The sequence below is a fragment of the Pseudophryne corroboree genome, chromosome 7 (assembly GCF_028390025.1).
Source record: "Pseudophryne corroboree isolate aPseCor3 chromosome 7, aPseCor3.hap2, whole genome shotgun sequence".
Lineage (NCBI taxonomy): Eukaryota > Metazoa > Chordata > Amphibia > Anura > Myobatrachidae > Pseudophryne > Pseudophryne corroboree.
This window is the reverse complement of record NC_086450.1, coordinates 230,122,916-230,195,004: the sequence shown is the minus strand read 5'-3', so window position 1 is coordinate 230,195,004 and position 72,089 is coordinate 230,122,916. Positions and strand designations below refer to the sequence as shown.

Below are 72,089 nucleotides of genomic sequence, written 5' to 3'. Positions count from 1 at the left end.
TACAATTCAATGGACACTGGAATCCACAGGTGTACATTTAGATCAGAATCAAGAAATGCAATATATTACTTTGGTAATTGCCCAGTTATACTGCAGGCCAGAGACAATGACAACACAAGATCTATTGAACTTCTACTGTAGCAACAAGTTCCAATAGTGGATGCGAATACCCGAAACAAACAAATATAGATACAGTTCAAATAACCACAGGAAGATCTTTGATGATTAAGGAAGTAACACATTTTTTGACCCCAGACTACATGTCCTGTTTGATACTTTGGGGCAGAATAATTGGACATGTTTTATGACACTTTGGAATCTGGCAGTTATCAGTTACAGGGGAACCAATAGGAATATGACAATTTGAAATGGTTAAATTATAGGTATATATACATAAGTTCAGTCACAGAGAGAAAAGTCAGGAGGAGAAGGATTTGGAGGTTAGAAGGAGAGAAGATGCGGAGTTAAGAAGAAGCTAAGTGCAGGAAGAGGGATGTTCACACATAAGAAATAACTAGGTGCTTCATCGCGCCCTACGGGCGCTCTTCACACAGTCGCAAGGGGCTACGCCCCCTTAACCCTTGCATGCCTTTCTGGGGTTCAATATTTGTATTATATGGAGTATTACCTGCATTCCTTTGTTAGTGGTTAAATATTGCACAATGCAAGGGCGTGCGATGGTGAAGGAGGCGCAGCCCCTTGCGACGGCGTGAACAGCACCTGCAGGGCACGATGTACAGAATGTAGCGGGTGCGGGGGGGACTGCAGATGGGGGAGGGTGTCTGTAGATGCTGCGGGTGGAGGGGGGGCGGAAGCGGGGGAGCCCAGATGGGGAATGGTCGGTAGGTGCTGCAGGTGGGGGAAGGGCAGAGGAGTGGGGGCTGCAGATGGGGGAGGGGTCCGGAGGCACTGCAGGTGGGGGAGGGGCAGGGGTGCCACGGGTGGGAGAGGGGCAGGTGTGGGGATGTTGCGGATGGGTGAAGGGTTCCGGAGGTGCTGTGGGATGGGAAGGGGTGGGGGTGCCGGGGGTGGGGTAGGGGTCCGCAGGCGCCGTGGGTAGGGGAGGGGCAGGTACGGGTGGTGCGGTGGATGGGGAAGGAGGTCCGGAGGTGCTGCAGGTGGTGGAGGGGCAGGTGCGGGGGTGCCATGGGTGGGGGAGGGGTCGGTGATGGGGGGACCGTGGATGGAGGAGGGTAGGTGTGGGGGGAGACATATATGGGGGGTGGATTGTGGAGGGGGTTTGGAGGTGCTGTGGGTGGTGAAGGGGCAGAGGAGTGTGAGCCGTGGGTGGTGTAGGGGGTCTGGAGGCACAGCGTGTGGGGGAGGGGTGGAGTGCCGCATGTGGTGGAGGGGAAGGTGCGGAGGTGTGGTGCATTGGGGAGGGGTCTGGAGGCGCTGCGGGTACTGTACCTGCCAAAAAGGTAGTTGGAGGGTATGCAGTAACAGGGCCAGGACAGGAGTGACAGTGTCAGAACAGGGGTGACGGGGCCAGGACAGGGGTGACAGGGTCAGAACAGGGGTGACGGGGCCAGGACAGGTGTGACAGGGCCAGGACAGGGGCGACGGGGCCAGGACAGAAATGACAGGGTCAGGATAGGGGTGACAGGGCCAGGGTAGGGGCGGCAGGACCAGGACAGGGGTGACAGGGCCAGTATAGGGTTGACAGGGCAAGCACAGGGGTGACAGGGCCAGGATAGGGGTGACAGGGCCAGGATAGTGGTAACAGGGCCAGCATAAGGGTGACAGGGCCAGGATAAGGGTGAAAGGGCCAGGATAAGGGTGAAAGGGCCAGGATAAGGGTGATAGGGCAAGGCCAGGGGTGACAGGGACATGACAGAACACAGGGCACGGGAGAGATTGGTATTAGGGACAAAACAGTGGTGACAGACAGATGTGTCTTACCGGAGTCACTGCTGCTGGCTGCTGCTGTTCCACTCCAAACTGTTGGGATCTGCTGCTGGTGGAGACTTGGCATGGCTGACTCTCTTAGGCTGGAGTTCTGCTTCCTCTGCCCGTCCGCATCCCTCCCCCCCTCCTCAGTCACAAACCGCAGACCTCGTGCAGCTGCCGGGCACTGTGGTAAGGGGAGACTGGGAGTGACTGGTTAGCCCCCAGGAGACGCTGCGGCTGGAGGGAGGAGGGGGTCATAGCATGCACACGGCGCGGACCTCGCGGCTGCTGGGCACTGTGGTAAGGGGAGACTGGGAGTGACTGGTTAGCTCCCAGGAGACGCTGCGGCTGGAGGAAGGAGGGGGTCGGAGCCTGCAAGCAGCTCGGACTTCTACAACGCTACCCGCCGGCTAATGTGTGTAAAGGAGCTGGGCGCACCTCACTGCGGGTGGCAGCGCTGCAGCTAGCGGTGGGGTTGCCGGGGCTGGAGATAACAGAGGCAGTATGGAACCTGCACAGCGGCAGGTGCCCCACAAAACTGCAGCTAAGAAGCGTGGAGTGTGCCAGAAAGTGACGCTCCTCCACGCCAGAGAGCCCCTGCTGAGTATGCTGATTTGGTGGGTCAAGCACACAGTGAGCTGGTGCCTGTCTGTCTGTACGGCATACCCCCTCACACACCCCGATACCTCCCAACTGTCCCGATTTTCGCGGAACAGTCCCATTTTTTGGGATCTATCCCGCTGTCCCACCCGTGGGTCGCAGTATCCCACGGTGGTGGGGGGGGTGGGGGTTAGTTGGAAAGCTCCTGTACTCGCTGTTCTGCTAAGCAGAGCAGCGGTGAATAGTGGAGACAGAGGGAGAGGGGGCATCAGGGGGTACGGATTAAGGGGGGGTTCCAGCAGCAGAGCCGGATTAAGGGGGGGGCAGGGGGTACGTACCGTTGGCCCCACAGTTTTAGGGGGCCCCTGGCTGGAGTAGCTCTGTCCCATCTCAGAAGCTCCCCCGTCCTGCCAGCAACAGCGGCAGCATTGTACTACAGTCAGCACACGCTGCTGCGTATTGGCAGGTCTGTGGTGTTGCAGGGAGGCAGCAGTCTCCCTGCTTTCTTCTGCCTGTGCGGGTGTGTAGGGGGGAGCGACCACCTCCTCTGGATTTAGCCCTAGCTGAGGGGCCAATATTCCATTAAAAAAATAATAATCCTGGAATTTGCATAAGGGGCGTGGCCTCGCAGCCCACGATTAGGCCCAACCCCACAGCAGGCACAGCAATGAGATAGGGCTCCCTTGTCTCAAGTGCCCTGGGCCCCCCGGACTCATAATCAGCCCCTGGGGGCATGCCAGCAGCTCACAGAGCGCTGGGCATGCCCCCTCACTGACAAAAACGGGGGCCCTCCCATGAAGCCACACACCCTTTTTGTTGACCACGCCCCCTTTTCACCACGTGTGTGTCCCTCCTTCTTCCTGAAGAAAGCTGGGACGTATGCACCCCTGCCTGTGCCATGCCCATACTATCTGCTTCTGCTCCTAGTCTCCTATAGATTTGGCCAGATCTGTGACTCATTTGACTAACTCCGCCCAGTGTTGTGACTCCGCCCAGCGTTAGCAAATGAGTCACAAAGTCACAGATCTGGGCTATTATATAGGAGATAGGATGGTAACTGTACTCACAAGTATAAACTTTATGTTAATAATTGTCTAAGTTTGTGAAACTGTGTTTTGTTATGTTTGTTTTATAATTAAGGAAGCATAAATAATATAAATATATATATATATATATATATCTACTGTGTAAATCATATTCAGTATGATTTGATTTTGCATGTAAATAAACAAACAATCAGATGATAGGAGCTGTGAATTCCATGTTTGAACTCACTTTTGAATCATAATTTAAAAATGTATATGTATATGTATAAGAACTACATATATGTAACAGCTACCTAGTTTGTAACACTGACATATTTGCAGAGATATATGATAAACGTATATTATAAAATGATTATATTATTGAAGAGTCCACTTTTCAATAATTGGCACCCCAGACATTAATAATATATTATAATATATTATAATATAATATAATATAATATTCCTCAACAGGGCACCAGTCCTTTTGGACGCTACAGTTTCTAGTATATGAAGTGGCAAGTTATAAAGTGGCAGCTTAAAATCAGTATCAGCGTTATACCTGAATGTCATTAGTAACATCTTCAACTGATAATTGATTCCTTCTCATCAACAGGTAAACCTATTCAGATCTCTATTGCAGCCAATTTCGAATGATGTTAATGAAATGCGGACCAGGCTCAGCGGGGACATTTCCATCAGACTTGAGTGTGCTCTCCACATTCTCACATCCACCCGTCCTGCTCCCATGAGACCAGGACATTCATAGTTTAATTTAAAAAATAGGATTTTAATACCTACCGGTAAATCCTTTTCTCTTAGTCCGTAGAGGATGCTTCAAGAACCATGGGGTATAGACGGGATACGCAGGAGACATGGGCACACTATAAGACTTTGAATGGGTGTAAACTGGCTCCTCCCTCTATGCCCCTCCTCCAGACTCCAGTTATAGGAACTGTGCCCAGGGAGATGGACATTTCGAGGAAAAGGATTTATTTAATTATTTTAACGAAGGTGAGATACATACCAGCTCACACCTCAACACGCCGTACAACATGGCATTCAACAACAACGCATGCAACGGCATGACCAACAACAGTCACAGATTTGACAGAACTCAACGTAACATGAGCGTAACTATAACCAAACTGCAGATACAGCCCGCACTGGGACGGGCGCCCAGCATCCTCTACGGACTAAGAGAAAAGGATTTACCGGTAGGTATTAAAATCCTATTTTCTCATACGTCCTAGAGGATGCTGGGGATGCTTCAAGAACCATGGGGTTTATACCAAAGCTCTAGAACGGGCGGGAGAGTGCGGATGACTCTGCAGCACCGATTGACCAAACAAGAGGTCCTCCTCAGCCAGGGTAGTTGTAACGCCGAGACTCCGCGGGCAGCCGCCCAGGATGAGCCCACCTTTCTGGTAGAATGGGCTTTCACCGACTTCGGTAACAGCAATCCTGCCGTAGAATGAGCCTGCTGAATCGTATTACAATTCCAGCGTGCAATAGTCTGTTTAGAAGCAGGAGCCCCAATCTTGTTGGGAGCCCACAGGACAAACAGAGCCTCTGATTTCCTAATCTACGCCATTCTGGCGACATAGATCTTCAAAGCTCTGACCACATAGAGAGACTTTGACTCCGCCAAGCGCTCAGAAGCCACTGGCACCACAATAGGCTGGTTTACGTGAAAAGATGAAACCACTTTTAGCAGAAATTGTTGACGAGTTCTCAACTCTGCTCTATCCGCTTGGAAAATCAAATAGGGGCTTTTGTGAGACAAAGCCGCCATTTCAGACACTCGCCTTGCTGACGCCAAGGCCAACAACATGACCACTTTCCAAGTAAGGAATTTTAACTCAACCTTTCGTAAAGATTCAAACCAATGTGATTGCAAAAATTGCAACACCACATTAAGATCCCACGGTGCCACTGGAGGCACAAATGGAGGTTGGATGTGCAGCACGCCTTTTACAAAGGTCTGAACTTCTGGAAGAGAAGCCAATTCTTTCTGAAAAAAGATCGACAAGGCCGAAATCTGTACTTTTTTAGAGCCTAACTTTAGCCCCGCATCCACACCTGCTTGTAGGAAATGGAGCAAACGCCCCAGGTGAAAGTCTTCCGTAGGCACCTTCTTTGATTCACACCAAGACACATATTTTCTCCAAATACGGTGGTAATGCTTTGCCGTTACTTCTTTTCTAGCCTGAAGAAGTGCGGGAATGACTTCACTGGGAATACCCTTTCAGGCTAGGATTTGGCGCTCAACCACCACGCCGTCAAACGCAGCCGCGGTAAGTCCTGATACACGCACGGCCCCTGTTGTAACAGGTCCTCCCGAAGAGGAAGAGGCCAGGGATCTTCTATGAGCAACTCCTGAAGATCTGGATACCAGGCCCTTTTTGGCCAATCCGGAAATATGAGGATCGCCTGAATCCTTGTTCTTCTTATAATCTTTATCACCTTTGGAATGAGTGGAAGTGGAGGGAACACAGACCGACTGAAAAACCCACAGTGTCACTAGGGCGTCCACCGCTATCGCTTGAGGGTCCCTTGACCTGGAACAATATCTCTGTAGTTTCTTGTTGAGGCGGGACGCCATCATGTCTACTTGAGGAACTCCCCAACGACTTGTCACTTCTGCAAAGAACTCCTGATGAAGACCCCACTCTCCTGGATGGAGGTTGTCCATTCCTGGAATGAAGACTGCTGACAGAGCGCTGGCATGTCTTTCCGCCCAGCGAAGAATCTTCGTGGCCTCGGCCATCGCCGCTCTGCTCTTTGTTCCACCTTGGCGTTTTATGTACGCTACTGCTGTCACATTGTCTGACTGAATCAAGACCGGCAGACTTCGAAGAAGATGTTCTGCTTGCAGTATGCCGTTGTACATGGCTCTTAATTCCAGAATGTTTATGTGTAGACAAGCTTCTTGGCTCAACCACTTTCCCTGAAAGTTTCTTCCGTGTGACTGCTCCCCAGTCTCGGAGGCTTGCATCTGTGGTCACCAGGATCCAATCCTGAATCCCGAACCTGCGTCCCTCCAGAAGGTGAGAACTGTGCAGCCACCAAAGAAGGGAAATTCTGGTCCTGGGAGATAGAATTATTTTCCGGTGCATGTCCAGGTGAGACCCGGACCACTGGTCCATCCAACAGGTTCCACTGAAACACCCTGGCATGGAACCTGCCATACGGAATGGCCTCGTAGGCCGCCAACATCTTCCCCAGCAACCGAGTGCATTGAAGAAGTGACACCTTTGCCGGTTTCAGAATCTGTTTTACCATGTTCTGTATTTCCAGAGCTTTTTCCACTGGAAAAAAAACTCTCTGCAATTCTGTATCCAGAATCATACCCAGGAACGACAGCTGTGTCGTTGGATCCAACTGTGATTTTAGCAAATTTAGGAGCCAACCGTATTGTTGCAGAATAGTCAGTGAAAAGGCAACATTCTTCAACAATTGCTCCTTGGACCTCGCCTTTATGAGGAGATCATCCAAGTACGGGATAATTGTGATTCCCTGCTTGCGCAGGAGAACCATAATTTCCGCCATTACTGTGGTGAAAATCCTCGGAGCCGTGGACAGACCAAACGGCTACGTCTGAAATTGGTAATGACAATCAGGTAAGCCTGATGTGGAGGCTATATGGGGACATGTAAGTAGGCATCTTTTATATCGACCGACACCATAAAATTTCCCTCCTCCAGACTGGAGATCACAGCTCGTAGAGATTCCATCTTGAACTTGAATTTTTTCAGAAAGAAATTGAGGGATTTTAGGTTTAGAATCGGTCTGACTGAGCCATCCGGTTTTGGGACCACGAACATGCTCGAATAAAACCCTTTACCCTGTTGAGACGGGGGTACCGTGACAATCACTTGATTTTGACACAACTTTAGTATCGCAGCGCTTACTATCTCCCTTTCTGGAAGAGAAGCTGGCAAGGCCGATTTGAAAAATCGGTGAGGGGGCACGTCTTGAAACTCTAACGTGTACCCTTGGGTTACTATGTCTACTATCCAAGGATCCAGGTCCGAGTGCACCCAGACCTGACTGAAGAGTTGGAGACGTGCCCCCACTGGAGCGGACTCCCACAGAGGAGCCCCAGCGTCATGCGGTGGATTTGGTAGAAGCCAGAGAGGACTTCTGCTCCTGGGAACTTGCCACAGCCTGTGACCTTTTTCCCCATCCTCTCCCCCTCGCAGCAAGGAAGGAGGACCCACGTCCTTTTTTTAATTTATTGGGCCGAAAGGACTGCATCTGATAGTGAGGCGATTTCTTCTGCTGCGCAGGAACATAAGGTAAAAATGAAGACTTACCCGCGGTAACCGTAGACACCAGGTCAGTGAGGCCGTTGCCAAACAATACCTTACCGTTAAACGGTAGAGACTCCATCGCCTTCTTAGAGTCAGCGTCAGCATTCCATTGATGAATTCACAACGCTCTCCTTGCTGAGACTGCCATGGCATTGGCCCTTGATTCCAAAAGGCCAATATCCCTTACAGCTTCTTTTAAATATGCTGCAGCGTCCCTGATGTGACCCAGAGTCAAAAGCACACTATCCCTGTCTAGGGTACCTACCTCAGATGACAAGTTATCTGCCCACCTTTCAATAGCGCTACTCACCCATGCCGAAGCAACGGCAGGCCTGAGTAGCGACCCTGTAGTGAAATAAATGGATTAATGCTTTGTCTACCCTAGGGGAGGATTCCCACCGTATCCTGTCCGTTGGCGGGAAAGGATACGCCATAAAAATCCTTTTGGGAATCTGCAGTTTTTTGTCTGGAGATTCCAAAGCTTTTTCACATAATTCGTTCAACTCATGTGAGGGAAAAGTTACCTCAGGTTTCTTTCCCTTATACATGTATACCCTCCTGTCAGGGACAGGGGGTTCCTCTGTGATATGCAAAACATCTTTTATTGCAATAATCATATAACGAATACATTTAGCCACTTTTGGCTGTAACTTTGCATCATCGTAGTCGACACTGGAGTCAGAATCCGTGTCGGTATCTGTGTCTCCTATTTGGGATAGTGGGCGCTTTTGAGACCCCGAAGGTCCCGGCGACATAGGGACAGACATGGGTTGGCTCCCTGACTGTTCCCTAGCTTCAGCTTTGTCTAATCTTTTGTGCAATAAATTTACATGAGCACTTAAAACATTCCACATATCCATCCAGTCAGGTGTCGGCGCTGCCGACGGAGACCTCACATTCATACGCTCCCCCTCCTCCCTAGGTGAGCCGACACACCACACACACAGGGAAACTCTTATCTGAAGACAGTTTCCCCACCAGGCCCTTTGGAGAGAGAGAGTATGCCAGCACACACCCCAGCGCTATATGGCCCAGGAAGAAACACAAAATGTTTACCCAGTAGCGCCTTTTATATGTATATGCGCCAATGATGTGCCCCCCCCCCTCTTGAAAACCCTCTGTCACTGTGAGTAAGCAGGGGAGAGTCCGGGGAGCTTCCTCTCAGCGCTGTGCTGTGGAGAAAATGGCGCTGGTGAGTGCTGAGGGAGAAGCCCCGCCCCCTCAACGGCGGGCTTCTGTCCAGCTCAAAAATCTTAAAAAACTGTCGGGGGCTCTTTATATATATGTACAGTGCCCAGCTGTACATGTATATATGTATTTTTGCCAAAGGAGAGGTTTATATGCTGCCCAGTGCGCCCCCCCTGCGCCCTGCACCCTTACAGTGACTGTCGTGTGTGAGGTGTATGGGAGCAATGGCGTACAGCTTTACTGCTGTGCGTTACCTCTGTGAAGATCAAGAAGTCTTCTGCCGCCTCTGAAGTCTTCTTTTCTTCTCATACTCACCCGGCTTCTATCTTCCGGCTCTGCGAGGAGGACGGCGGCGCGGCTCTGGGACGGCCGGCGAGGGTGAGACCTGCGTACCAATCCCTTTGGAGCTAATGGTGTCCAGTAGCCTAAGAAACAGAGCCTTGAAACTCACAGAAGTAGGTCTGTTTCGCTCTCCTCAGTCCCTCGATGCTCCCTGAAAATAAAAAACCTAACTAAAATACTTTCTGACAGGAAACTCAGGAGAGCTCCCTGTAATGCACCCAGTCTCCTCTGGGCACAGTATCAAACTGAGGTCTGGAGGACCAGTGCACACCCATACCTAAAGTCTTTCTTAAAGTGCCCATGTCTCCTGCGGAGCCCGTCTTTCCCCATGGTCCTTACGGAGTCCCCAGCATCCTCTAGGACGTAAGAGAAATCTTTATACTGGCGGGGGTCCCTTAACTAGTGACTGGGCACTGTTATATCCTATGCCAGTGCTGTTTGAGGTCCCCCATGCTGCCCAGGGCGCCCCCCCCCCTGCAGTGCCGTGTTAAGTGTCGGAGCATGGTGCGCTGCGCGGTACCTCAAACGCGTCATCTGCCGTCACTGAAGTCTTCTGATCTTCTCATACTCACCCGCCTTCTGGCTCTGTGAGGGGGTGACGGCGCAGCTCCGGGAACAAGCAGCTAGGGGTACCAAGTGATCGAACCCTCTGGAGCTAATGGTGTTCAGTAGCCTAAGAAGCAGAGCCCTTGAACTCAGAAGAAGTAGGTCTGCTTCTCTCCCCTCAGTCCCACAATGCAGGGAGCCTGTTGCCAGCAGGTCTCCCTGAAAATAACAAACCTAATAAAAGTATTTTTCTGAGAAACGCTGGAGAGCTCCTCAGTGTGCATCCAGTCTCACTGGGCACAGAATCTAACTGGACTCTGGAGGAGGGGCATAGAGGGAGGAGCCAGTTCACAACCATTCAAAGTCTTATAGTGTGCCCATGTCTCCTGCAGATCCCGTCTATACCCCATGGTTCTTGACGCATCCCCAGCATCCTCTAGGACGTATGAGAAAAATGTTAACCTAATTTTTCCCCTTCTGTTGGTTATCTGCAAATGTTTTAACATGTTTTTTTTCCTCTTTCACCCCACAGTGGGGGTAATTCCAAGTTGATCGCAGCAGGAAATTTTTTAGCAGTTGGGCAAAACCATGTGCACTGCAGGGGAGGCAGATTTAACATGTGCAGAGAGAGTTAGATTTGGGTGTGGTGTGTTCAATCTGCAATCTAATTTGCAGTGTAACAATAAAGCAGCCAGTATTTACCCTACACAGAAACACTATAACCCACCCAAATCTAACTCTTTCTGCAAATGTTATATCTGCTCCCCCTCCCCCTCCCCCCTGCAGTGCACATGGTTTTGCCCAACTGCTAAAAAAAATTCTGCTGCGATCAACTTGGAATTACCCCCAGTGTGCTATTTCTGTAATGTGTATCTCCACTGTTTGCACACCCTGCCAGTGTGACCTCCGCAGTGTACCCAGATGGGGGCCTCGGAAGGTTCCTCCTCAGGCAGGATGTTCTTCATGTGGATCTTTCCATAATGGGTATAGCATACTACTACACAAGTGTCAGTTTTCCCATGTATACATTGGGACCTTGTATGGCTCATCTCCAACAGTGAAACCTTGTAGTAGTGCACCAAACATGGATGCATCATCTGGTACACTTGTGTATGGGATGAAAAATTCATGAACCTGGTGGGTTGTTGTTTTTTGGAACCTACTCTGAGCATTAGGACATTAAAATCTATTCTAGGGATAGACTATTCCACCCAGGGTAATACTACGCAGTGCGCCCAAGATGGCTGTCTAATCTGGTACCTGTGACGGTGGAATATACAAACCTTTGAAGTTGTTAACCAAAATGCCTACACCAATCCTGTATTATGCTTACTGTGTGCTCAAGGTTCCCTTTTTATGTCTGTGTGGCTTGTCTATTGCTGTATTACGTACATCTTCTGTATTATGTGCATGGTATTTGATATCTGTAAAGAGCCTCGAGTCCGGTCGGAGAAAGGAGCGCTATATAAATAAGATCATTATGATTATGCCGTGCAGAGCACCTGCAGCACTCGGCGCAGACACTGCTACACGGTGTTGCATTTGGATTCTCAATCCCAGAATTGAGTTATTTTTAATCCCAAATCCCGGAATTGGCCTCCCTATGCATATATTAGGACACCATTAAATATGATTAAAGTTTGTAAAGATAAGTATGGGTAAACCTGAGGGCATTCTGGTCAGACTTTAGCTTTGGGAAAGCTTATGTTATACCACTTTTTCGACCAAAAACCCATGTCTGGCCCAGGTTTCCGGACACTAGTCTAACGCAGGTCAGACCCCGTTCGCACTGCACCTTGTACCCAGGTTATTACCAGTTCACCCCCATTTACTCTCAACCGGTATCTGCCATACATGTGACTCTCAGACATTCTCAAGGCAGACATCTGCATACACAGCCAATCAGTAGCTTTAAAGCATAACCCAGGTTGCCCAATTTACACTGCACCCTCACCCTGGTTCAACCCTGGTAGATACCAGGGTTGAATTAACTGGCCACTGAGCCTGTGTTATTTTTCCAAGTACCCTTTTACACTGAACCATGACCCAGCTAGACCAGCAATAACCCAGGGTATTGCTGTAGCAGAAAAGGGGTATTAGTATGGTAAGCCCACCTTTATGTACCGCATTCTGCCACCACTATAGCTTTAAACGATGGTGCTAATGAATTACACAGGTTCTGTGGCTGGCTGACTGACTTCAAGACTGCATGTCAACTAATTTTAATCAGCCACAGAACCTATCCATGAGCATTCCAAGTTAAGGGATAGTATATCAAGTTTATTGTACATAAAAGGTAAATGTCAAATCTTACAGGGGGGATTTTAATAATTATAAAACAAGTCAGGGGTTTTGGTTAATCTTTGCGTATTTCAATCACACAGACTCAGGTGAGCTTGTTCGGCATGCACCTAATCCCATTTTTTTGCAAAGTGATCGGGTAGATGGAATTCTTAAACCCAGTCCTCAGAATCCCAAACAAATCATGTTTTCAAGGTTTCCTCCTTTTTGTGGCATATTGCAGTATTAGTTTCTTATTGCCTGGGATCAATCCATATCCAATTTACAGGTGTTTTTAGTTTGCACTCTAAATTTTTCAAAACAAATACTATTACTATTTCAGAAGTAACATAACATTCTTAAGAGCGGTGTCAACGTATTATTTATTAAACACTAAAAAAAACAACTTAATTTAGAACTTTTTCCTCCCCCTCAGGTTCATGTTGAGCACATCATTAGCTATAAAGACATTTATCTAAACTTTGCTACACTAAGCGGATAGTTGCAGTAACAAGGGTTGGTGCCAATTTTGTTTTCTCAGTTTGTGACCTGTATATCTGCATTATGTCCATATATCTATATTGACTGTTTTGCAGCATAAATGATATAACGGAGATTTATGAGCTCACAAAACACAGCTCTATCTTTAAAAAGATCTGAGAACATTTAACAGGAATGCAAAAACAATTGAATACATTGTGTTTAAACAATTCAAAACATCATAAAATACCATTTATGCATTTTTTTTATATACATTTTATTTAGTGTAAGAGTTCGGCAGCACCTGTGCTTACACCTTAGCCAGTTTCCAAACCTTGGTCCCCAAAGACACACTAACAGCCAGGTTTAATGATAGCCAGACTTGGTCACAGGTAACTTAATTAGTTAAATCCTATTGACTGAGGTACTATCTGTGGACCTGGACTGCTAGTATTCCTTGATGACAGAGCTTGGGAACCAAAAATAGGATTTTGGTACTTACCAGGTAAATCCTTTTCTTTGAATCCATAGGGGGCACTGGAGTACTCTTGGGATATGGACTGGGCGTAGCCAGGAATGGCACATTTAAATATTTAAATTAGCAACTGGTTACCCCCTCCATACTCCCATAGAGACTTCAGTATTTTTACTGAGCCGAATAGGAGCGATAGAGAGGATGAACCATAGAGAATTACATCTAACATTATAATATAATGGTCAACACTAAAGTTGACACATAACGTAACTGATAACTATCAGATGACACCATAATAGATATCACCCTAACATCGTGACCATTGGTGATACTGTGTTACCATAAGATCCACTGAACTTAACACAAGACAGGTAAAACTGCTCTGGGTGGGCGTCCAGTGCTCCCTATGGATTCAAAGAAAAGGATTTGCCTGGTAAGTACCAAAATCCTATTTTCTTTTTCATCCACTAGGGGTCACTGGAGTACTCTTGGGATGTACCAAAGCTTCCCCTGTGGGCAGGAGAGCTGTTTGGCACCTGTAACACTATACGGCCAAAGCTAGATGCTGATGCCGTAAACGTATCCAACTTGGAAAAGCGCACCAAAAAGCGTACTGATGGTCATGCACAGATGACCATGTCGCAGCTCGTTTAAGATGCGTCGTAGACGCTCCATGACCTGCTGCCCCTGACGTTCCCAAAGAACGTGTAGAATGGTCTGACCCTGATGTAGGCGGTTATAATCTGCCCATGACGTTACGAAGAACTTAGCCTATGATGAAGCTAAATCTGACGTATGGCATAAGGTCTGCTTGGAAGCTGGCCAAGCCATCTTACTACATAATAGAGACCAAACCATGTGTCTGTTTTACGTACACTTGAGGTTTGGACTACATCAACGCATATCACATCTGAAGTAACTGAAATTCCTGAACCATCTGATAACACAGGAACTACGATTGATTTAGTGATGTGTAACATCTTTGGTCAGAACAACGGAATTCGTACGAAGTTCCGCTCTAGGATGATAAAACACCAGATACGGTGGGTTGGATGACAAAGCACCCAATGTTAAAACACGTCTTGCTGATGCCACGGCTAAGACAACCTGTTTTCCAAATGACTTCACCTCCACTTGATGCAAGGGTTCAAAATATGAACATTGTACCAAATCTAACTCAAAGGCCGTCCGCTGAAGACACCTTGCAGGAAGGTGTGTACAATCGGCAAAAGAGCGAAACGCCTTTAAAGGTAATTGACAAAGCAAAGACCTGCACTTTGGCTTTTAGTCCTCCACCTAACCCAGTCTGAAAAAAAAAATATTAAAAACAAAGACTGTTAACCTGAAAGATTATGTCGGAACTTTCCGAGCTTCACACCAACCTATATAGACACGCTACTGAGCTGCCGTAACTGGCTTCTTAGCCCGTAACATGGTTGGTAGAACAAATTACAGAACGTTCTCTCTGCTGAAGAGGACGGTTATAAGAACTACCCCGGCAAACGCAGCCACGTTAAATTGGGGTAAAAGAACAAACCTTGTTGTAACAGGTATTCACGTGGCGGAAGCGGTCAAAGCTCGGCTGCGAGTAGGTCGCGGAGATCCGAGAACCATGCTCTTCCAGGCAAATGCGGCACTACTAGTCTGACCGTCGTGGACTCTTGTGTGGTCCGCTTTAGCAACCGTGGAAACAGCGGAAACGGTGGAAACAGATGCACAAAACTGTACGGCCACACCATTGTGAGAGCATCCACTGCCACAGCCTCTGGAGCTCTTGTTGTGGCCACAAACTGGAATGTTTGATGACTGTTGGCGACATGCCATTAGATCCCTGGGTAATTCCACTGCTGGACCATCATCTGGAACGCTTGAAAAGCCAAATCCCAGTAGCCTGGATGAACATTTTGACAGCCAGGTAAGCTGCCTTCCAGAACAAACATTGGCGACAATATCACCTGGTGACGGTCGACCCAATTGAGGATTCGAGCCACCTCCCGCATAGCCATTCAACCTCGAATTTCTCCTTGTCTCTGAGATCGGAGCATGTGCACCGCTTGGTGCAGTGCGTTGGAAATTGGCCTGAGTACTAGGTCAATTAATTGACAGCAATCTTCCGTGATCTGACCAGAGACTCTGAAGTTGACCAGTTTGGACCACAGGTCCCCCAACCTTTGAGACTCGCGTCCGTTGCAAGAATTATCCAATTGCAGACGCCAAACTTTCTCCGTGCGGTGAGATTGTGTACTTGTAGCCACCAGGGTAGTGATACTCTGGCCCTTGGAGACAACCGCACTTCCTGATGAATGTGTATGCGACCGCCGTCGCGTTGTCTGACTGCACTTGGCAGTAGATGCGTGCAATGACATCCCGGTGAAAATGACCTGAGTGAACTCCTGCGAACTGGAGTGCGTGGAAAACCGCCATTCTCCTTCCAAAAAGTGGAATGGCACAAATGCACAGAGTCAGTCCGTGGAATTGCGTACTTACCGTACATGATGACAAACACTTTGTGTTGTGTTCAGTCAGGGAAAACCGTGCATCTCGGAATCATTTCTATGCAAAAATCCTTGTGACGGAATGAGGGTTGATCTCCTGAGGTTGATAATTCAACCGCGCTGACCGACGCCATTGTACGTTAGTAAGGCACGTTGCAGGAATAAGCATTGAGACGGAGCGTTGATGAGCAGCTCTCCCAAGTACGGAACGGTTATCCCTCTCCGGGATCTGAGAAGAACTATCATAACAGCTTTTACTTGTGACTACCTGAGGCGCCGATAAGAAGCCAAACGGTAGCGTTTGAAAGCAAGAAAGTTTTTACAGCAAACCATAAGTAGGTCTAAATACGAGATCCATTGTAATCCGGTACTACTGCGGATCCAACCTGTAGTCACCGACTGCAAGTATTCCATGACGACTCTCTAGCAAACAACGCACTGTCTGCAGGGTCAGTATCGGACCGACAGTCATCCATTTTTGGAACTACCCCCAAACCGAAATATAACCGCGACTTGGGTGTACTACTGAGACTAAAGAGCCTGTGTCCTCTGCAGGACCGCCGACTTGTCCTCTGACCTAGGCAGACCTGTCTTGCAAATGGCAATAAAGGGAAACTGTTAACTGGATTTTACCAATCTGTGAATCCAACTCTGCGGATCCACCCAACTGTGGATGTCCACAACGGACGATTGGAGAAGATGGAACCCCATTATGGCACTGTCTTGTCAGTGACTTAGGTGTAAAAGCCACTGAAAACCTGGTTAGAGAGATCTGGAAGTAGGTGGCAGTACCATAACCGTAGTCCACCACCTGTTCTGTGTATGGCTGCTCCTGTAGCAGGGCGCCAAATGAACTGAGGCGTAAAGACAACATCCTGAGTAGTTCCCTTCAGGAATTGCGTATACAATGATAGGAAAACAGATTATCCTCTGCTAAAAGCAAGTGTCTAAGACAGGACCAAACCCCTAGCCAGCGCAAGGTAAAGCCTCTATTCTCGTTTGAAATCCGACTCCGCCTGTTAAAAACGTAGCCAAAGTGAACGTCGTGCCACAACTAGTGGAGCTGAAAAGCGAGTACAAAACCGGCCGACGGCCACAGAAGCTGTAATCAGCGATAAGTGTAAGGTGTTCTTCTTTGTAGGGCAACGTGAACTGGAGTGCCATGCCACTACAGCCTTGTTAACCCAAACTCCCCCCAAAGCAGAGCGCAACCACACCCCTACTGCTGTATACTGTAAGGTATGCTCCGACGGGTAATAAAATGTCGTAGGCTGAAACTGACAAGGGATAACAGTTTGAGAACCCGACGTACTGGCCTATTGGGCTGGCGGTGAATTGACCGCAACTAATCTAGTTGAACAGTCAAATAAGCACACTATGTCCCCTCAGGCAGTACATGCGCCCGCATTCCTCCAAAGAGGATCGGCAAAGGTCCGCCCGTGCCCGAATTTGTCAGACATACAGTTTGACCAACTTTGCAGCGAAGCTGCTTGTTTGACTTTGCATTAGACTGACTGATTATGTACACCGAGCAGCAAGTACAGAAGGACAGACCCGTACCGGGACTAGTACCACGTAAGTAAAGTGTGTATAAATCTGCATTACAGTGCACGTGTGCTTGTACAAAACAATTAAAATTCCTAACACCTCGGCTCCTCCAGAGGCGGAGTGTAGTAGGGCAGCAACTGCCTGGGAAGAACCAGGAAGTAATGTTTAAAATGGTGTCCAGCCATGTGCTTGCTTATTGCAAGAATAGTAATGTTATCTGATACACCACACTCGATATACACATATATGTACAATATATCACACAAAACAGACCTCTGTAAATATATATATATTCATATATGTACCCACATGCACACCACCAGATAGATAGATATATCTATCTAATTGTGGCCCCCTCACAGGCTTAATAGCCTGAGCGGTTTGCTGCCTAAACGCAGCTTAGTTAATGGGGCCTCCCTGCGGGCATTCCACCCCCCTTCCTCCTGCAGCGTTGGACCACGGCAGCTATGAGAGCTGTCCGTGGTCATTGCAGACTTACCCCCTCCCTGCTGCCTCCCCTTGAGCTCCGTGTATTGAGTGGACAGGAGCCGGGGTGCGGCGGTAGTAGGGACCGGGGAGCGGCGGGACTGGAGCGGCTGGTGGCCGGAGCGGATCTGCCGGAGATTGGGGAGCGGAGTAAAGAGCGGGCCGCGGCAGTAGCTGTCCGCGGTCAGCTCGTCCGCTCTCCCTCCCGAGCCGCTGTGAATCCGGAAGTGAGGAGGACGGCATCGGAGATGCGGGGAGCAGCGAGCATCCCTGCGGTAGTGTCGGGGATTGCTCGCTGGCTCCCCCTGCAAGCGCCCAGCGGTACTGGCTCTCCCCCCCGTGATATTACCACAGTGCTGGCGGCTGTGACCGGAGAGCTCAGTGCGTATCCGGTCACTTGCCCACTACCTCCCTGCTATCCAATAAAGAAAGGAGGCTCTGCTTTGGTTGTGGGGAGAGTGTGGCAGGCAGCACAGTTAAAAACACATTAATAAATAGTCACTTATAATAAATAAATGAGTGAGCGGCGGCAGTGAGAGCTGCCTACCGCTCAGTACCTGCACCACCCGTAGAGGTCATGACGGGGCTTCTTTGCTAAGCACCGTCCTGCTTCCATGTGCCGACGGAGGCTGCAGTCAGCTTTTTTTAAAAATAAAAATTCTGCAGGTAGTCCGCACGTGGCTGAGAGGGTGCTCTTTTTAGAGAGGACAGACACGCCAGTAGCTGCGTATAGCAGCTTCCACTATCCCGGACCCACGCCTTTTTGGAAGGGGGGGAAGGTATGTGGATAATGTTGAAAAAATAAATAAATAAAAAATAAAAACCTTGAAGTTTTCTGTGGAGCCGACATCCACTAGTACCTTCCCGACTGAGGCACAGAAAAATACTGAAGTCTCTATGGGAGTATGGTGGGGGTAACCAGTTGTTAATTGAAATATTTAAACGTGCCATTCCCAGCTACGCCCAGTCCATATCCCAAGAGTACTCCAGTGACCCCTAGTGGATGAAAAAGAAAAGTAATTCACTAAAATATTAGAATCAGCAGCCATTTATTTATTAAACAGTTTCTTATATAGGGCAGCTAAATAGGTGTGGACTTCGCTTATACAGCTGTATTAATGATTGTTTCATTTTGCATAGCCCAGAATCATCCAATACAAAGCCTTAACATTCATGTTAATGTTTAAGCATAAATGATGGGTGTCCTATCATTTCTGGTATGGGTTCCCTTATGACTAATCTTTCTGCATTTGTTGATATATTTTTACAACCACACTTTATGGCACTAAGATCACATCTCCAAACGTCAACACATGTTTAAATCTCATTAAAAAATGTTAAATGGAAAAATGATCATCTGCTGATGAGTTGTGAACCTATCTAAGTTCAGATATTAACCTGAGTGCCATTAGATGTCCGTTTATTTTAGAATCAATAACTTTATTAAAGATGAAATAATTGTGTGATAAAATAATCCAGTTTACTTACAGACACGTGGTACCACCATGGGCACTAGAGGTTTGCCCCAAGTTTTGACAATCTATATGCAGGTGCACTTGAAGATCAGTATATTAGGGGGGACCTTATGTGGCAAACCTGGTACTCCATGGCAAGTACATAGATGACCTAATTTTTTTTTTATTTGGCAGGTGGATCGCTAATCAACACAATTATTTTAAAATTATCTCAACACCAACACTTTTGGTTTAAAGTTCACCAGCACTGTTCACTCCACAAATATCCCTTTCTGGATATCACTCCCTCCATCGTGGATGTAAATATAGTCAACTCCACATATAAAAAGGAGGTAGACTGTTATGGCTTCCTTAATTATATCATAGTTGGCTTGATTGCATCCCCAAAAGCCAAATACTTTGGATTGAGGCACAGTTGTTCTAAAATTGAGAAATTTCAAGTACACGCAGAGGAACTCACAGTTGCATTGTTAGAGCCAATTCTGAATTAATAATAGCACAGGGCCCTATTTGTATATCTAAATATACTTTTTCTAAAGTTAAACAAATGAAGAAAAAAAAAATCTATACTGAAGACTCATAATACACTGTCTACTCAGCTAAAAGAACCTAGGATTGTCTTTAAAAAGCTAGAAATTTTAAATCTTTTCTAGCACCATGTCATTTTGAGCCATCACCTCCTGAGGGTTGTAGCACTCTAACCTGGTTAGGTAATTACTCTGCTAGAAAGGTAACTTTAAAAGTAGAAAAACAGGTTGTATCACATGTGATTTTATGACAGACAAAAGTACACAATTTAGCTCATCTTTGGGATCTCCAACCAATTGTCGCACCACCTATGTTATATATCTTCGCACTTGTATATGTGGTCTTCAATATGTTGGTAGAACTACTCATATGCTCCATGCAAGATTTTTGGAGCATAGGAGAAACATTCTAAAAGGAATATGTTCTCATAGTCTGTCACAACACAATGGATAAACATCAAGGTAATTTAAAAAGAAAGTAAAGATCCAAGAGATAGAACATATCAAAACAACTGTGAGAGGAGATAGGTTAGAACGCCTCTGCAAACGTGAAGCATTTTGGATTTTTGGATTAGGAAGTTAAATCTCACGTGAACTAAATGAATGCTTTGAATTGAATAACCTCTAACTATATCCTTTCCAAGTAAAAACAAACATGGAGCAATATAAACAGCTTAAGTTATATTAACCTACTTATAGTAGATATTTGTATTATAATTTGTTAAGTGTATTTGCTAAACGGTGATAGCTTTACTCCTTGTTGTACATATTAATTAATACCCTATTGTGGTATATATAGTATATACCAGTGGTTCTCAAACTCGGTCCTCAGGACCCCACACAGTGCATGTTTTGCAGGTAACCCAGCAAGTGCACAGGTGTATTCATTATTCACTGACACATTTTAAAAGGTCTACAGGTGGAGCAAATTGTTTCACTTGCGATTCTGTGAGGAGACCTGCAAAACATGCACCGTGTGGGGTCCTGAGGACCGAGTTTGAGAACCTGTGGTATATACTATTGCAATCAGAGATTCTATGGTGTAGACTATAGTAGAGAGACTTATATCTCCTTACGAGGTCATGCAATGTAATCTTATTGTATGCGATAGGTTTGGTTTTTTTTTTGTTTTTTTTTTTGGTTTTTTTGGGGGGAGATCTATATTATGATCCAGATTAACTAAAATTTAGGTTATCAACCATATGTGTGCATCTTTAAGCACACATGTAGACATACAGGTGTAGGTACTAGAATTATGTTACTACACATATAGCTAGAAAGTGTCCCTGAAATACTTTTGAATATATTCCAATTTTAAAATGTATGTTTGGGGTTAGTGCGAGTCCTGAACCATTAGGCCACAGCATTTTGATGTTCCAGAATGGATTTTTTTTTTCCCCATATTTACAATTATAGACACCAGGATTCCTTGGGAAATATTTGTTGCTATGTATGGTTATGAATAAAGGGTGTTAATGATAAAACATTTTTTGGAACAATCTTAAATATACTATAATTGAGGAATATAGACTCTCTAGTGAGACTCAAACCCACGTATCTATACAGTTACCACTCTTGAGTCTTAGAACACTAGGCTACAGCACTGGGGTGCTTTGGATTGTGAATTTTCCTTTTAATTATGTTCACTATTCTTTAGGAGTATCCCGATCTCTTTAGCGATGCCAATTAAATAGTGTTTGTTTTATTTATACATAATTATGTAATTATTAAACTGTGGAATGATTTAAGTTTATTTTAATGTGTGTTGGTCACTTGTCTTAATTGCTGTTGATACAGGAGTAGAGGAGATGTTTAATTAATTTATTAGAATGATTGGCCATTTCTTCAGATAAATACCTCCCTTAATACTTACCTGGATACGCCTTCTGAGGAAACATTTTATGCCCAATAACGGAGAAACGTGTTAAGGTCTGTGGCAGCACTTCCGCTTGAGATCAGAGCCCAGTGTCTACAACACAGCAGAAGAGATCGGACCACGCACGTTGTTAAGTGAGCCGCACTCTCCCTCCCCCGGCAGGAGCGTGTCGTTGAGCTGCACTCTCCCTCCCCCAACAGGAGACTATTCTGCACTGCCCACTGAAGTCACACGCAAGCCACAGTATAAGACTGAGCTCAGCCAGCAGGATTTCAAAGAACAGTGGTGAGCGTGATTAAATAGTGGGGAAGGTCGAGTATAGCGCTGGCCGCACAGTGATGTTGCTTTTAAAACTGCAAATATCAGTCTCAAATGGACATCTAGATTTTCTTGTTCAATAGTTATAACGTCATTTTTAAGATTGCTTTTATAACAATATGTATGCGGTTATCAAATTATATTAAAGTAAATTATGGCACATACAAATTGCGCTCTCTATTGAATTGTTATGTACATTTACAGTATCTGTGATAGAGGTTTTACCCGTAACAAATATAAATAAAACACGCATTTAGTGTCTTAATGCTTTTGTACAAATTTTATTTGCATTTAATACAAATTCCAGTTCTAGAATATTCCTGTACAATAGTAAATAGATTACTCTTCTTCATTCATGTACAACAGGAAAAAAATGGCAGTAATTAACTGGTTCTGTCATCTTCCCATTCCCCAGCACATTCATTGCGATTGCATAGAGTTTAAAGGACAAATGAATGCACAATAAAAATAGCAAAATATTTATATAGAATCCCAACACCAAACACCTGATACAGCACAACTTCATGCAGTAGAACAGGGTAACATTTGAAAGAACATTATATAATTCTAAATAACCAAACACCTACATCCAGATATCCCCATAATGCTTAGGTACTGCAGATACAGACATACAAAATGAAAGAAAGTGGGAGACATGGGAAAAAAAAAAAAGTTGCTGATCGTTAATCACCCATTCAGACCTGCTGAGATGGCTCCTTCCTGTCACCACAGCACTTTTAAGCACAGAGGAAAAAACAAAAAAGTTTAATATAGTACCAGGCTTAAAAAGACGGAAAATTAAAAAGGACATATATAGTAAGACTATAGTAAGGGCTCCACAAGTGCCGTGAACTTCTACAAAATTAGTCTAGTAATTTACCCTATTACAAATGCCCCATCTCCCCATACTTGGAGTTGGGCAGTCTGGTTACTATGTAGATTGTATCAGACAGTAGTCCCAGTCTAATAACCTTGTATCTTCCCTCTCCATTATTGGGTTAATATGTACTTTGTATCTTCCCTCTCCAGTAATGGGTTAATATGTACCGATAGAATATTTGCTACTCCAAGTGCAAAAGAAAAGGGCTATATGCAGGGATTGAGGTTGCATTTTATTTTGTGAAAAATAGGATAGGCTGGACAATTCAAAAAGGACAGGGATCGTCATTAAAAAGTAGTCAGTGGACAATATAATTACTTTGCAGGACACGAGACTTAACAGACATGTCAACTTTTACTTAAAGTAGCTTTTCTGTGATCTAAACCAATACTCACAAGACTAGGCCTAGGTGGGGTGTGGATCATTAGATCGACAGTGTCTAGGTAGACCACTATAGGTCGACAGTCACTAGGTCGACAGGGTTGGAAGGTCGACAGTTCAAAAGGTCGACATGGTTTGTTTGTTGTGTTTTCTTCGTAGAGTGACCGGGAACCCCAATTAGTGCTCCGTGTCCCCTCGCCTGGCTTGCTTCGCTCGCATGCTTCGGGAAAGATGCCTCGCTTCACTCGGCACAGATTACCGTTCCAATCGTAGTCCACGTGGATCGTTAAGTATGAAAAAGTTTAAAAAATATATATATTTTTTTTTAAACTCATGTCGACCTTTTGACCTGTCGACCTAGAAACCCTGTCAACCTTCCAACCCCGTCGACCTATAGTGGTCGACCTAAAAATTGTCGACCTAGACAGTGTCAATCTTCAGACCGGATCCCACCTAGGTGATGTCACTAACTGCTAGTAAATTGGAAGGCCAACTGTTGGTTCAGACATTGGAATGAATGCCCGTCAAACCCAGATTTTGTGTACACACTTAAGAGATGTTAATGATCATGTTCCATCCTTTATAAGTATACCATAGGACGCTAGCGATACTGTCAGGTTTGATGTGCAGCACATCAAACCTGACAACGTCACTAGCGAACACGGGAGCGCGCATGTTGGGCACACGAACTGAGCGATATGCCCGCTATGTCTATGCGATCCAGCATATTAGGCAGATATCACTCCAGTGTGTTCCCAGCTGCACACTGGTAGTTACTGGATAAATATACAATGTGTGTGCAATACAATACAGACATATGAGACCAGAAAAACTAATGCAGTACAATAAGACATTTTCTATAAAAAAAAATTATTATTTTTTTTTTTTTTAGAGAAATGGGAGAATCCCCACAAAAAAACATAATACATTCTGTAACCAAAGCCATGTGCAAGACCTCCAAAAACAAAGCTTGAAGCCCCTTACAGTAGCGGTGTCTAGAGTAACTTCATAATAAGAAGACAGGACAAGCCCACTGCTTGTGCTTGCATTTGACTTTTTGTTAACCGGACTAATCATCAGGAAAGGACACGTTTCTTAAGGCACAAATTCTCAGACCCACAATGTACTGAAAAGTTCACCAAATTCAGGCTAAGAAGAATATTATCACACACCACACAAATTACAGATATTCAGAAACTGTACGGAACAAAAACAAACCCCAACAAATAGTAGAACATCTGAAACGTGTTGAATAGATTGCATTGTATGCCGGGTGACTTGTGTAGTTTAAAACATGAATCATTTGAAGGGTTGGTGGAAACATGTAACAGTTTTGTTTTAGCTAGATATAAACTAACTGCACATAAAACCCCATTTCTAGTGCTCGCCAGCAAGAAATCCACAAACATCAGAATAGTAGAATGCGGATTTTAGAAATAGAAATGACATGTATGAAAATTGCTGAAACATTTATTCTCTATATAACACACGTTGTATAGGGAATATGTTAATTAGTACCAGCAGCATAAAATTAAAGGAACAACAGTTTACAGTATGTCATTATAATAAATCAAGTTTAGCATTATAATTAATAAAAATTCAGCAACGCAAAACGGGAAAATTAGAATGATCTGATTTTACAGAGCCACACTGGTGGAATCAACTTCACTAAGGGAAACTAAGATTCCTTTTGCTTGCTATATATTTACAAAACCAGTTTGTAGAGTGCAACAAGTCCACATTTTCATCAAATACTCACTCAACATCATTATTCACAAATAATATATGGGGGTATCCTACGGCCTGCGAAAAGGTGGTTATGCAATATAAAAAAATAAATGGCCTTTTTATCATGATTGCAAAAACCAGATATCCAATTACCTGTGAAAAGTTATCGTCAAAAAGTCTCCATAGGTTTTAGCACAACTTTGATTTTATTCCGAGCAGGTGATAAATAGTGCAAAGTCCCTATTTTAAAAAGGTAAAAATGTGGGGATTTGGTTCTGAACCCCTGGGGCACCCTCATGAATGACTAATTAGGCACTTAAAAGTTTTGAATTAGTTTTAGTTTTAATAGGCCAATAATGGTGTGTCACTTTTGGGGGTAAAAAAAAGGCAAATAGATGGAGATTGGGGTGCAAGGCTTGGGGAAAGTATATTGAGGTACTTTGAGTGGGAAAAGTGTTTTAGGCTTGCAGGTGGGTGCATCTGGGTTGTTTCTTTAAAGCTTTTTGAAAGTGGCCTAAAATGACCCAAATATATAGTTGTACTCATTTTTATGTACCCCTAATTTAAGAAGAGCACTTTTTTTTGCTGAAAAATTGCTCTGATTGTTTTTATATGCATAAAACAGCCATTTGACTCAATTTCTGTGCACCAAATAGTTTTATTATGGCCATGAATAGACTTCTATAATGTTTTCCTATATTAGTTTGGCTGTGTGTGCAATAGGCTGGGGAGTGCGCATACCCGCAATAATTCATTTCCATGGCACTTTTAGCGTGATAAGTTCAAGTGCAGTAAAGTACTGCATTTTCACAGCTAATTGGATACAGCCTGTGGTCTGCTCCCCATCCTGAGACTGGCAGTCAGTGATCGAGACATGCGAGTGGGGGTCCCTACCTCAATGGGACTATATTATTATATATACACACATAAAATCTATTTTTTATTAAGTACAAGAGATCTAGAAAACCAGTTTTTCTTTAGTGAAAACATGTACAATAAAAATTTGGGGAAATACACACTATACAAGAAGATCCAGTGTTTAGAAAGCTTTGCATATTCTAGTATTTACAATATCTCACAAGTTGCAGGCATTATACTTCCAGCTTCCACAAGGACCAGATCTCACATATTTACAATTAACATGTACAGCTCATACATTGCAGTCATAAGAAGCCCATGTAGAGATTCTGGTCTACAAACACCTGAATATACACATTAACAATAACTGTTCTATGCTGCTACACACTCTGGCACAGATACCAGGATTTTGTTCACTGGCCAGTTAATACTCTATTGTGGATCATCTGATTGGAGAGACGAAAATGTAAATCTTTGTACTGGCACAAATCAGGGGTTCTCACTTCAAAATGATGTGATATCCAACACCATTCTCTGCTGCAAAATAGAAAACATTGAACATTTGTTAGATACCCCTGATAATAAAGATTGCCGAGTTAGGGGGTATTTCCCACCTTAGGCAGATACTGTACTGTGAATTCTAAATTCTATCTACCAACCTTTCAGGGTGCTGAGTACAAAGCAGGATTCATCCTGGAAGTTCTGGACCATCTGGAGAGAAAAAACAACCAGGATCAGGTGATTGATGGAAAAATAATGCAACAAGTAACTGCTGCAGTAAGCAACACTGGAAAGGGTTACATTTATTTAATGATCCAAGTATCATTATACAATGACACAGATTTAAGCCTATGATTACCTGTATATGTATTCTGAGTAAATAAACGACATATACAGTACTGTATAATACAGTACAGCAGTAACTTCTCGGCCCAAGTAATAACTGCATAGTACTGGGGTTAGGTTTCTGAGAAAGTGTAATAAAGCTTCAGTTTCATTTTACACATACACTGAAATACAGCTGAAAGTACACAGATGAGACTATTCAATTAATTATAGAGCTGTACCTTTTCATACTCCCATTTGAAAATCAGTACTTTTAAATAAAAATTTAAATCAACAAATTGTATCACCTCATTAATTTAGATTGACGATATTTTTTTTAGCATACTTTGATACATATATGTAATTCATACAACCCCTTTCCATCATATTGGCATCTCTAAAAGGCAACCTCATCTTGAGATGCATCCAACTTCACATCAGCACTAATTAGTTTAATAATTGTGTATGATATTTTACATTTACACTATTACTGCCGCACTACTAATCAATTTAGAACTACCTATTGTGGAGGCACAATCTGGTAACTTTATTTGCTTTTTGATTAACAAGAAATACATTTTAAGTAGGAATTATATATTGGTTAGTCAATTCTTTATTATTACTTCTATTGCAGACTAGGGATATTCTAGTTATACTCGTACTGCAGACAAGACAGGAACATCTTTTACACATCTGGGGGAAACAAATTAGAGTAGGTCACAGGAATTACCCTTAAAGCAGGTTACATAATGGCAGATCAGTACATAGGGTCTAATTCAGACTTGTTCGCTCGATAGGTTTTTTTTTTTTTGCAGTCCTTCATTCGCATAGTCACCGCCCATAGGGGAGTATATTTTCGCTTTGCAAGTGTACGATTGCATGTGTGGCAAACTTGTACAAACAGATTTAGGGGGTCATTCAGAGTTGATTGCTAGCTGCCGTTGTTCGCAGCGCAGCGATCAGGCAAAAAATCGGCACTGGTGCGCACTGCGCACGCGCAACGTACTTTCACAAAAGCCGATGCAGTTTTACACAAGCTCGAGCAACGCGTTTGTCGCACTGCTGATCGTTGAGTGATTGACAGGAAGTGGGTGTTTCTGGGTGGTAACTGAGCGTTTTCAGGGAGTGTGTGTAAAAACGCAGGAGTGGCTGGGGAAACGGGGGAGTGGCTGGCCGAACGCCGGGCGTGTTTGTGACGTCAAAGCAGGAACTAAATAGTCTGAAGTCATCGCAAGGTAGGAGTAGGTCTGCAGCTACTCTGAAACTGCATTCTTTTTTTTAGTAGCAGCGCTGCGATCCTTTCGTTCGCACTTCTGCTAAGCTATTATACACTCACAGAGGGCGGCGGCTTAGCGTTTGCACTGCTGCTAAAAGCAGCTAGCGAGCGAACAACTCGGAATGAGGGCCTTAGTGCAGTCTCTCAGTAGCCCAGGACTTACTCAGCTGCTGCAATCACTTCAGCCTGTTCAGGACCGAAATTGACGTCAGACACCAGCCCTGCAAGTGCTTCGACGGGTCTGCGTTTTTCCAACCACTCCCAGAAAACAGTCAGTTGACACCCACAAATGGCTTCTTCCTGTGAATCTCCTTGTGAACGCCGGTACAAATGGATTCTTCGCACAAACCCATCACTGAGCGGCGATCCGCTTTGTACAAATGCAACGCGCCTGCGCATTGCGGTGCATACACAGTTTAGACCTGATCGCAGGCTGTACGAAAACGCAGTCTAGCGATCAGGTCTGAATTAGACCCTATGTCCACGTTACAGGTCTTGGCTACAGATGAACTAAAGTGTTTTAGCTTACACATACGTATTATACGTATGATCAACATCTCCCATCAAACTCCTCACAGCCACCCACTGTGCCTCCCCCTCTAATCTGAAAGATCACATGAGTAAGGGACCCTTTTCCTTGTGTATTTCAATCTACACAATACCATTTAACTCCTTTATCCTAGGCTTGCACCTTCTTGCCTGAAGTATAAAGCACCATTAATACAATACTTATATTAAATTATCATTTATACATAGGGGATAGACTATTTTGCATTCAACTCTACATCAGCCCTGAAGAGTAAAAGACTTAAAATCAAAATGTGTGTCAGGTATGCTGTTAAGAATAATAAGATTATACCACTGCTCCTTTAGTTAAGTATATCTTGTTTAAGCAAGAAGGTCTCACTAGTCTGCAAATGCTGTACTAAGTCTTCTCTCAATCTGGCTTTTCAATTCTTAGAGTTCCACTTAGGAACGTCTTCTGAATAATGCTGAATTCACGCTCTGTTTCACACTAACATCATATAAAGCCTTAAACTGCAGCTAGAATAGGAGAGGCAAACATTTCTTTGTCCCAGGCAATTTCAGAGACATACCTTTTGCCCAGCCTTTAAGACTCAACGTCTTTAGTCCTGACCCTTATGTCCATGCGCCTGGCACAGGACTGAGGGGCAGATGTATTAACCTGGAGAAGGCATAAGGAAGTGATAAGCCAGTGATATCTGCAAGGTGATAAAGGCACCAGCCAATCAGCTCCAATATGTAAATTAACAGTAAGGATCTGATTGGCTGCTGCCTTTATCACCTTGCACATATCTCTGGTTTATCACTTCCTTATGCCTTCTCCAGGTTAATACATCTGCCCCTGAGTCACCAAGGTAAACTCCCACTTTTGTCCCCATAGCCTGGCCAACTTAACAGTAATATACAGTCACAAGCAATATGCCTCACCGGCCCCTATGGGTACCTAATGGTTACAATAATGGACCCACCACCAAAGAAAAACAGCAGAATGGAGTACGCCCTTTTAGTGTATTATTCCAAGCATTTTATATGTCCTTATATTCTGATATGGGAGATGCCCGGTGTGGACACTTACAGGTATCCCAGGTAATTGGTACTTTTCCTTTGGATGGAAATATCCTTTAGGCAGTTTTAATAGGTGTTTTTCTTTGGTGGTGGGTCCATTATTGTAACCGTTAGGTACCCATAGGGGCCGGTGAGGCATATTGCTTGTGACTGTATATTACTGTGCATTTGCAGATTACACGCATGTTGTCCTTAATGATGAATTGATGAGATGATACATCACCTGTCTTGATAAAGGCCTGTGACCAGACCGAAACGTCGACAATAAAAGCATTGGTGATTTTATGAAGAAGTATCTACGATTATTTACTTGTGCGAGTGCACCTTCCAAATGATTTGGAACTCCCTATGGTATATGTGTGGACCGATCCGGCCCATTAGGAGCACCGACCATTTGATGAACTTTTACTGATGAGAGTGCAGGATTATTGTTGTTTGTTTATATATATCTATATCTATCTATCTATACACACATATACATACATATACACACACACACACACACACACACACACACACACACACACACACACACACAAACAAACACACACATAAGGTCTTATCCTTGAATGGCTAATATATTGCATCTTTCCTCTTTACTGGAAAGGCTAGAATGTGAGAGGAAAGAAACAGAAGGAAGTCTGTATTGTTGACGCACTGAGAGGATATGGATTAATTCTAAAATATAACCTTTATTTGATGTACATTAAAATAGAGTTGGATATCGTCCTGAACTGCAGTGAAACATAAGCGTTAAAATGACAGTACTAACATATATGTGTAAAGAATGGAAAAATGTGAATAAAGAGTTAAAAACGTGTCCACATGTGTTTCACGTCTGATTCTTAGGAGTTGCTGTGATGACTTATATATCAATAGTCTTTATCCAATATCAAAAAGGCTGTCACAATCTATGATATTGGAACCCGCTATATTACATTAATAGTCAAAATATTCACTCTTCATGTGTATATCTTCTTCACTCCATGAAGAATATCATCTGACAAGTACTACCCCTTGTGCAGTAGAAATATGTGGACTATAAATTCAAATGAATGCACATATATCACCTAATTTTAGGTAAAAATTTGTCTTTGAGTATATGTGGTTGCTTTAATCTTAATTTCCCTATTGCTGTAGACACAATTCTCTACTGAAATACGGATCTCCACACATAAGGAGTCCTAACACTTATTATCAGTACCTTCAGAAGATCTGTTGTATGTGTGGGTAAAGTTGCTTCGGAGGTTAGAATAATCCCCACTTTTATGGGAAACGGCCTGCGTGTATATTAATACACATCGGCTCTGTTAGACTGATTCTATTAGGAGTGTGGCTAGAAATTGCTTCTGGTAGGGGTATAGCAGCCCCAATTTTTCTTAGAAAGCAATCCGCCTGTAGACGCAACTCATTTCCTATGCGTCTATAGTATATTAATACTGAGGATTATTATGTATATCCTCAGTTGATTACAATATATTTTTCATTCACAAAGTAAATTCCCATTTATCAATGTAAGTCACTGTTATGCCATTAAAGGAATAAACCTTATTTGATTGGTTAACAGTAACAGTGAGGTTAGTGGTGGGTTATAACAGTCCAAGCTTTAATGTAAAATGACCCACATATATATTGGTTATGGTAGCTTTAAGGAATAATTCCTATTTTTTGGCTACCAGTATAAATAGAGTGATAACTGAGAGGTATAGTGCTTTTAATCCTTGTGTCACATAATTATTCTAAAATTGTTAGACTTCAGATATAGGGAAATTTATTATTATTTATGTTGAATTTATTACAATTATCAAAAAACCTTAGTTGGTAAAGCAACCACTATATGGGGAGACCTGTTATAGTTTCAGATCAGTAGAGGTCATAAAATAAATTTATGTATGGATATGGCGGGTATCTCAAAAAGTGTGTGTCATGATGTCATATATCCTGGCTGTCCATTGTGCCACAGTCACAAAATTATAACTTTTATTAATGAGATTCACAATTTGGAGCTGCTCTTAACATGAATTTTCTTGCTGGTAGCTGCTTCAATAATATCTTAGGACACGTAGCTGTCCTCTGGCTCCTGTGTGTTGCCAGTTTGATTGCTACAGTGTGTTGTATTCTGTGTTAAATTAAAGCATGCCGCTGCTTCTGGCTTCTCAATGTTGCCAGTTTATTCCTATGTAACAGTATTAGGATATTCCTATCTCAGCTGTCTGAATGTGTTACAATTATATGCAGTTGCAACAATGCTCTATTGCAACACTACTGGTATCTTTAGCTCCCAGCACAGTGTCAGAGATTTGTTACACTCCACCAGCTATCATTAGGTATGTCCGTTTGAGCAGCTGGTGTAGACTTAGCTGCAGCTAAATACAGTCTCCCTCTTCCTAAGGACTGTTACTGAGGACTATTGATTGTCACCATATTTTAATACATAGGTTTCTGGAGATTGGGCAATCAATATCCCTTCATCTAATCTGTATATTCAGAATATTCTCAAACGGACATACCTAATGATAGCTGGTGGAGTGTAACAAATCTCTGACACTGTGCTGGGAGCTAAAGATACCAGTAGTGTTGCAATAGAGCATTGTTGCAACTGCATATAATTGTAACACATTCAGACAGCTGAGATAGGAATATCCTAATACTGTTACATAGGAATAAACTGGCAACATTGAGAAGCCAGAAGCAGCGGCATGCTTTAATTTAACACAGAATACAACACACTGTAGCAATCAAACTGGCAACACACAGGAGCCAGAGGACAGCTACGTGTCCTAAGATATTATTGAAGCAGCTACCAGCAAGAAAATTCATGTTAAGAGCAGCTCCAAATTGTGAATCTCATTAATAAAAGTTATAATTTTGTGACTGTGGCACAATGGACAGCCAGGATATATGACATCATGACACACACTTTTTGAGATACCCGCCATATCCATACATAAATTTATTTTATGACCTCTACTGATCTGAAACTATAACAGGTCTCCCCATATAGTGGTTGCTTTACCAACTAAGGTTTTTTGATAATTGTAATAAATTCAACATAAATAATAATAAATTTCCCTATATCTGAAGTCTAACAATTTTAGAATAATTATGTGACACAAGGATTAAAAGCACTATACCTCTCAGTTATCACTCTATTTATACTGGTAGCCAAAAAATAGGAATTATTCCTTAAAGCTACCATAACCAATATATATGTGGGTCATTTTACATTAAAGCTTGGACTGTTATAACCCACCACTAACCTCACTGTTACTGTTAACCAATCAAATAAGGTTTATTCCTTTAATGGCATAACAGTGACTTACATTGATAAATGGGAATTTACTTTGTGAATGAAAAATATATTGTAATCAACTGAGGATATACATAATAATCCTCAGTATTAATATACTATAGACGCATAGGAAATGAGTTGCGTCTACAGGCGGATTGCTTTCTAAGAAAAATTGGGGCTGCTATACCCCTACCAGAAGCAATTTCTAGCCACACTCCTAATAGAATCAGTCTAACAGAGCCGATGTGTATTAATATACACGCAGGCCGTTTCCCATAAAAGTGGGGATTATTCTAACCTCCGAAGCAACTTTACCCACACATACAACAGATCTTCTGAAGGTACTGATAATAAGTGTTAGGACTCCTTATGTGTGGAGATCCGTATTTCAGTAGAGAATTGTGTCTACAGCAATAGGGAAATTAAGATTAAAGCAACCACATATACTCAAAGACAAATTTTTACCTAAAATTAGGTGATATATGTGCATTCATTTGAATTTATAGTCCACATATTTCTACTGCACAAGGGGTAGTACTTGTCAGATGATATTCTTCATGGAGTGAAGAAGATATACACATGAAGAGTGAATATTTTGACTATTAATGTAATATAGCGGGTTCCAATATCATAGATTGTGACAGCCTTTTTGATATTGGATAAAGACTATTGATATATAAGTCATCACAGCAACTCCTAAGAATCAGACGTGAAACACATGTGGACACGTTTTTAACTCTTTATTCACATTTTTCCATTCTTTACACATATATGTTAGTACTGTCATTTTAACGCTTATGTTTCACTGCAGTTCAGGACGATATCCAACTCTATTTTAATGTACATCAAATAAAGGTTATATTTTAGAATTAATCCATATCCTCTCAGTGCGTCAACAATACAGACTTCCTTCTGTTTCTTTCCTCTCACAGTCTAGTCTTAATACCCTGTAGTTGACAGCACCCCCTGAGTGTATTTAATAATAGTTGATATAAGAAAGGGGTTTGCCAAGTGAATGTATGGTGATGAATTACATACACTCACAAGGAACACAATAAATAAATACATAGTGAGTGTGCAGATACCCAATCTGTGTCTCTTTACTGGAAACTCGTCTCTCTTTACCAAGAATTATTTCCCATTACGAGCAAGCTTTAACAAGGATTTAAGAAGTGTTTTTAGAGATACTGCTGAAAAACGAACAATACAAGACACTGCAACACAGCCTGGAAAAGCGCAGTTCACACAACATCTCAAGGCCACAATGCTTGCACATTGTTACATTAGTTAGCTGGTGCAAAATTTCCTTTGACCCACGTGGGACCAAGTAAGATATCAGTTATAACTATCTAGGGGGGAGTCAGTATTTAGCATTCAGTATTTCTGTGGTTGCAGTTTTAACTAACTGTAGAGTGAGAAAAGAGAACAAACATGAGAAAAAAGGGCCACACTTGTGTAGTTTGGCACTTTAAGGAATTGACTGTTTGAAGGGGATTTAGGCGGTGATAGGGGTACATACCTCTGTGCTAACAACCACATGGATCCCAGTTGGTCCCTGTCTGTAAAGCTGATGGATTTGCTGAGGAGATATTGTATACAAGTTAGCGATCTTCTCAATTAACTCCAGTGAGGTGAGCTCTTCCAGGAAAATTGCATGGTACACTGCAAAAAGAAATATGCTTTGTGATGCCCATCTCAAATTTTACACCGTACAAGACTTCTGCAGTGGCTTCATTAATACAGAATCATGATCAACACTGCGATCTACATTTGTATCATTGGACAATATTTACAACAGCCTAAATCAATGTTTATCAAAATATTCAGTTACAAAACTGTTTTAGGATATTGAACAGTTTAAAAGTAATTTGACATCTCTTATTAAATCCTTTATGTCTCATACCATACCCTCCATCCTAACATTACAGCAAACACTTTGTTCAGAACAGATTGCTTTGCAGCAAAGCAATAGATAAAAGATGATCTGCAAGGTCTTCAACACTACCAACTTATCTGTAGACCTGATACTCCAAGGCACTAAACATCCTGACAGCACACAAAGCTTCCTTTGGTAAAGGGCCTCAGCATAGATGAGCAGACAAGGTTGAATGCCAAATCTTCAGTACTGAAGTGGTAAAGCATATGCAACTGTTATGGCTATGCTAAGTTTTATGGTCTCTAATATGTGGAAAATGCACTCATAATGGAACACGCAGTCAAATACTCAGAATGCTTGACAAACAATTACTTTATTACTCAATTTGTCCTTTGTTAAAGGTCTGCTATAGATGGGCAAAGAAAAAAAACCTGTTCGACAGGAAATACAGATCACCAGATAAGGTCTGTAGAACCTGGTTATGAAATTGGAGGAACCAGTTTCACATCCCCCATAGGAGAGACAGAAAATCCTACCTCACTGTATAGGTTCCAAGTATACATGAAAGAAGACATGGAACATTCTACAATGCCAGGCAGGACACTGCCCTAGCAACAGAATATTTTTACCTACATCTTAAACACTTAAAAGCCATGATTTAATCACCGCCCTCATGGAGAAAAATTAGAAACTCATTAGCTGAAGTCAGGAATGGTTTGCCACACTGAACGGAAATGAAGAGGCATCTAATTAGTTCAACTGAACACTTAACGCACAGTAAAGGGACACACAAAGTAATAATTATAAGGGCTGTATAGAGTAATTGCAGAAGATGTGGAAATTGAATCTTTATTCACAAATAGATCATAGCTCCCATAGTCTACCTCTGATCCAGCCAGTTCCCCTCCTGTCCCCAGTAAGATTTGTTTGGTAATGGGCCATAACACCTTCACCTACCACAGACAGAAGTCTCATTGCGCTCTTGTTCATGTCGCAGAACAGATCTGTTTTGTTCAGATTCATGACAGACATATATGGTCAATCTGGGTCTCACATTTCTGCAACAACAAATTCCGAAAATAATATTTTTTTTGATAAGCAATATAAAACCCACTTCCTACCACTGCAGGCGACTTGTACCAACCTTCCTTTCACTGCGTTAAAGAGACGAATTCCATCTGCAGGGCCACACACTTGGATAAAATCCTCTTTGGACATCTTTAATAAGTCAGCACCTATAAAACAAAATTTGTGTATGTACATACATGCAAATATATAGTGGTCTGAGTTGGCATTTACACAACAGAATGGCATGTATGTATGTATGTATGTATGTATGTATGTATGCATGCATGCATGCATGCATGCATGCATGTATGTATGCATCTATCTGTAAAATAAAATCCTGCACAACAGATTTTAGTCCAATTCAGAACAATACACAGTATCAGTATTGGAATGAAGACAGAAGTTATTAGGAGGACAGGAAGTGATCTTACCCGTTCAAAAAGCCAGATTTAATGGATTGTACAGGTTTGGTAAACGGTTTTCTAGATCTAAAACATATGACATACCTGAGAAACTAGACAGAAGTCTGCAATACTGGGGAAACCGGTTGCGCTGTAACCATTGCTGGACATCCTGTATGGTTGCCGAAGGCACAAGATTCTGTTTAAAAGCAAATCCCAAATCAAATAGGAGCCAATGAAATAGGAGAAAGCATTCTACATTTTTGTTTAGGAAAACAAATATTTACCTTTCCTTTACCATCTGGAGTCCAAGCCTCAGTATGGAATCCAGTAATAGTTTTCTGAAAGAAAAAAAAAAAAAAGTTATTTATTAAAAGAACAAAGATGCACCATGTTCTGAGGCTAAATGCCAATTGGTTACTGAAAATGTATCTTTATCACTTCATTGCCAGGAACACTAAAATTACATTGCAGAGTGAATTTTTTTGTGTGCTAAAGTTCTCACATATCATGCATACTAACCTCATTCCTAATGGGAGGAGGTTCCACCTGAGGGGTTGGAGAGCAGTTGCTGCAACAGACAAAAAAATGTGACAATTAGGAACATGCCATGAACATAACAAAAGAAAAATGAGTGACGGACATTGCTGCTGTCCGCAATTTAAGTGCTGAATCTCTGCAGATGGCAGACATACAGATGTATGGTGTGCCAATCTGCGATGTCACAGCCTGGCATGCCATGCAGCATGCCACATCGGAGCAAAATGAGCATGGCTACATCTGCATAACTACTTCTCCATACAGCCTTAGATGCCACAATAATGAATGTCGCTTCTCGAGAGAACAAGGCTCATAAATCTGGCATTATGGTTATACATGCTGTAGAGTATGATACATTTGACCTGCATAAAAAGCTGCAAAGACCAGAATACACTGTAGCTTGACCATATGGCATCCTCAGCAGTTCAATTACCTAACCCTTAGAGTTCACAATGAAGCACAGTCTTAAAAGCACATAGTACTAACCCCAGGGCCGAAACTAGGATTTTTCTCACCCGGGGCGAGACATTAACTCGCCTACCCCCACCCCCTTCATACTCAACTGTGTTATTTATTTGGGCTACAGATTAAAAAATAAAACAACCCATACATTGATACATAAAACACTCACAAACACATATATGCACACATACATATGCATAAATACATATGGGCCGGGGCTGTATCACAGATGGTCAGCAACCCAACACTGGGATCCCAGCTGTAAAATGGGGACAGTGGAAGGGGGGCGGGGAGGCGAGCACAACGAAGGTTCTATTCCCACGCCACAGGTTCTACTCCCACTCTGAGTGTCATGGACAACCACGAGTGGGCATAGTCCCTGTTAGTCGGCATGCCGACTGTCGGGATGTTCAGGGGGCCGGTCACATAACTACATCTCATACATATATAGTGACACGTATACATACAGTGACACACGAGCACACATACAGATATGTAGTCACATACAGTGACCCTTCCCTGAGTCATACTCACTATTTATGGTGTGATGCTGCTCTTTTCCCCCCTTCTCTCCCATGCTACTGGCTGGTTGGCATGGCACTGTGTACAGTGCAGTTTAGCCCCACCCCCTTTTCGGACCTCAGGATGCTTTTTTTCTAATGCAGCAGTGCACTGCAATGATTAAATGCACTGGCGGGGAGGGGAGGGGGTAACTTGTCCCCTGCGCTCACTCTTAATCCTGCTCTGCCGATCACACACTGCAAAGATGAAACAAAGTAAATTACAGCTCACAGCAGCAAGGACTGCTGGGAAATGTAGTTTATTTTCAGTTTCATCTCAGCAATGCCTGTGTGCTCGGCGATGGCTTCTTCATATGCGGCACTGGCTCTAAGCAAACGCTGCCGCACAGGGAGGGGGCGTCAGGGGGGATTAAAGTGCCAGCTCGGCGCTCTCACCAATCTGGCGCCCAGGTCACATGCCCCCCTAATTGCAGCCATGACTACCCTAAATGAAACAACACTTACCCATCTCCGATAGTGAAACTGTTTGGTGAGCTGTTGTAACCAGGAGAAGAAGAGTTGTTCGACTGGTAAGGCAATTCTGGCCATGGAGAACACTAGGAAATAAAGAGCTTTATGTTAAGATAAATGGCAAACAATGGTCCAAGAGGCCACAGGGAATGTCACAAAATATATTAAAGCAAATAAAAACCTACAAAGATTTAATAATCCACAGTAACCAAATAGATATAAAGCATACATAGACATTCCCTTCCTCATTCACATACTAGCGTCTTTCTGGAACGAACAGTGGTAACTGGCTATAGTAGTGTATATAAAATGTTACATGTCCATTCTGACAAGGTTACTGTTAATGACCTAGCAGCATTTTTATGCAACATACTGCTTGCGTGGGTCTTGTACACAAAAGTACAAAAAAGTGTTTCCAGCTGCTTCTCTTCTCATTTTAATGTGTGATCAATACAATGACTATCTGCATGTCCAACATAAATGAGAGAGAGAGAGAGAGAGAGAGAGAGAGAGAGAGAGAGAGAGAGAGAGAGAGAGAGAGAGAGAGAGAGAGAGAGAGAGAGAGAGAGAGAGAGAGAGAGAGACATGGATGCAACCTGCACAGTGAACTACCTCGATTTCATAACTATAAATTGGTGTTTCTCACCTCCGTCAAGATGGTGGTATCATAGGATGCCTGGTATTTTTCTCTCTCCTGAGCAGTTCGCTTATCGATCTTCTCACGATCAGTCTTCTGTTTTCTGTCCGCTCCTTTGGGCTGCATATCCACAAGACAACAATTTAAAACTATATTTGTTAAAAAGATTACCTTGAAAGCCAAATATAAAACTACCCATCCCCTCCAAAAAAAAAAGTAAAAAATTTTTGCAATAAGTCTTGGTGTGTTCAATAATATCTCGGAGCACGGGATGTCGGCGCTTAGAATACCACCGGCATCCCGATGTTTAAGATCCCGTCAGGGGCGAGTTAAGCTTTAGTAACTCGCTCCCCTAGCCCCCTAACCCTCCCTTACCGCAGCCTAACCCTAACCCCCCAACCTAACCTTAACCCTCCACCCTCATTGGCTAAACCTAACCCCTGCCATCGGTGGTGCCTAACCCTAACCTCCCTACCCCCGCAGCCTAACCTTAACCTCCCGGGATCCCAATGTTTTCTGGATGCCGGTGTCTGTTCTGATGGTTGTCGGGATTCCGGCGTCGGTATTTCAGCAGCCGGGATCCCAACAGCCGGCATGTTAAACGTAAGCCATATCAGATATCTTTCATACTGTAAATGCTAATTACAGCCACCACCAAAACAAATTTTTATATATTTTCTGGAAGACAAAACGGTACCTTGAACACCTTGATCTGGCAGCTAGCAGAATGTAAATGTTCTGTGTATTCTCCGTTCTCATTTTGTTTAAATGTGTCAATCTGAATTCGAAATGGCACGCCCTTCTCTCCTCCATGCTTTCTAGGAGTGAACTCTGTGCTGATACAATGTACCTTTTGATAATTAAAACAGAGTTATATTATGCACTGACATTTAAAAGCCTTAATTTGACAACAAACCACTATCAAACTTAACTTAATTTTACCGAAATTGGGATGGGCTAACGAAAAGTAACATATGAAACATGTGTAAAACATTTTACACATAGCTGCATGAAAAACTATTCATAGGCCAAGTGTAAATGGTCAGTAAAGTAATATCATGCAACAGTGAGAGAAACAGCTGCCGGAGCTCATGCAGCCACTATTGGCCAGATATTTGTCTATTAACCTGAAGCTCCTGTTCAAGGATTGAAAGCCTGTATTGGCTTCACAGCACAGGGGGAACATCTGGAGATAGTGGACCTATATGACCTCTCTCCACTTTTCTATGGTGTTATGGTCCTTATAAACCTCCAGGCAGAAACAGTGCCCCAATACCTGAATAAATGCAGATGATCGTTTGGTGGGATCCCACAGAAACTCTACAGTGTTTAGCTGTGTTGGACTAGCTCTGGGATCCAATATACCAACCGACAATGGGATATCTGTTAAAAGTAAATATTGGAATAGGTCAATATAGATGTAAACGGATATTGAGGAGGAAGGTTACATGTCTAGGAAAGACAGAAAGGTTCTAGGAGGAAACAGAAAAAGGAAGAACAAAAGAAATCCATTGAAAGTTTAGCTTCACAAACTTACTTGGAAAAACAGTAAAGTATAAAAATATAGGGTGATTTTAACACACAAAGTGGAGCTGTTGCACCAAGACTCAGATGGCTCTTCTCTGCTTTAGATGTCATTGGTGGTAGAGATTTTAAAGTGTGTACAAGTTTTCAAACCTCACCCTTACACTAACCTATGTCCAGAATGCGATCCCCGGGCCGGCTCCATCTCCAGCCTTCTAGCTGTTGATGTTCCGTATACTGCAGACGCCGGTCATGGAAAACAACTCGGATGATACTCTAAAGCATGGGTAAGAAAGGGGGGGGCATAAGTACTGCTTCACAGAACACTCTCCCCAGACATGACCCACCCTCTGTGATTCTGCTTGTTAAATACCTTGATATATTTAGTATTCAGCTCTTGGTACTCTCCCAATTTTCGGTTGTCAAGCAGACGAATTTCATAGGGTTGTCCTGAAATTAATGAAGATATGATTCAATCTTTCTTGTAATGCAATTACCTATTAATAGTTATATATCCAATATATTTACAAGGTTGTATTCCCTGAAAAATCATAAGTGCTATTAGTAAATATTGAGAGCTTATATATGTATTAAAAAATTACAAATAAGAAATTTGTGAGATATGTACATTTCTAGACCACCATGCAACTTGGGCAGACACACAGCATACACAACCTGCTCACTACAATGAAACTGTGACAAAGAGATAAAACAAACATATGCACAGACAGTAACTTCACAACTCAGTATATTTACTACCCTAAAATTGGACTATTTGGAGCTAATATCACATACACCTCTGGTCCCATGCAAAACACATCTTTGCAACGGAATACTTCAGATTACATCATGACACACACCACTCCAGTCATCATGCCTAAATCACAAATAACCTAAAAGAATCCTTTCATCAGAAAAGAAGTCATCCCATTCCGCATGAAAGAGGAAACCTATTCTCATGTTTCTGCATTACACACTGACTTGATAAACAATTTACAGCTTTAAATTTACCATACAAAAATAAAATCTGGATTTAACCCCCCAAACATGGGCCAGACATTTCAACATCTGTCCCTGTATAAGCTTAGCAGGGGGTGAATACACATAAGAAGATATATAATCCAAATATATGCCACATAAAGAGAGGTCACATAAAAAAAGGATATCACTTTAATTGGTCAACATAATTCTATACTTGCAAAAACACATACAGAACATTACTTGCAGGCAGGGATTATAGCAGTCGTGTGATACATGGTTGTGATACATAAGGGGGGGGGGGAGGGGTTAGTAACCCCCCCATCCCCCCTTTCTACCTCCATACCTCTCCTGAAACAGTGAGTTTCACACAGTAACAAATAGCCCGAGGAACGGAGTGTTCTAGGTAACTAGTTATTCCACCCAAGAATGACAAAGCGGTTGGATATGAAATGCTCGGTGCCTAGTAATTAACATGGTACTGAGCAATTACTTTGTTTCTAGATCAGCAGCCAAATACTATGCCAACTTTTGTAATGAATTTGTGGGAAAAGTAGATGGAGATAGGAGAGGTTTTACCATGCAGGTACTAGCGTTATCCTGTGGACGAGCTTCTACAGGTAAGCATGATGTCACAGGACAAGCTGTGATAAAAGGTTATCTGGAAAAACCTGTCGCTTGTTTTTATGTATTTTACTAAATCTTGATAAAGTAATACTCATGTGTATATTCTTTAAGGGTCTGTATAGTACTCCATTACACAGGTCGTTGAGATGACCACAATATTACTAGACTTCAGTCAGAGCAATACTAAATATATAATCAATCATTCTTATGCAAGCAGTACACAATTCATTGCTCACATACATACAAACATCTTTACCTTTATGTGACCATGAATTTCTATACCCCCCTGGGATACAGAAGCCAGACAAGACAAACCGTACCCAAAATGACTGCATGTTATAAGGACTGGCTACCTGGCTAATGGGATTTGTAAAGTCCTTCTTCCACCATACCCCCTTACCAGACCAAGCAACAAATTCAGATTTTACAGTATTTTAAACACAAAATGTAGGTAAACCTAAAACCTATTCAGTACCAGACATACATACATACATACACTCATTCATAATACATCAGACATATAAAAAAAAAACACGTAGTCAGATTACTCAGTCATGACATAAACACACAGAAAACGCAAGAAAATAAAAATCAGTAACTTTATTTTTGGACAGAGGTCGAATTGCTTTGGATCCCTAAACAGTTGGACGAGCAGTTCTACAACCAAGGACATTCCTCCAGCGTACGCCCCATAGCAAAAGGTAGAGGGAGAAATGTGAAATAGATACCTGTGAGAAGGGAGTAATTTTAGCATCACCTCCAAATGGTGTAACATCAGGATTTTCTCTACCCACCCACCTACAAAAGGTAGCAGGATGAAGGTTTCTGAGCATCACCCAAGCAGGCCAATTCTTTCAAGTATAAGCCTTTTCTCCACAGGAAAACAGGTGAAAGAAAACAGGTCAGAACTGGGAAAACAAAACACTCCCTCAGATTTGCAAACATAGCTACACAAAAATCATAGAGAAGAGAGTGGACGATGGAAATGAGTCCTGCGGAGAGAGGGTGGAATGAGATCATACATTACACTGGATCCCCAGTGATGACTGAATATAGACACGCCAGCCCTAGTGGGTGCAGAAACACTAACCTAAGAGAGCTTGTATGCTGGTTTCTTCAGGATTAAAGCTCAGGACAATTATGTGCTGCGCAGTGTTGGTTAGTTACCAATTCTGATGGCGTTTGACACTTTCATTACATGAGGTGATAAAACATTTAATACTTGACCGTTACAGAAGCAAATCAGAACTAATACTGAGAACTCTGAAGAAATGGTACTGCTCTCTTAAGCTTGTGTACCGGCTTAGTCACCATTATACATCATACAGATGAAACACCTCTGGCGCTTGTGGAACTACAAGTCCCAGGAAGCTTCAGCTTATTACACAACAGCCAGAGAGCCGAAGGATGGCTAGCACTGGTATAGACAGTCATTGCTGGGGATAAGAGGCGCTACAAAGTTTAATATATGGATCACAAACAGATCTATACATTCATAAATGTTGGAACAGGATATGAACAAACAGTGAGGAGAGGGAAACACCCATTGCACAATGTACTTTGCACATAGAGGAGAAAGAAAAAAAATAAATAAAAATTATATAATGTAATCTCTATCACAAATTAGTACATACCTGTTCCACCATGTGAGAAATGCTGCACAATGTTATCAGTTACACTATAATTTATAGCATCAATAAGCTCATCCAAACAGAATTGCGTGCCCCTGCAACATTTACAGCTACAAATATTCTACGAAAAAAACACATTTCTTCGGTAGTCCCTAAAAAGCTTTACAGCGAGTACAGAAGAGGCCGATCTCTAATGCCACCATAACGGAAGAAGTTATTGTTTTACAGAGTGAGCTCCACTGGAAAAAGCACTATAAATAAGCTGGTTACACAGGAATGTTCTGCATTACCCATTGGAAATAAACTGCAAATATTAACCTGTCAATCTTCCCCAAGAAAGGGACCAACTTCGAGTGCATGGGGACATAACTCTAGAGTCCATTATTATGGAAAACCATTTTTGGTTGGTACAGCTCTCAACCCACACCCACTTTCTCTGCTTCTATCACCTGATGTACAGTACTCTGGATAATGGGGTCTGTCTCATCTTATCTGCCTTCACAGTGGATCAAAATAGAATACTTTTAGGTTTCTCAATGCTTTTTCACAGAATGAAGGTTTACATTTTTTTTTTTTAATCTTTCAAATAAAGATAACGGGAAAAAATAAATAAAAAAAACCTCATGGGGGATCAGCGGGTGCACACTATTCATTCACATAACCAGCACCAAGGCGCTGTGTGCCGTTCCCTACACATAGCTTGCAAAATAAAAATAGATGCTTTTAGGTTTGCAGGTCTAAGTTACTACACTGCCATGCTGTACATCACTGCCCATCGGTCAACACAGTATGACCCAGTGGCTGCACAGAGGACCAGCTGCTCGGGAAATGTAAACTTAACCACCCCTCGGCCCCCACAATATATACATAGCATTTTTTTTGGGGGGGGGGGGGGCGGGGAGGAAGAGCCAGTTAAGCGGTTAACACATTTTTAAAAGCTGCTTAAAATTACACGTTAACTTAAGCATTTTTATCCATTCCAATTATATCTATATCTCATTATTTATTTATTTTTATCCAGCCAGTTGACACCTTTTAAGAGCCCCAATTGCTTTGCATTTGACTACTAATACTTCTACAGGTGAAACTCAGAATATTAGAATATCATGCAAAAGTTCATTTATTTCAGTAATTCAACTTAAAAGGTGAAGCTAATGTATTATGTAGACTCATTACATGCAAAGTGAGATATTTCAAGCCTTTATTTGTTATAATTTTGATGATTGGGGTTTAAAGTTTAAGATCACCTCAAATCCAAAATCCAATATTGCATAAAATCAATAAAAATAAAATAAAAAGGTATTTTAAATACAGAAATGTCGGCCCACTGAAAAGTATAATCATGCATATCTACTCAGTATTTGGTTTGTGAACCTTTTGCATGAATTACTGCGTCAATGCGGCGTGGCATTTATCAGCCTGTGGCACCGCTGAGGTGTTATGGAAGACCATGATGCTTCAATAGCAGTCTTCAGCTCTTATGCATTGTTTAATAAACAGATCTTGACCAGGGCATGGGGAATTCTATAGCAATTACTTTTAGAATTGAGGAGTGATTAAATGAAATCCCCAGCTTGCTGTGACAATATCTAGTTGTTCCTTTTGATGTGTACGAACAGCACTTTGACTTTAAGTGTTAATTAAAATCTAAATAATTAGTAACCATGGACCAGCCCCAACTTTGGAAATTTGGAATTTAACTTCCTAAAGGATCATATTAATGCAAACAACCTATAAGGCAAGGAACCATGAAATCAGATATTGCCATTTATGTTGGTGGAATATGGTTTAAAAAATCATTTAATTTAGTAGAGGTGTGATGGATAAAAATAGGATTTTAATTACCTACCGGTAAATCCTTTTCTCATAGTCCATAGAGGATACTGGGGTCCACATTAGTACCACTGGGTATAGATGGGTCCACTAGGAGCCATTGGCACTTTAAGAACTTGATAGTGTGGGCTGGCTCCTCCCTCTATGCCCCTCCTACCAGACTCAGTCTGGGAAACTGTGCCGGAGGAGACGGACATACTTTGTGAGAAGGATATAAAAGAATAGTGGTGAGATTCCGAACCAGCACACACAAACTAGAGGAAAGCCAAGCTAACCAAACTTTAAACCAGGAACAGCAACCGCTGAACCAACAATACTTAAAGTAACAGTGCAGGAAGAAACAAAGCACTGGGCGGGCGCCCAGTATCCTCTATGTACTTTGAGAAAAATAATTTACTGGTAGGTAATTAAAATCCTATTTTCTCTTACGTCCTAGAGGATACTGGGGTCCACATTAGTACAGTGGGGGATGTACCAAAGCTCCCAAACCGGGTGGGAGAGTGCTGAGGTTCTTGCAGAACTGATTGGCCTATGAGGACCTTCAGTTTGGTCAAAGTATCGAACTTGTAGAACTTGGCAAACGTGTTCGAACCTGACCAAGTAGCTGCTCGGCAGAGCTGTAAAGCAGAGACACCCCGGGCAGCCGCCCAAGAAGAATCCACCAACCTAGTAGAGTGGGCCTGTACAGATTTTGGACACAGCAAACCTGCCATGGAATAAGCATGCTGGATAGTAAGCCTGATCCAGGGTGCAATTGTCTGCTTTGAAGCAGGACACCCAATTTTATTGGGATCATAGAGAACAGTGAGTCAGATTTTCTGTGACGAGCTGTCCGCTTCACATAGATCTTCAAAGCCCTCACCACATCCAAGGACTTTGAAGTAGCAGATGTGTCGGTAACCACTGGAACCACAATAGGTTGGTTGATCTTAAACGCAGACACCACCTTTGGAAGAAATTGCTGACGAGTTCTGAGTTCAGCCCTATCTTCATGAAAAATCAAATAGAGGCTTTTGTGAGACAATGCCCCCTGCTCCGACACATGCCTCGCAGAAGCCAGGGCCAACAGCGTGACGGCCTTTCACATAAGAAACTTGACATCTGCGTCCTGTAAAAGCTCAAACCATTCCAATTGCAGGAACTGCGACACCACATTAAGATCCCAAGGTGCCGTAGGAGGCACAAAGGGCGGTTGGATGTGCAGAACCCCCTTCAAAAACGTATGAACCTCAGGGAGAGAAGCCAATTGTTTCTGGAAGAAAATGGATAAGGCCAAAATCTGGACTTTTATGGAGCCCAAACATAGGCCCACATCCACACCCGACTGCAGAAAAAAGAGAAAACGTCCCAGTTGAAATTCCACCACAATAAATTTCCTGTTCTCACACCAAGAGAAGTATTTTTTCCAAATACGGTGGTAATGTTTAGACGTTACCCCATTTCTGGCTTGTATCAGGGTTGGAATAACCCTATCCGGGATCCCTTTCCGGGCTAGAATTTGACGCTCAACCTCCATGCCGTCAAACGTAGCCGCAGTAAGTCTTGATAGACGAACAGCCCCTGTTCGAGAAGTTCCTCGCGAAGAGGTAGAGGCCACGGGTCGTCTAGGAGCATCTCCAATAGATCCGCATACCAGGCCCTTCTTGGCCAGCCTGGAGCAATGAGAACTGCTTGAACCTTTTCCCTTTTTATTCTTTTGAGAATCTTTGGGATCAGTGGGAGTGGTGGAAACACGTACACCATCTGGTAGACCCATGGAGTCACCAGAGCGTCCACCGCCACTGCTTGTGGGTCCCTCGACCTGGAATAATATCGCTTGAGCTTCTTGTTGAGACGTGAGGCCATCATGTCAATTTGTGGTATTCCCCACCGACGTGTCAAGCACCCGAACACCTCCGGGTGAAGGCCCCACTCTCCTAGGTGGAGGTCGTGTCTGCTGAGGAAGTCTGCTTCCCAGTTGTCTACTCCCGGAATGAAGATCGCGGACAATGCCACAGCATGCCTTTCTACCCAGAGGAGAATCCTTGTTACCTCTGACATTGCTGCTCTGCTCTTCGTTTCGCCCTGTCGGTTTATGTACGTTACTGCCATCACATTGTCCGACTGAACCTGAATGGCTTGATCTTGAGGATGTGATGCCTGTAGAAGGGTGTTGTATATGGCCCTTAGTTCCAAAATGTTGACTGGAAGAAAGGCTTCCTAACTTGACCATCTTCCTTGGAACTGTTCCCCCTGGGTGACCGCTCCCCAACCTCTGAGGCTTGAGTCTGTGGTTAGCAGAATCCAATTTTGAATCCCGGACCTCCGGCCAGGTGAGAAGAAGTCTGAAGCAACCACAGAAGGGAAATCCTGGATTTTGGCGACAGACTGATCCTCTGGTGCATGTGAAGATGCGATCCGGACCAATTGTCCAACAGATCCAGCAGGAAGGGCCTTGCGTGAAACCTTCTGTACTGCAGCGCTTCGTAAGCTGCCACCATCTTCCCCAGAAGGCAAATGCATAGATGCACCGATATCCGGGATTGTCTTAGAACATCCCGCACCATTGACTGGATCACCAATGCCTTTTCCAATGGAAGGAACACCTTCTGTGCCTCCATATCCAGTATCATCCCCAGGAATGGAAGCCTCCGTGATGGTTCCAGATGAGATTTTGGTAGGTTCACAATCCACCCGTGATCCTGTCGGGTTGAGAGGGCAATGTTGTCCAACAACCTCTCCCTGGATGGTGCTTTTATCAGCAGATCATCCAGGTATGGTATTATGTTTAATACCTGTTTGCGGAGGAGAATCATCATCTCTGCCATTACCTTGGTGAACACCCTCGGTGCCGTATAGGAGGCCAACTGGCAAGGCCTGGAACTGGTAGTGACAATCCTGTAAGGCAAACCTTAGATAAGCTTGACGAGGCGGCCAAATCGGAATATGAAGGTACACATCCTTGATATCCAGAGACACCAAGAATTCCCCTTCCACTAGCCCTGAGATCACCGCTCTCAGAGACTCCATCTTGAACTTGAACACCCATAAGTATAGGTTCAATGACTTGAGATTTAAAATGGGCCTTACTGAACCGTCCGGTTTCGGAACTACAAACAGGTTGGAATAATAACCCTGACCTTGCAGCTGAAGTGGAACTGGAACAATGACCCGAGTCTGGACCAGTTTTAGAATTGCTTCCTGTAAAGTCATACTTGCTTCTTGAGAAGCTGGTAAGCCTGATTTGAAGAATCTGTGAGGTGGGAGTTCCTGAAACTCCAGTCTGTAGCCCTGGGCTATAAGATCTTTGACCCAGGGATCCTGGCATGACGTTGCCCATATGTGACTGAAGAGTCTCAAACGGGCTCCCACCTGCCTGTCTTCCAGGCAGTGCGGTCCACCATCATGCTGAAGGCTTAGAGGAAGCAGAACTGGGGTTCTGTTCCTGTGATCCTGCAGTTGCTGGTTTTCTGGGTCTACCTCTATTGCCTTTAAAAGGCCGTAGAAGACCCTTTGGTTTTGTTTTTAAACTTCGCTGTCCGAAAGGAATGCCGAGTTGGAGCAGTGTAGGATTTTCTAGCCGGGGGAGCGGCAGAAGGAAGGTTTGGAGACTTACCCGCCGTAGCCTTGGATATCCACGTATCCAGTTAATCTCCAAAAAGGGCTTCACCTGTGAAAGGTAGACTTTCCAAGCCTTTCCTGGAATCCGCGTCCACAGTCCACTAGCATAGCCACAAGCCCCTGGGTGCTGACACTGCCATGGCAGTGGAGCGTGCATTGAGTAAACCAAGTTAGCAGAATCCTGTATGTGTTGTAGGAGTAAAGATACCTCCCCCATGGTTAAGGAATCTAACCAGTCAATTAGATTACCTGACCATTTTGCAATGGCCCTAGAGATCCATGCACAAGCTATAGTGGGTCTCTGGGCCACCCCCGCAGTTGTGTACAGAGATTTGAGAGTGGTCTCAATCTTGCGGTCTGCAGCATCCTTCAAGGAAGCTGCCCCAGGAACAGGTAAAGGAAGCTGCCCCAGGAACAGCCTAGAAACCGATGCGTCAACTATCAGTGGGTTTTCCCATTTTTTCCTATCACCCTGAGGAAACGGGAAGGATGTGAGTAACAGTTTTGGGACCTGAAACTTCTCGTCAGGATTTACCCAAGTTTCTTCAAATAGGGAATTTAGGACCTCATTCAGAGTTGATCGCACCAAGCAACTTTTTGCTGCTGGTGCGATCAACTAATCTCCACCTATAGGGGAGTGTATTTTAGCATAGCAGGGCTGCGTTCAATTGTGCAGCCCTGCTATGCTAAAAAACAAGTTTCACTCAAAACAAGACCAGCCCTGGACATACTTACCCTGTGCGACTGATCCAGCGATGATGGGGCTGGCTTTGACATCACACCTCCACCCTCCGTTTGCCTGGACACGCCTGCGTTTTACTTACCACTCCCCGAAAATGGCAGCAAACGGTAAGTTGACGCCCTGGAACGCCCTCTTGCTGTACATCTCCCTGCGGTCACCGCTGCGACCGCTTTCTTCTCCGTCAGCGCGGTTGCCGGGCAACGACGAGCGTAATCAATGCGCACGCCACGCATGCACATTCAAGACCCGTTCGCACTGCAGCGTGCGAACGGTTCGGAATGACGCCCTTAATTCCTTAGATGCATGGAAAGTAGCTGAGGATTTCTTTCACATTAAAATAAGATTCCTCCTCTGATGCCTTATTATGGATGTGCAGGACGTCTCTAATAGCTTCCATCAGGGCCTGTATTCCCTGTGACAAAGCAGCATCCTCCCTCCCGAGTCCACCTCACCATCCTCTGGGTCCGATACATCATCATCATCAACCTGCATTATTTGGGCCAGGGTACGCTTCTGTGGACAAATGGCAGGGGTCTGAGACGCTAGAATGACCACTGAATCCCTATTCGTCAGCTCATCAATAGATTGCCTTAAGTATTGCATCTCCTTCTCATTTTGAGATAATTTATTTGAAATATTTGAAAATCATCCCTTTTAATGAATCTAACCATACTGGTTCAGACCCACTAGCCTGAGAATGTGTACTATCCTGAGTACACGGCAGTGAGCCCCCAGATTGGGAGAAACACTCTGCTGTGCATGAAACACACTCCTTTGACATAGTAAATGTAAAAGAACACACACACACACACACACACACACACACACACACACACACACTGATGAATAGGTTAAAAGCACAGTTAACCCACACAGAGCCCCCTTGGGAGACACAGAGTATGATGGAGCCAGCCACACACCACTCTGATAGCTAATTATATTGTAGCTGGATCGCAAACTAAGCATTTGTAATAAAGGCTCAGTATTCTAATACTGCTCTCCCCCTTTGCTATGACCCCCTGGTACCGCTGAGGCAAGCTGGAGTCCTTGTGGAAGGGCTGCACTTCCCTGCCAGTCTGTCTGTGTATAGCTGCAGAGGGAAAATGGCGCTGGTGAGCTGCTGGATCCGCTCATAGTGAAGCACCGCCCCCGTAATGGCACACGGTCTTCCCGTTTTTTTATACTGGCTGAGGAATGTTTGTTGCTTAACAGTGGGTTAGAACCTCTAAGCTAGTTTGCCAGTGTGGGTATTTCATTAGTGGCTCAGCGTGCCCCTCACAGCGGGACACACGCACCACATGTCATCCTGACCCCTGGAGCGCAGCCTGCATGTCAGCGCTGTGCTCCACACCCTTATGCCACCATTGAAGCCCCAATCTTCTGTCTTCTGGCTCTGTTAGGGGTGGCAGCGTGCTGCGGGTCTGTACGCTCGCCATGGTGGGGTTTGCGAATAGGACCCTCAGGAGCTCAGTGTCCTGTCAGCGGGGAAAAGGACCATTAACACCCCCCCCCCCCCCCCACCCTCCTAAGTCCCACGAAGCAGACAGGCTGTTGCCAAAGAGCGCTGTCTGAAAACAAAATAAATGTAGAAAACTCTTCAAGAGCTTCCCTAGGCGTGACCAGCTCCTCCGGGCACATTTTCTAAATGGAGTCTGGTAGGAAGGGCATAAAGGGAGGGCTGGCACACTATCAAGTTCTTAAATTGCCCATGGCTCCTAGTGGACCCATCTATACCCCATGGTACTAATGTGGACCCCAGTATCCTCTAGGACGTAAGAGAAATTAACTGCGTAGAAAATTATATATTATAATTTAATGCCGGCTGCTGTTGGATATAATTTAATGCCGGCTGCTGTTGGATATAATTTAATGCCGGCTGCTGTTGGATATAATTTAATGCCGGCTGCTGTTGGATATAATTTAATGCCGGCTGCTGTTGGATATATATATATATATATATATATATATATATATATATATATATATATAGAGATAGATATATAGAGATAGATATATAGAGATAGATATATAGAGATAGATATATATAGAGATATATATATAGAGATATATATATAGAGATATATAGAGATATATATATATAGAGATATATATATATATATATATATATATATAGAGATATATATAGAGATATATATATATATATATATATATATATATATATATATATATATAGAGATATATAGAGATATATATATATAGAGATATATATATATATATATATATATATATATATATATATATAGAGATATATATATATATATATATATATATATATATATATATATATATATATCTCTTTCCAACAGCAGCCGGTACTCATCACATCAGGACAACTTGCTCCGGTGCCAGAATCTATAGTAGTAGGGCTCCAGAAAAAAACGGCACTCAGAGACAGCAGGTATCATCAAAAACATGTTCATTTATTACTGTTTTTTACATTTTAACACATAGCTTCCACAGGGCTTGTTTTTACACTATCCTTATCAAAACTTCTGTTTGCATACAAGCTGCTTACATAGATTATTTAGCGCTAGATGTAATTCCAAACCTTCATCATCAAAAACGCGTTTTAATCCATGGGTCAATGTTTCAGGGCTCTCTATCTCTCTATCTATAATCTCCACGGGGTACTCTGTAAAACACGGCACAAACAGCAGGTTTATTCTGCAACGCTTTGATTCATAGTCATTCAAAATGAACGGAAAGCTGAAAAATCAAACGCTTGGTATAAACCAGCAGTAAACAATCAGGTGGTTTATACAGATCGTTTGATTCTTTCAGCTTTCTGTGCATTTCTACTGTTAATGGTTGTTGTGGTAACAAACGGCTGATTACGTCATTACATGTGGGCGTCAGCCTTCCGGTTCCGGACGCCGCCAGCACAGTTTGGATGTGGGGATACAAGGTGAGCTAATTGTGTTTTATATGCCTAAAGACAATGAATTAAATCATCGCAACGTTGCAGAATGAGCCTGTTTCTGCCATTTTTTACACATAAATAAATAAATAAATAAATAGAAATACATAAACAAATAATTGTATAATTGTCCCAAGTTACACATATCAGAGGAGATCAACTACTCGTTATTAGCAGAAAGTTTACATTCCATCATGCCAGGCACATGGGAAAATCCTTTGCATTAAAGAGCAAATTTTATTCCAACAGTATATTAACAGATAACGGCAAATAAAGGTGACTTCATCTACAAATACACAGTTCTGAAAAGCATATTTCCAGCCTTTTTATCGTCTAGAATGAGATTCTTGTGCTTAAAAACACAGAACAGAAAATTAAAACCACAATCTTCATAGAAACTGCTGATAACATGTTATATGCAGGGAATTTAGCATCTCCCTCAACCCCAACAAGAAAGTTCAATGTGAATGAAGTGGGAAATGGAGTTACCATGACCTGTTGAAGGGAGTTGCATTAGAAGAAGGGGTGGTCTTCTGTATGCCGACTGACGGGATCCCGGCGCACAGTATACCGGCGCCGGGATCCCAACAGCCGGCATACCGACACTTATTCTCCCTCGTGGGGGTCCATGACCCCCCTGGAGGGAGAATAAAATAGTATGGCGCGCGTAGCGCGCCACCGTGCCTGCAGCGTGGCGAGCCCGCAAGGGGCTCATTTGCGCTCACCACACTGTCGGTAAGCCGGCGGTCGGGCTCCCGGCGCCGGTATGCTGGTCGCCGGGAGCCCGACCGCCGGCATATCGTAGTGAACCCAGAAGAAGTGGCACAATGCTGAGTATATTATATACCCATCAGCAATAACATAAAAACCAGTGAGGTGAATGCAATTAATGATCCCATTATAATGACTTCTGTCAAGGGGAGGGGTACATTAAGCAGTAAGTGAACACTCAAATGGGAAAAGCTAAGGATCTAAGACTTTGCCAAGGGTCAAATTATGATAACTACACAACTTGATCAAAGGATCTCATAAATGGTAGACTTTGTGGGGTGTACCCAGTAAGCAGTGGTTACTACTTACGAACAGTGGTCCAAAGATGGACAATTGGTAAACCAGCAACAGGGTCATGAGTGCACAAGAATCTTTACTGCACATGGGAGGTGAAGGTTAGCCTGCCTGGTCCTATCCCAGAGAAAATCTACTGTAGCACAAATTACTGAAAAGGCTTATGCTGACAATGACAAAAATGTATCACACATACACACAGTGCCCATGCTGACCCCTGTTAACCGCCGAAAAAACGTACAATGACCACGCAAGCGTCAGAAATGGACTATGGAGCAATGGAAGATTGTAAGCTGCTCTGATAAATCATGTGGTTGGTCAGATGCATGTGTGTTTACTTGGGGAAAGAGATGGCACCAGCATGTTCTTGGTTCCTGGCATTCATGTGGATGTTACTTTGACACATACCACCTACCTAAACATTGTTGAAGACCAAGTAAACCCATTCACAGCAGCGGTATTCGCTGATGGAAGAGTTTCTTTCAGCTTGCTAATGCACCCTGCTTTCCCCAGATCTCAAACAGATTGAGCATCTGTGGGATGTGTTGGGACAATAAGTCTGAGCCATGGGGGCCCCACCTCACTAATTACTTAAACGATCTGCTGCTATTGTCTTGGAGCCAGATACCAAGGACATCTTCAGAGGTCTGGAGGAGACCATGTCTCAATGGATCAGAACTGTTTTGGCACCACAAAGGGGAACCTACACAATATTAAGCAGGTGGTTTTAATGTTAAGGCTGACCAGTGTATAAAGTGGCACAGGGGTTAACATTACATTGTATTATGTACAGGGTGGAACAGCAGTGATAAACATTACATTATATGTACAGTGGTTAGCAGTATATTATATATGGTGGGCCAGAGGTTAGCAGAATATTATTTTAAGTGGTAATGTGGTTAGTACTATGCATGCAACTGAATAGGTGGCACCTGTGGCATTGTAAAGAAATATAGGATAACTTCCAACATTTCAGTAATTTTACTCTTTCCTGAGAAGTAATATGTTGGACTGTAAAGGGTAGTTGTGTATTTCTTCACAATACCATGAGTGCCCATAAACTGCATCTATAGTAATCCAATAAGGAAGGCACCCAACAGTAAGAGGTGTGCCGATCATGTAAACATTTCTCTATACAGATGTGTCAATATGCCGTGAGTCACAAGTGGGCCACACCGAGTCGAGTGGTATAGCGCACCACCACTCAATCTATGAGGGACTTTGACCACTTAGAAATTAATTTCAAATATGTACAAAGTCACAGATGAAGCACAATTGAGCTTTGCATGACCAAAAGCTGCAGATACTCCATCATAGCACTTTATATACAAATTCAGACTCATTCGCACACAGATGTACAAGTGTTGAATATCACATCAGTGAGTGCAGTCTCATTAAGCGGTTTTTGTACATCCCATTGTTTAATTTGAGTGACTAAGAAGAACATTTGACTGAAAATGACACTTCGTGCAAACAGTCACATGGGATTGGGCATTCCAAGGGCTGTATAGCATGACTGCAGTAGGAGTGTATGAGGACACATCCGTATCTAGCTATAGACACAGCGGTTAACATTATATTCTGTATAGAGTGGCAATTTGCCTCAACAGATTTTATGCAAAACCACTGTGGTTTGCATTATACTAAATACATAGAGAGGCACAGTGGTTTATTTTTAATTCTAGCACCCAGCATCTGTCACAGCCCATGCAGTTCCTCTTTCCTACCTGGGGTGTCATTCTCTGCTGTGGTGCTTCTAGCACACTCTGGTCTGTATCTCAGTGCCGAGATACAGACCAGTGTAAGCTAGATGCATCAGAGCAGAGAGCGATGTCCCCGACAGGAAATAAGAATTGCACAGGTTGTGACTGGGTGACCGTGTTTGGGATCCCGCCAGTCACCATACCGACGCTGGGATCCCAAACTTTATATTGCCAGCAAAGGGGGGGGGGGGGGGGGGGGGACTCAGTGGTTAGCATTAGCATATACGTATAAGAAAGGCACAGAGGTTAACATACTATATAAGAAGGTAGAGTGGTGAGCATTAGGTTACACACATTGGGAGGCTGAGTCACGCACACACATTATATTTAATCCAGGGTCGTGGTACTTCCCTGATAATCCCACACTAAAGTAGAAGCTTCCACAGCAAATGTCCACCATAATAAGAACTTTTCTTGAAAAGTAATTTTCATTGCTATACTATATATAATTTTAGATATCTTGTATTTCAAAAGCCTACTACAGACAAAATCAACCCTATTGCGTGTGTGTTCATATGGTAGGGAATGGACAAGAAACTTCACTGGGACAGGGACTAAATATGTAAAGTACTGAGTAAAATGTAGTCACTTTATAAATATCATAAACTGCTGCACAATATTGTAGTATTGCTTCACTACATTAGTGCATCATGTACCATTCTTCATTATGGATTAGGTCTCTGTCCCGATTGCAGATTTCTTCAACAAAACACAATGTTGAGCATCACCTACACCTTCTCTATGACTGCACTAGCCGAGACCACGCTGGCTTCATACCTTGGTTGAGATAGGTCAGAGTCTCTTCGTGCAGCTTAACGGCAGGTGAAGTAGCTGCACACAGCACATACTGGAATGGTGGCAGCTTGGCATCCGTGTCTGGGGAGAGATGAGGTTCTTCTTGCTTAAATATCGGCAGTGCAAGGACGTCACTATAAAAACAAAAATCAGAGCAGTGCGTGAAACCGTTCTGTTCAGTACTGTAACCTATAGTGACAGATCACATGTAATCAGAAAATAATACACAAATGGAAAACAATGGATTAGAAAGCAGTGTACTCCACAGAAAATTTTTCCAGCCGGGTGGCATCAAGAAGTTGCCTGGTAGGGGCCTTCACAATAATAAAATGTTTAAATTCGCTTTCAGATACTGGCCACACTTGCTGGCACAATTATTTTTTTTATTAGCTTTCAGATACTGGCCCACACTTGTTGGCACAATTAATTTTTTAAACATCTTTTCAGAATACTGACTGCCCCCACAAACAGCTCTCACATATCTACACAGCAGAACTCTTTGCCCCCACGTACTAGCAAATTTTTTTTTTATATAGCTTTTCAGAATACCAATTGCCCCCACAAACAGCTCTCAGACAGTAAAATAAGTATTTGCCCCCACTTGCTAGCTCCACAAAGTTGTTTTTACAGCTCCTGACCCAAGATACAGTGATATGCAGAACAGAGTCTCAGAGTAGACGCTGGATGACCACTCTATTCAATATGCTAAGGCATCTGTTCCCGCCCAGACAGTGCATCTCTTCCTTTTTAGCAGTGGCAGGGATATCTGCCCTCCATCAACGTCACAGTGTGCACATCCCCGGATGGAGCGCGCTGACTGTGACTGAAGCCGATGTCACATACGGAGCTCCGCCCATCATCCCTCTACGCTGGAAACATGTTAACGTTGGAGAGGGTGCCGGGCAAAAATTCAGGGAACGTGCACATTACTGGGACTGCCAGGAGATCCAGCAGGGGACACATTGGCGGTAGGAGCTGCCGGGCGACAAGGGGATATTTGCCGGGCGGATCGCCCGTAATTTAAAGCGTGGGGAAAACACTGGAAAGAATATACTACATTACTGGGCTGTCTGTTTATTAACAAGCAACACACTGAACATCTAGCCAGATAAGACTACACCATAATGATTATGAAATCATAGTTTACATTGCCACACCAGTCACGTCACAATAGGACATATGGAAACTGTTGCATAGCTAAAGACTAAAAAAAAAAAACTAACCTGATTTGTGTTAAAGCCGTTGCTACAGATACCCATAAACTGGGCCAATAAATAACACATTAACCAAATGATCAGCAGATGACATTCTACCTTTCAATCAGACATCTTATTTTCCAGAACATTAGTTTTCCGTCAGTGTCATTCTATGGAATGGATAGTGAACAAAGCTGCCACAAGACTGTAAAAGTTTTAGGGGAATTCAATTGCACACAATGGATGACACATCTTGGGGGTAATCGTACAGCCCGGGGGATCAAATAAATAAATTACTGCGGGTAATTGCATTCCACCCTTATTGTTTTGTACGTAACCATGTATAGCATTTATATTGAAAAGACCAAGGTGGAGATATATCATACATTAGAGAGCGATGATTTGGAGAAATTCCCCATAGCAATCAATCAGCTCCGATCATTATATAGGCTGTGCTAGATACAGGATAGATAGAAGCAGATTGTTTTTTTATGGGCAACTTCTCCACTTTCTCTTTCTAAGGGTTGATACATCTCCCCCAAACTGGTTTCATAGGATTCGAGAGGTACATTTGAACTTTTGCCTGCCTGGATAGCCCCTGATCTGGACTGAAATTACTCAGGTTTTTCTGGGCCATTTGGAGAACTGTGTCTTCTGTAAGAATATTAATTATGTAGAATGTATACATTTTGCAAACAATACTGAAAATCTTTGGCACTGAATGATATCACATCACCCCTCAGCTTTCTCAGATTTCATTTAGCTGCTGTGGTGAGCTAGACCCTTACTCAGTGGGACATCTCACAGCAAAATGTTTAATCCACTTTAATATGCAAGTCCTGCATTACAAAGCACATTCATAAAATAAATCTCCTTGCTGGATCCCAATTTTGTCTCATTTTAATTCCCTATTTAAAAAAAATACAAAAAAAACCCCACAACTTTTTAACTCTTGGGAGAACTGCCTAAGCAGCAGAAATCTGACTTTCCACATAATCCGTGCCAGTCCAGAACTTTGGGAAGATGGATGTTTCCTGTCCATGTGTAAATTAAACATGTTTAACAGAATGTGACTATTTCTGTCAGGATAGATCTAGTTCAAACAAGAGCAGCAAAGGGAATATATTACCCAGCATGCAGCAGAGAATGCACTCCCTGACTTCATGACAAAACCCAATATATAATTTCATACTGTACATGCACTTGAAATTTTGTAAAGAAACAAAATACAACTCATTGGTGTCAGTATATTACAGTGAAGCCCAGAGATTGACATTGCTCTAAAAAGGACTAGTTTTATATGCAGTTACTGCATAAATTATATGTGGAGAACGCAATAGTTTGGATATTCTCCCTGTACTTGCGTGGGTTTCCTCCGAGTGCTCCAGTTTCCTCCCACAATCCAAAACTATACAGGTAGGTTAATTGGCTCCAAACAAAATTAACCCTAGCATTAATGTGTCTGTGTGTGCATGTGGTAGGGAATATAGGCCCTCATTCCGAGTTGATCGCTCGCTAGCTGCTTTTAGCAGCAGTGCAAACGCTAAGCCGCCGCCCTCTGGGAATGTATCTTAGCAGAAGTGCGACCGAAAGGATCGCAGCATTGCTACAAAAAAAAAAAAAAAAAAGAGTGCAGTTTCTGAGTAGCTTGAGACTTACTCCTAGCTAGCGATCACTTCAGACTGTTTAGTTCCTGTTTCATGTCACAAACACACCCTGCGTTCAGCCAGCCACGCCTCCGTTTTCCCAGCCACTCCTGCGTTTTTATCCGGCACACCTGCATTTTTACACACACTCCCCGAAAACAGTTACCACCTCAGTTACCACCCAGAAACACCCACTTCCTGTCAATCACTCTGCTGCCAGCAGTGCGACTGAAAAGCGTCGCTAGACCTTGTGTGAAACTGCATAGTCTTTTGTGAAAGTAAGTCACGCGTGCACACTGCGCACCATACGCATGCGCAGAAATGTCATTTTTTACCTATTCACTGCACTGCGACCGAAAGCAGCTAGTGATCAACTAGGAATGAGGGCCATAGATTGTAAGCTCCACTGGGGCAGGGACTGATGGCCAAATATTCTCGTAAAGTGCTGCGGAATGTGTGTGCGCCATATAAATAACCAGTAATAATAAGAATAATCTCATGTCCTAAAATAATGCAGATTAGACCCAGTTTTAATCCCAGATTCCCATCTAAAGTAACTCTGTTTTCTGAAGTATGGCAAAGTGAAATGCAAGACAATAAAGTAGCAGGAGTGTAGAACAGCCTCTTCACATCAGTAACAGGATAGATCTAATCAGAATTCCAGTTACAATAAAACAAGATGTAAATGCGGAGACTGCACACCACAGGGTCTGTCAAATAAAGATATTAAAGTGTAAAAGTGTTCATAGATGGACACTGCATAGTACCTTTATTAGACATTACCAAGCTCCCCTTAAAACTGGAAGGCCACAAGCACCATTTGCCCAAACAAAAATTCCATTTGCGAGAAATTAAAAGTCCATTACAGATCATGAGGGAAGTGTATGTAGAAGACTCTAGAAGCAGGCACAAATACATTATCTAAGGCAGGCATTCCCAACCTCCGTCCTCAAGGCACATAAACAGTTCAGGTTTAGGGATCCCCTTGAGCAAAGTGGACTTAGGGCCTAATTCAGATCTGATCGCTGCAACGGCAGCGATCGCAGCCTGAAGCCCATTGACCTGTGCGTACATGCAGTGGCTGCACTGCACGTGCGCACACAGTGAAATGCGAAAGCATCTCAATGGTGCAATCGCCTCTGCCTGATTGACAAGCAGAGGCGGTCATTGGGCAGGAGGGTTCCAGTGGCGTTTGTATGGTGTTGAAGGGGGGGGGGGGGGGGGGGGGCGCGGTCCAGACAGCACAGGCATGTCCGGACCGCGGTGGCTGTGCGACGTCACACGCAACCGCTGTCACCCAAAACATGTCAGGTAGCCATGGGGGGTAGGGCTTGACATGCGGGGCGGACTAGCCCTATGCTGGGCGTCAAAGATTGTGATCGCAGATGTGCTATTTTTAGAATATCTACGATCAGCTCTGAACCACCCCCTTAATTAGTACATCAGTTATTTTGATTTAACCATATGTGCTGAAGTCTGGATATCATTAAAACCTGCACTGTTAGTGTGCCTTGAGGACGGAGGATAGCAATTCCTGATCTAAGGACACAGCAGGAGTTCAGGAACCACTTCCCCCTGTGTTAACAAACCTCATTACAAGCCAGAAAAGAACCACAGCACTCAAATTGCAAATACAACAACATCTATGTACTCTGAGGGGGCAATTATTTTTGGGCACATCAAAGAAATGGGCGCCCTCCCGGCAATATTCAATTGTTTGGAAGTGCTCATTACTTACTGCATTTGTTGCACCCAAATGCTCTTGGTTTAGATGCATAAAGCAGCTTAACCTGTAAAAAGCATTGGGCATGCTTAGTAAACATGTTTGGGCACCCCAAAAAAGCTTGACGTTTCGCAGATATCTGTTCGCCAATCAAGGAGTTGGCGAGCAGAAATAATGGGTGCACACAGCACTTGCGCCAAAAAGCAAAACAATTGATTAGCTCCTATCAGAGCACATTGAATTTTACAAGACACTTTGGTCTATGTACTACTGAATCAAATTCATTCAAATAGAGTACTCGTCATTTGCAGAATAAATGCCAACTTCAGCCCTTGTAACCTTCGGCTCCTCCAGTTCTTGCAAATGGTATTCTAGTAAAAGAAACAGATACAAGTCTATACTCCATACTCCTTGAGAGGAAACATAGTAATTGGGTTTAATTTTTTCTTTATTGCAGCCTTTTAAGGTTTCATACCAACGTTATCTATAGGACAAAAACACAATATACAGCTTGTGTCCATCATATGTTCTTATATACACCTTAATTTTGGATCTCACTAGTTTATAGAAATAATCACAAATCAGATGCCTCTAGCAATATACTGGTCAATCAATATCCTATACATCGTTTATGTACCCATCACGTATTCTTATACACTGAAATTAAGATATAAATAAAACAGTGAAGATGTAGAACATTTGTATACAGTGACCACACCTTAGGTGTGAATCTCATTTGGATTATATATGTATAGATGCCTCTAGGACTATGCTTGTCATTCAACAGTCAATACATATTACTTTAGCTTTATATCCATGCGTATTCATTTATTTTTTCCCAGTTTCAAACAAGGTTCACAAAAACCCATTGAGGCCAGGAAGGTTTAAGCCAGTAATATTTCTCTTACAGACTGAAACAATGCGCCACATAAGTTTCACCCAACCAACCAAATATCTGAGTGTTCATCACCTCTACTAAAATCTGTGGGGAGTAAAGCTGGATACTCACTATAATATCTGTCCAATCCTTCTGGTTGGAGAAAAAAAAAATCTGGTAATGTATGAGAGCAAATGACAATTAACCATTTGCTCACAAAAGGCGGAAAAAAACCAAACTGGTAATTTGGATACATTGGTTTAATCAAAATGATTTAACCAATTTGTCTGAACACCCATTTTTGTCTGTTTTCCAGTGTTTGGGAGCAAATGGTCAATTATCATTTGCTCCCATACACATTACCAGATTTTCTTTCCAAACATAGAGATTGGACAGAATCTTATAGTGTGTATCTATTTTGAGAATGCATATTCACCAAGGTAACTGGCACTGCATTTACAAAAAAAACATTTTGTTGCATATTTAATTATGCGCAAAGTGAACTTTTTTGCCATTATCAACAAGCCTGTGACATTTTATTACATTACTTATATGGATGCCATCTATAATACGAATCAAGAAGGCTCTAAATCCACTATGTGAACAAGCTCTAAAAGTCTTCAACACCGTTCTTTAAGAGGGGCGTGATAAAAAAAAAAAAAAAAATTTGAAAAAAATTGAAATCCCATGAAATAAAGATTGGGGGCCCCTAGGTCAAAAGCTATTTCAGCTCCCAAACTAATATTTGACATTTCCTTTACTCAAACACTGGATAATACATGGACATAGAAAAATTGTGAGCTTCATGCATTTTACCAATCACTTTTCAGGGCTCATTCACATACACACTGGGAAAATGAACAAAAACACATTAAAATGTATACTGTAGTGATGCATTTTTCCATGTACTGTACTTAAATCAGCCAATGCACTGGAAACACGTTACTCGCATGAGGGAAAAAAAAAAAAAAGTACCGCATTCTAACGTTTTAAACATTGCATTCAAATTTTAGAATGTATTGGTGGGGACGGCAATATTCAGTTGTACTGATTCTGGGCACTTATGCATTTTTTCTTCTTCAACAGTTCCTCAAAACAACAGAAGCAAAACTGATATTTTATATTTCACAGAACAATTATTTAGTAGCTTGCTGTTTTGAACTTTGCACAATCTGTATATAATGTTCTATCGATGGCTGTATCAGTGGGACAACAATTATTTGATATGAATATGAGCCATGGAACCCGTAGTACCACTTACACTGTATGTGAGGTCTTATAACCTTTTATAAGAAAATTATGCAGTTTACCAGCATCTAACAAAAGTGAAAATCAACCCAGCTCACCAGGTTTTTATTTTAACCTGCAACTACCTTCGATTGGCATGTATTTGTGGATGCTTCATGCTCTAATTTTTTAAGTGCATCACAACTGAAAATAAGCCATTGGCTTCAATAGGAACACAACTTAAGCAGACCCAATTGCATGTACACACACATGAGTTTTGCTAAAGGAAGACAAAAGTTTTTTTGTTTCAATACAAATGCATAATAAACAGAAAACGTTTTGTAAACAAAAGTCAGCTGCATGTAAACAGAAGGGGAAAGAAAAAAAAAAAAAAAGTACACAGAATTGTATCGGACAAACTTTTTGTACTAAAATGCCACCATCTGAGGCCTAATACACATCAGACAGCATGACTTCATAAAAAAACACAGAACAGCAGTCTAAAAAAACAGTACTGTGCTCTGCATCGTAGATTAACTAATTGCCATTTCATGGTGGCAAGTCGACATGTAGAGCACAGTTACAGATGATCTTCTGTTATAGCCAGGACTTGATCTCCGGGACAGAAGAGGTGACAGGAGGTCACCTTGCATTTTGGGTCATGCCAGATGAGGACACAGACATGGGTAGTACACAAAAACTTGGCATGTCTCAGTCACTGAAACAGGGTGGAGAACAGAAATAGATCTGGCAACGGGCACGGAAAAGTAAGGCTTGAGCTGCATCTGCCAATTTTTGTGCCAGAATTAAGGAAAATCAGAGATCTGCAGTAAAACACAGGAGAAAATCTCAAAAGGTGTCCCAACAATTAAGAACCCTAAGCTATGGTAACAATAAGAAAGTAGAGACCCTTATTCACTCCTAACATGCCAAGTCAGCTTCCACCCCCTGATTCTAGGGTCAGGAATATCATATAAACTTATGGTGTTGCAAGATCAACGTGACAAAGCTCCGGTGTCTAAATATGCAACATCTGCTTATATTAGGCACATACTGTATATATTGAAGCAAACACTTTAATTTACATGAATCACTGCTGGAATTAACAAGTGCAAGTCGACCAACGAGCCAAACCTCTTTACTAGCTAAAAACAAAGCTACACAACAGCACTGCATTCAGTATATAGAGCGTTATAAAGCAATAAACGTGCAGACAAGATGTTCAGTGTCAAAGATTCATATACCCTGTCAGTGTCTGTTGGCTAATTGGAGATGGAATGTCCTATAAAAGAAATACACTATTGTACACCTATACAACAAAACATATTAAACATATTCATTTTTGAGCTATGCAGATATACAATTTATATACAGAGTAATGGGGCTTCATTATACAGTGAGACAGCAAGTATGAGGCATGTAAAAGCAACGGCAGATGGTATATTTACTAATGTGCGGATTTATAGAAGTGGAGATGTTGCCCATAGCAACCAATCAGATTCTACTTATCTATCATCTGGCGCCTTCTAGAAGATAACTAGAATCTCTATTGATTGCTATGGGCAACATCTCCACTTTTATAAAGCGACACTTTAGAAAATATACCCAAAAGTAACTTAAACAGCCACACAGTTTCAAGCATTTAGGTACATTAAATATACTGAAATACCACAAACTAAATGTTGTGTCCGTGTTACCCCCTTTATAGCCTACGCTAGAGTGTATTTATCAAAGCATGGAGTGAGATAAAGTGGAGAGATATAAAGCACTAACCAATCAGCTTCTGATGCTCATTGTACAGGCTGTGTTTGTAAAAAGGTCAGTTAGGAGTCGATGGGTTAGTGCTTTTTTCTCCACACTTTTTCTCTCTCCATGTTTTAATAAATACCCCCCTAAATCTTAAATACTTTGAAACTAAAGCTATCTTTGGATGTTCCAAATGTACTGGGTCCACCGTCTATGGCCACCCTGCTACGAGTCATCTTACCAACCTCAGATTTGAAGTGTAAAAATCTATGCGCGAAGTTCAAACCTTCGGGGTTGAGACGCAGAAAGTCAGGACTGACACTAGAGAACTCACCTCAGTCATAAACCCAAAGACAACAGGAACTTTACATCAGATTTCCGCTATATACATAAGAAAATATATATATATATATATATATAGGGTACTAGTTACAAATTAGATCCTGAAGAGTCTATCATGCTAATGTAATCTCCAATAAAACCAAAACACAAAAAGGTAGCATATTTCTTTAATTAAAAAAGTAACTTAAAATATTTAGAAATTTTTATATAAACTTTCCATTTAAAACCACAACCACCAATATTACAGTAAATGCACTTCTGTAGGCCAGAATGACAATCTCTTCAACATACTGTACAGAAATTTGTCCACCTTTTCAAAATGTAATTTCATGACTAAAGATTTACCAATTTTGTTCTAAAATGTTTTATACTTTGTACTCCTAATGCTGGCCATACACTATACAATTATCTAGCAGATGAAATGCCAGATCTGGCTGGTTTGAACGAAAATCTGGTAATGGATGAGAGCAAATGACAATCGAACATTTGCTCCCAAACACTGGAAAACGAACAAAGACCTGTCGTTCAGTCAAATTGGTTAAATCCGTGATTTAACCAATTTGACTGAACGATGGTTTTTATCCATTTTCCAATATTTGGAAAATTGGAATACACTGTATTTGGTTGCCTGGAATATTTAATTCCAACCAACCAGATCTGGCAGATTATCAGCATTAGTGATGTACATTTAATTGGGGTACACACACTACTTATCAACTTAAACATGTCGAAAAATAATTTTTTTGATTCATTTTGTATGTTTCATACTTACTATAACATTTTATTTTGGATTATTGTAAACAGTCAGGAGCACAACTTTGTTTATATTTATCACAGGCTGAGAATCTGATCAATTACATAAATATTTCCACAAGAATTAGTGGGGGGGTTTTATTGTTCCATCAAATTTGTATGGAAGTTTTTGGAATGTCTAATCTGCATAAAAAGTTTCAAATTTAGGAAAAATGCCTGTATAAAATAAAGGCCCCATACATCAGCAATCACAAAAAAAAAACTACAATCTGCAGATTCAGATTCCAGCAATCTGCACCCATACATTACAGATACTTTTCAGTGATTTGCAGATCATTATCAGCAAATACAGATCTGCTAGTCTTGAAAGGCATATTAGTTTACTAGCCACAGTCTGCAAATCTGCTGATTGTTACCATACACTAGCAATCTACAGCCCCAATTGATCTGTGAAATCAAACATGTTGGACAACCTGAACAATCCCAACCGATTTTCGGTTAGCATCCACGATCTGTGAACCCCATACATTGCAGATTTATTTACACAATCATCTGCAAATTGGCCCAATCGGTTGCCGATGTATGGGTTCTTTTAAACCTATCGTTATCTCAGTTCACCTGTTAAATAAAAAACACTGACAGCAAATTCCCAGCTGTACTATCATGCTGCAGTTTGTTCCACAGAGTTGCCCTACTGATCTCACAGGAAAGTGCAGGCTCTGATTGCAGAGATAATCTTCTGTTGTACATATTTGTTTAGCTAAGAAAGAAGACCCTGACCTAAAATACCAGCCAGGACATCATTCACGTATCACTGACTAAGGTAAATAGCATGTAATGCTCTCTAATACTGTTACTTGTATGCAGGCATCGATGGTCTCAACATATAAAGTCCACAATTTAGAGGAGTATGGGAAAGTACAAAAATCGACAGTCTATATACTGTAGGGCCAGATCCCTCCAGAATGAGAACGGTTAATCACAATGATGGGCACCCTGATTCACTTTGGGGGCTGAATTGGGTGGCCCACTAACCTTCAAACAGGATGCACAATACTCTTCATCTCAATAGTAATTTAAACAAATACATTTGATCAATAAAATGGACATCTATGTATAACATCAGCTGGCCTCTTGGATCAACATTACAAGCTATAACAAACAAATATGACAACAAGCAGGAACGTGAAGGGCCACCTGATTCCCATTACAGGGTTAATGCCACATTTATACAGATGACTGGCAGACAATACCAAAGCAAGTTTTCTGTAAGAGCATGTGATATGTATATTGACAGAGCCTGGGATACACATGGACATCTGACACTGGTCAAATGTCAGTTTAGTGGAGAACAGAACATGCCATGCCCAATGTTATTCACACGTCTGGTCAACAACAGAGCAGTTTAACCATTAAGAAAAGGAAGCAACTATACTTTATGTGGGATTATTAATCGGACCGCTACATTAAAATGTAACGTTGTCACCGTGCTCTTTCGCAGCGCCACAGCCAGCAGCACCGACATGAGCCATGGTATGCACGGTAGGATGATAGGGAGCCCTAATACTCAATTTTTAGAGATAATAACACTTATCAAGGGAGCGCAAAAATAAAATATACAAACTCTTTATTTTTAAAATGTATATAAACAGAAAAAACCCACATTCAATAAATACATTGGAGTCAATATACATAAACACCACTATCCATATCTATATGAAAACTAATATATCTATTTCATATAATAGATAGATTCGTTTTCATATAGATATGGATAGCGGTGTTTATGTATATTGACTCCAATGTATTTATTGAATGTGGGGGTTTTCTGTTTATATACATTTTAAAAATAAAGAGTTTGTATATTTTATTTTTGCGCTCCCTTGATAACAAGTATTATCTCTAAAAATTGGTTTACTATTGGTAGAACAGTACTACCTATGGGAGCAGCAATTTACAATATACTGTGAAATTAAACAGATGCACAAGATCTAATGAAATAAGCAATAACTGGCGGAATAGTTAAGTTTTTATAGGAGCGCTGGGTTTTATATATATATATATATATATATATATATATATATATATATATATATATATATATACACACATACACACACTTTTTTAAGCCCTAATACTCAGCGACGTAAAACAGCCTGACTGTACTTATGACATTACTACACTAATCCGCGTTTCCAGTAACCCGCACATTATTAGTCATCCAAACTGACCCGCAGATCACGGGTGACAGTGCTCGGCGGACGATTGCGCGCAGATTGCGGCCATTCCCCTTTTAATCCAATTTCCACGATGATTGAACCCAACGTGTGGCTGCATACATGACGGACACTCACCGCAGGTAGCCTCCGCTCGGGTGCTGGTTGTAGTGTTCAGGCTGGGTGTGCCAGAAGAGCATTTTCAGTGGGCACTGAATGGGCTACAAATCCGGGGCACAGCAACAAGCTCCAGAAACCCCCCCTCCTCCCTGCAGCACAAGCTCCCCTCAGGTCAGTGATGTCTCCTCTGTCCTGACCTGTCCCTACAGTACATACCCCCTGCCTGCCGTCCCTCCTACAGCGTCCCACTCATACCCACACCCGCTGCCTGAGACCCCCTACAGTATGGAGCTTCCGGGTGTCCGATGTTCATACCCCTGGTCTCAACTGCTTCTGCAGCCTCCTCAGTGACCCACCCTCTACACCCGCAGCCACAGTGCAACAACTACCGTATGCCCAGCTCTCAACCATCCCTTTATAAATTTCCTCCCCCCGTCCGGTCCCTCGCACCACGTCAGCGTCACTACACCCACCCCCTGTCTCCTGTCCTGCCCGCTGCAGGGCGTAATCATCAGTGCAGCTTACCTTCCCTTATGTTCGCGGAGACCTGGTGTCTGCTCTTCTCTCCGGAGACCGGGTGTGTATGTAGTTGCACTATCCCGCCAGACAACGGGTGTCTGTTACCTGCGCTATTCCGCCAGAGAGCGGGTGTCTGTTACCTGGGCTATTCCGCCAGAGAGCGGGTGTGTCCGGTGCTGAACTCGCCTGTGATATACCTCCAGAGAGCGAGTGTCTGTACCTGGGGGGTGTAGTATGGCTGACCGGCGGTCTCCTGACCGCCGGTCAGCTTACCGACGCCGGGATCCCGGCAGCATACCGACGCCGGGATCCCGGCGGGGAGGGGCGAGTGCAGCTAGCCCCTTGCGGGCTCGCCACGCTGCGGGCTCGGTGGCGACCTACGGTCGCCACGGGTTCTGTTCCCACTCTATGGGTGTCGTGGACACCCACGAGTGGAAATAGTCCCTCTTGGTCGGCATGCCGACCATCGGGATAGTGGGGTCGGGATGCTGGAGGAGGTCATGTGACCGTCGGTCACATGAATACCACCCGTACCTGGGCTATGCCACCAGAGAGCGGGTGTATCCGGTGCTGAACTCGCCTGTGGTATACCTCAGGGCCGGATCTAGGAGGGGGAAGGGGGGGGCGAAGGGGGCGACTGCCCCCCCCCCCCCTAACACAGTCATAGCCACGCCCACTTTTGAGCAGAAGAGAGCTCTACTGGGAGAGCCTGTGGCAGAACGATGTGCTGCAGCTTATACCACAGCAGCACAGAGGAGCCAGGAGAGCAAGGGTTACAGAGCATTTGCCCCTCACTTGCTGGCGTGTGGGTACTAGGGCTAATAAATACAATTACCCCATAGCACAGTCACATGTACATAGGAGGTAATTCCGAGTCGTTCGCTCGGAAAATTTCTTCGCATCGCAGCGTTTTTCCGCTTAGTGCGCATGCGCAATGTCCGCACTGCGACTGCGCCAAGTAAATTTGCTATGAAGTTTGGATTTTTACTCACGGCTTTTTCTTCGCTCAGGCGATCGTAGTGTGATTGACAGGAAATGGGTGTTACTGGGAGGAAACAGGCCGTTTTATGGGCGTGTGGGAAAAAACGCTACCGTTTCCGGAAAAAACGCGGGAGTGGCTGGAGAAACGGAGGAGTGTCTGGGCGAACGCTGGGTGTGTTTGTGACGTCAAACCAGGAACGATAAGCACTGAACTGATCGCAGATGCCGAGTAAGTCTGAAGCTACTCTGAAACTGCTACGAGATGTGTAATCGCAATATTGCGAATCTTTCGTTCGCAATTTTAAGAAGCTAAGATTCACTCCCAGTAGGCGGCGGCTTAGCGTGTGCAATACTGCTAAAATCGCCTTGCGAGCGAACAACTCGGAATGAGGGCCATAGAACGATCACAAAGCTCAATCTCAGTCTCACTCAAAAAGTTCAGTCATAATTGAGAGAGGAGGAGTTAGGATTGCAGATGGGAGGAGTTGGGACTGTAGAGGGAGGAGTCAAGATTAAACAGTAAACCACCCCCCCTAAAGAAAAGTCTAGATCCGTCCCTGGTATACCTCCAGAGAGCAGGTGTCTGTACCTGCGCTATCCCGCCAGGGAGTGGGTGTGTCCGGGGCTGCACTCTCCTGTGGTATACCTCCAGAAAGCGGGTGTCTGTACCTGCGTTATTCCGCCAGAGAGCGGGTGTGTCCAGGGCTGCACTTACCTGTGGGGGAGGCAATCAACTGACCGCCTGTCGGGATCCCGGCGGTCAGAATACCGACGCCGGAATCCTGACACCGGCTGAAATACCGTCAGTCGGAGTCCTGACTGCCACTACCCGGAGGGGAATAGAAACCTGTGGCGACCAAAGATTTCCACTGGGCCCGAAGCGTGGCGACAGCATCCGCTGCGCTCGCTGCCGGGATCCTGGCGGTCAGGAGACCGACGCCGGGATCTCGTACTGATCCCACCTGTGGTATACCTGCAGAGAGTGGGTGTCTGTACCTGGGCTATCCCGCCAGAGAGCGGGTGTGTCCGGGGCTGCACTCACCTGTGGTATACCTTCAGAGAGCGGGTGTTTGTACCTGTGCTATCCCGCCAGCCAGCCGACGTCTGTGGGGTTGTACTTGCAATAGAGAAGTGTACTGGCTTTGTTGTGGATCTGGATTCATCTTTGTGTTTTGGTTTTGGTTTTGGATCTGTTTTTTTTTTAAACATTGGGGTACATTTACTAAGATTCGTATTTTCCAAATTCATGTCCAAGTTCAATCACGAATGACATCGACAGTGTAAAATTGCAACTTTTTGAATTGATTACGATGGATTTACTAAGCTGTCGTATTCGGGTTTTTCTTTTCTTCCGATGTCGATGTCATTCGTGGTTTTTTACCTATTTTTACGGCAGTGATTAGCAAAACACTGCCGACTTTTTTTACAATCAATCTCGGCCGGATCTGTGTGATCCGTGCTGGGGTTTATTTATTTTTATTTTTTTAATTAAACACTGTAAAATAATAAAAAAAAAATGCGTGGGGTCCCCCCTCCTAAGCATAACCAGCCTCGGGCTCTTTGAGCCGATCCTGGTAGCAAAAATATGGTGAAAAAAATGACAGGGGTTCCCCCATATTTAAGCAACCAGCATCGGGCTCTGGTCCTGGTCCCAAAAATACGGGGGACAAAAAGAGTAGGGGTCCCCCGTATTTTTAAAACCAGCACCGGGCTCCAGTAGCTGGACAGATAATGCCACAGCCGGGGGTCACTTTTATATAGTGCCCTGCGGCCGTGGCATCAAAAATCCAACTAGTCACCCCTGGCCGGGGTACCCTGGGGGAGTGGGGACCCCTTCAATCAAGGGGTCCCCCCCCCAGCCACCCAAGGGCCAGGGGTGAAGCCCGAGGCTGTCCCCCCCCATCCAATGGGCTGCGGATGGGGAGGCTGATAGCCTTTGTTGTAAAAGAAAAGATATTGTTTTTAGTAGCAGTACTACAAGGCCCAGCAAGCCTCCCCCGCATGCTGGTACTTGGAGAACCACAAGTACCAGCATGCGACGGAAAAACGGGCCCGCTGGTACCTGTAGTACTACTACTAAAAAAATACCCAAAAAAAGACAAGACACACACACCATGAAAGTATAATTTTATTACATACATACACACATACATACATACATACATACTTACCTTAAGTTCCCACGCAGGTCGGTCCTCTTCTCCAGTAGAATCCAAGGGGTACCTGTTGAAGAAATTATACTCACGAGATCCAGGGGTCCAGGCTCCTCGGGAAATCCAGGGGTAATCCACGTACTTGACAAAAAAAACAAAACGGTGTCCCGAGCCACGAACTGAAAGGGGACCCATGTTTGCACATGGGTCACCTTTCCACGAATGCCAGAAAGCCACTCTGACTTCTGTCTAAGTGGGTTTCTTCAGCCAATCAGGGAGCGCCACGTTGTAGCACTCTCCTGATCAGCTGTGTGGTCCTGTCCTCACTGACAGGCAGCACACGGCAGTGTTACAATGTAGCGCCTATGCGCTACATTGTAAC

General features: G+C 43.1%; 1 protein-coding gene across 1 annotated transcript; it reads right to left on the bottom strand.

Moving 5' to 3' along the window:
• Positions 1–22,119: 22,119 nt before the first annotated feature.
• TFCP2L1 (transcription factor CP2 like 1) lies at positions 22,120–68,454 on the bottom strand. The gene is made up of 16 exons (XM_063934029.1): positions 68,073–68,454; positions 56,191–56,342; positions 40,610–40,686; positions 40,407–40,512; positions 39,989–40,095; positions 39,410–39,562; positions 38,722–38,832; positions 38,070–38,161; positions 36,565–36,613; positions 36,330–36,383; positions 36,148–36,241; positions 35,718–35,808; positions 35,531–35,631; positions 34,217–34,359; positions 26,374–26,425; positions 22,120–26,251 (listed from the first exon to the last, which is right to left on the bottom strand). The coding sequence occupies exons 1-16, from the start codon at positions 68,132–68,134 to the stop codon at positions 26,214–26,216; spliced, it is 1,482 nt and encodes a 493-aa protein (XP_063790099.1). The 5' UTR covers positions 68,135–68,454; the 3' UTR covers positions 22,120–26,213.
• Between the last annotated feature and the right edge of the window lie 3,635 nt (positions 68,455–72,089).

Bases quoted from the DNA above. Each gene is read 5' to 3' on its own strand.
- TFCP2L1 (XM_063934029.1), bottom strand. From the start codon at position 68,134: ATGCTCTTCTGGCACACCCAGCCTGAACACTACAACCAGCACCCGAGC. The intron at 36,614-38,069 runs GTAAGTGTTGTT...TGTCTGTTGCAG, and splicing joins AGTTTCACTATCGGAGATGG to CAACTGCTCTCCAACCCCTC. The intron at 36,384-36,564 runs GTTAGTATGCAT...TTTTTCTTTCAG, and splicing joins CTCCTCCCATTAGGAATGAG to AAAACTATTACTGGATTCCA.